Source organism: Populus trichocarpa, chromosome 18 (genome assembly GCF_000002775.5).
Source record: "Populus trichocarpa isolate Nisqually-1 chromosome 18, P.trichocarpa_v4.1, whole genome shotgun sequence".
Taxonomy (NCBI): Eukaryota; Viridiplantae; Streptophyta; class Magnoliopsida; order Malpighiales; family Salicaceae; genus Populus; species Populus trichocarpa.
The window spans coordinates 15,084,028-15,153,414 of record NC_037302.2 but is presented as its reverse complement, the minus strand read 5'-3'; the positions used below and the strand labels follow the sequence as shown (position 1 = coordinate 15,153,414).

At 33.0% G+C, this 69,387-nt stretch overlaps 9 protein-coding genes across 17 annotated transcripts; 5 read left to right on the top strand and 4 right to left on the bottom strand.

Moving 5' to 3' along the window:
• Positions 1-15,285: 15,285 nt before the first annotated feature.
• On the top strand, positions 15,286-19,820 carry LOC112326109 (receptor-like protein 13). Its single transcript, XM_024593414.2, has 8 exons — positions 15,286-15,666; positions 16,064-16,219; positions 16,351-16,419; positions 16,512-16,658; positions 16,740-16,880; positions 17,435-17,584; positions 17,673-17,822; positions 17,917-19,820. The coding sequence occupies exons 1-8, from the start codon at positions 15,309-15,311 to the stop codon at positions 19,671-19,673; spliced, it is 2,928 nt and encodes a 975-aa protein (XP_024449182.1). The 5' UTR covers positions 15,286-15,308; the 3' UTR covers positions 19,674-19,820.
• Positions 19,821-20,015: 195 nt separating this feature from the next.
• Positions 20,016-21,922, bottom strand: LOC112326110 (pentatricopeptide repeat-containing protein At2g34400-like). The gene is made up of 3 exons (XM_024593418.2): positions 21,330-21,922; positions 21,128-21,234; positions 20,016-20,245 (listed from the first exon to the last, which is right to left on the bottom strand). The coding sequence occupies exons 1-3, from the start codon at positions 21,920-21,922 to the stop codon at positions 20,016-20,018; spliced, it is 930 nt and encodes a 309-aa protein (XP_024449186.2).
• LOC18109583 (pentatricopeptide repeat-containing protein At2g34400) lies at positions 21,868-23,485 on the bottom strand. Its single transcript, XM_052448880.1, is given in 4 exon segments — positions 21,868-21,997; positions 22,204-22,367; positions 22,369-22,803; positions 23,246-23,485. Coding segments are annotated over 4 exon segments (840 nt in total). The 3' UTR covers positions 21,868-21,996.
• A 237-nt stretch (positions 23,486-23,722) lies between these two features.
• LOC18109582 (mitochondrial outer membrane import complex protein METAXIN) lies at positions 23,723-27,403 on the bottom strand. 3 transcript variants are annotated; one of them, XM_024593413.2, is made up of 6 exons: positions 26,387-27,403; positions 25,435-25,769; positions 25,180-25,253; positions 24,959-25,019; positions 24,328-24,487; positions 23,723-24,078 (listed from the first exon to the last, which is right to left on the bottom strand). In XM_024593413.2, exons 1-6 carry the CDS (start codon positions 26,544-26,546, stop codon positions 23,999-24,001), a joined length of 870 nt encoding a protein of 289 aa, XP_024449181.1. In that variant the 5' UTR covers positions 26,547-27,403; the 3' UTR covers positions 23,723-23,998. The 3 variants fall into 3 exon arrangements, 1 of the variants encoding a protein (XP_024449181.1); XR_008058071.1 differs by lacking the exon at positions 23,723-24,078 and having other exon boundaries at positions 24,339-24,487; positions 24,864-25,019; positions 26,387-27,402; XR_008058070.1 differs by lacking the exon at positions 23,723-24,078 and having other exon boundaries at positions 24,348-24,487; positions 24,750-25,019; positions 26,387-27,402.
• Positions 27,404-28,197: 794 nt separating this feature from the next.
• LOC18109584 (60S ribosomal protein L12) lies at positions 28,198-28,907 on the top strand. The gene has a single exon (XM_052448987.1). The coding sequence runs from the start codon at positions 28,257-28,259 to the stop codon at positions 28,752-28,754; it is 498 nt and encodes a 165-aa protein (XP_052304947.1). The 5' UTR covers positions 28,198-28,256; the 3' UTR covers positions 28,755-28,907.
• A 3,328-nt stretch (positions 28,908-32,235) lies between these two features.
• LOC127904706 (60S ribosomal protein L12) lies at positions 32,236-32,941 on the top strand. The gene has a single exon (XM_052448988.1). It carries the CDS (start codon positions 32,311-32,313, stop codon positions 32,806-32,808), a length of 498 nt encoding a protein of 165 aa, XP_052304948.1. The 5' UTR covers positions 32,236-32,310; the 3' UTR covers positions 32,809-32,941.
• A 6,688-nt stretch (positions 32,942-39,629) lies between these two features.
• LOC112323251 (methyl-CpG-binding domain-containing protein 2) lies at positions 39,630-44,271 on the top strand. 6 transcript variants are annotated; one of them, XR_008058050.1, is made up of 8 exons: positions 39,631-39,836; positions 40,451-40,496; positions 41,005-41,622; positions 42,259-42,312; positions 42,455-42,597; positions 42,720-42,791; positions 43,238-43,378; positions 43,782-43,950. XR_008058050.1 is itself a non-coding variant. In XM_024590218.2 (6 exons), exons 3-6 carry the CDS (start codon positions 41,024-41,026, stop codon positions 44,015-44,017), a joined length of 1,032 nt encoding a protein of 343 aa, XP_024445986.2. In that variant the 5' UTR covers positions 39,631-39,836; positions 40,451-40,496; positions 41,005-41,023; the 3' UTR covers positions 44,018-44,271. The 6 variants fall into 6 exon arrangements, 2 of the variants coding, with proteins under 2 accessions (XP_024445988.2, XP_024445986.2); XR_008058048.1 differs by having other exon boundaries at positions 43,238-43,386; XR_008058047.1 differs by having other exon boundaries at positions 43,238-44,271.
• Positions 44,272-44,730: 459 nt separating this feature from the next.
• Positions 44,731-48,696, bottom strand: LOC18107852 (uncharacterized). 2 transcript variants are annotated; one of them, XM_006372148.3, is made up of 5 exons: positions 48,562-48,696; positions 48,377-48,454; positions 47,114-47,671; positions 45,104-46,617; positions 44,731-45,010 (listed from the first exon to the last, which is right to left on the bottom strand). In XM_006372148.3, the coding sequence occupies exons 1-4, from the start codon at positions 48,586-48,588 to the stop codon at positions 45,595-45,597; spliced, it is 1,686 nt and encodes a 561-aa protein (XP_006372210.3). In that variant the 5' UTR covers positions 48,589-48,696; the 3' UTR covers positions 44,731-45,010; positions 45,104-45,594. The 2 variants fall into 2 exon arrangements, with proteins under 2 accessions (XP_006372210.3, XP_024445984.2); XM_024590216.2 differs by having other exon boundaries at positions 45,254-46,617.
• Positions 48,697-53,756: 5,060 nt separating this feature from the next.
• Positions 53,757-61,971, top strand: LOC18107850 (L-arabinokinase). Its single transcript, XM_052448922.1, has 29 exons — positions 53,757-53,867; positions 54,702-54,809; positions 54,949-55,017; positions 55,144-55,227; positions 55,327-55,403; positions 55,831-55,897; positions 56,070-56,127; positions 56,312-56,384; positions 56,476-56,533; positions 56,802-56,855; positions 56,957-57,059; positions 57,147-57,256; positions 57,371-57,490; positions 57,648-57,704; positions 57,897-58,045; positions 58,153-58,318; positions 58,796-58,879; positions 59,013-59,138; positions 59,379-59,509; positions 59,588-59,669; positions 59,772-59,859; positions 60,008-60,051; positions 60,160-60,255; positions 60,340-60,416; positions 60,504-60,683; positions 60,834-60,999; positions 61,208-61,279; positions 61,352-61,555; positions 61,647-61,971. The coding sequence occupies exons 1-29, from the start codon at positions 53,772-53,774 to the stop codon at positions 61,761-61,763; spliced, it is 2,916 nt and encodes a 971-aa protein (XP_052304882.1). The 5' UTR covers positions 53,757-53,771; the 3' UTR covers positions 61,764-61,971.
• Positions 61,972-69,387: the final 7,416 nt, after the last annotated feature.

The following is a 69,387-nucleotide window of genomic DNA, read 5'->3' as shown; positions in this document are numbered from 1 at the left end:
TTAAGCATAAAAAATAAATCTCAAGCGTTAGAATGCAACCGCCGATTAGTTAATGGAAAATGGACCTTAGATTAATATATCACGCATCTTTCAATGGAAATTTAAATGCTTTACTAGAATTTGATACTCTCTTTCTCCAATATCATTTTTTAATTTTGTATTTGTTTTCTGGTTATATTTATTTTTTTTTTATCAATATTCCTAACATAAATTGCTATGTATTTTGAATCTTGAAGGATTGAGAGATGGGAGACAGAAAAGTAAAGGAGACAAGACAATTTAGAATAATAATAAAAAAGAACAATAGTGAGAGACAGATGAGAGAACAAAAATGGAGCAGTATTTATTAACTAAATAAACTTTATAATTACTAATATTAAAATCAAAATATGTACATATTGCAAATATTTAAACATACATACATACATACATACATACATACATACATATATATATATATATATATATATATATATATATATATATATATATATATATATATAACTTAACAACATTAATCAACTCTTAATATCTTTCATTTTATATATATTAAAAGTAAATACTAAAACCTATTATATATATTAGTTAGTTATAATTATTCTAACTAATTCATATTTATTTTGGTATTGATGTCTCCATCTATTTACAGCCGGAAAAAAAAAACGTCACTTGCTTATGTTGTCTTTTCTTGCCTAGAAGATAAGAAATGTGAATATTCAGAGCTGTTTGAGTGCCACCCATTTTAGGTTTTTTATATTAGTAAACCAATTGTTTTTTATTATATCAATTAAATACTTTTTTCTTGTTTTCTTTCATGGTGTGACTTTGATCAAATGAAATTGAGTTTGGGTTTTCCTCCGGAATAAATAATTGTTTTGAGGAATAAATAATTATCTCTCCATCAAGTTTTTGCCCCACCACTAAGATGGCTCACTGCAGAGACAAATTTGGTCCATCTTTTGGTTTCTAATTCCACGGCTTTGGTTTGATTTATTTTCTGTCATTCTCCAAATATCTTCTTCGTTGATAGACTTTTCCTGGATATGGCCCGGTTGGTACTGTGTTCCAAATGAAAATAGAATAAAATTTGATTTTTTTTATTTAAAATTATTTTTTAAATTTTTTGATATATTGATGTTCAAAATATTAGTATCATATAAATCATATAAAGTTTTTGATATACTTTCACTTTTTATTAATTTTAGTATATAAACTTTTATTTTCTCATATCATTGTTCCCATTTTTTGTATCATATCAATCATATATTTTCATAAAAAGTCCATTGGTTTTCATGTTTTTCCGATAATGTTATTTTGAAAAGAATTAAATTTTAATAAAAAAAAATAGGTATAAAATTACTTTATAATGGAGAAGATATAAATGGAGAAGTGCTGTGTACGTAGAAAGCAGTTTTTTTGTTTTTTTATTTCTAAGCTTTCTAATTGAAAGGGAACGTTATACTGCTAGTGATGTTGATGTGATTCCATTGTTTTTATCTTCTTCTTTTTTTTTTCTTTTTTTTTTTTCTTGGCTTCTGAAACGACTTGGTCAGATTTTATTAAATTTTTAGTTTGCTCCTTGAGATTTCTCAATTTCATCTTCAGAGTTTAGTATGTAACAATCTCCTTCTATAATTTCCATGCTTCATCCATTTATATAAGTTATTGTAACACATAATATATATGAATCAATCTCAGTACTGTTGTTTTTAAAGTTTATATAAAATATTTCATTCTCATCCAAAAAATATTGAAAAGGAAAGAAAATCCAAATTAATAAAAATAAAAGGTATGTGAACGTGCCACCCATTTTATTACATAGACCAGATATTTGTCCATCGCTTCACCACCGTGAGTTATATTTTTTTTAATAAAAAAATTATATATAAATTTTTTTAACATATTTTTATTTAAAAAAATTAAATGAAAAACAAATACACACAAATATGATCAAATATATTTGTAATGGTGGTTTTTTCCACGGGGTGGGTCCGTGAAGTCCTTTATAAAAGCCTGAACCTCCTCGCTAGCTGCCCTCTATAACAAATATTGATCACCATTTATATTTGATTAAGATGGGGCTATTAATTCAGATGTTGATGGCGTTAGTAACCATGGTTTTCTTGGAAGGATGGCAGCCTCTTGATTGCTTGAAAATATATTTTTTTTTTTTAGTTTAAATTATTAAGATGGGGCTATTATTGTTACTTTTTATTCAATAAACTATAATGCTAATAAAAACTCCTTTTGTTTTGAGAACAAAGAAAAATTACATAATTCAAAAAACATATTTTACTTTTATAATTTTATTTATTGTTTCTTTTTGTTAATATTTATTTTTATTATCTTATAATTGACTTAAAATTTCCAAATTTTTCTTATAACAATGTTCGAGAAATATCTATAGTTTTAATTATCCCCAATTTGTGACAACAATATAGGTAAAACTATAAATAAAGTGAAGAAAATAGAACAAATTATAGTTTTAACCACCCACTAATTAATTCCTTGAGGAGGAAGAGTGGGAGATTCTCAATTGTTTGAAAGGCTATTATTGTACTATTTATCTTGGAAATCCCTTGAATTTATTCACATCAAATTTAAAATTTAGAGAAATTAAATCTATGATTTACATATTAATAAATTTTATTGTTAATATTCTTATTACTCCATAGTTACTTTATATAAACCTTACATTTATTCGAGAAATCAATGTAAACCAGACACTAGTTTATCAAGTATTTAAATAGAAAAAAAAATCAATTACATTTGTAGTGAATAATAACAAATTATTCCTAATAATATTTTGGATATTTACCCCTTCGGGATTTCTTTATCCAAACATTAATAATAAATAATAACAAATTATTCCTAATAATATTTTGGATATTTACCCCTTCGGGATTTCTTTATCCAAACATTAATAGTGAATAAAGATGAATTTCCAAAAATAAAATTTTTATATTTTTTTGAAATATTGGCCAACACCGTTTAGAATTTACAAACACGTTGTAAAATTCAAGATGCAAGAAAATAATTTTTGTGTTTAAAAAATCCATACTAAAACATATTTTTTAAAACCTTGAATATTTGCTTTTCTAAGAAAAAAAATTTAAAATATATTAAGATATTAGCCGTATACAAGACACAAGAAAAAATTTTTATTATATCAAAACACAAACGTCACAATTAACATAATTAAAACGACAAGCCATCACATATATTTCTAACACTGCAAGACTTAAACAGCGTGTGTAAACAAAGCAGGAGGAAACCGGTAAGGGAAAAAGTTTTTCAAAGCCAAATCTCATTCAACAGATTTCGATCCATCCTTTCAAACTCAGAAGCCAAAAATAGCATGACCCACTATTTTTTAAATAAAATTTAGCAATTTTTATTAACGAAATAAAATTTATAATTACTAATATTAAAATCAAAATATGTACATATTGCAAATATTTAAACATATATAGCTTAACAACATTAATGAACTCTTAATATCTTTCATTTTATATATATTAAAAGCTATTATATTAGTTAGTTATAATTATTCTAACTAATTCATATTTATTTTGGTATTGATGTCTCCATCTATTTATAGCTGGAGAAAAGAACATTACTTGCTTTTATTGTTTTTTCTTGCTTAGAAGATAAGATATGTGAATATTCAAGCTGTTTGAGTGCCACTCATTTTAGTAAATTTTTATTTTTCTTATATTAGTATATCAATTTTTATTATTATATTAATTAAATACATTTTTTCTTGTTTTCTTTGATGGTATGACTTTTATCAAATGAAATTGAGTTTGGGTTTTTCTCCAGAATAAATAATTGTTTTGATGAATAAATAATTATTTCCCCATCAAGTTTTTGCCGCACCACTTTGATGGCTCACTATAGAGACAAATTTGGCCCATCTTTTGGTTTCTAATTCCACGGCTTTGGTTTGATTTATTTTCAGTCATTCTCCGAATATCTTTGTTCTTTGATAGACTTTTCCTGGATATGCCCTAGAAGGTATTGTTTTTCAAATAAAAATCAGATAAAATTTGATTTTTTTATTTAAAATTATTTATATATATATTTATTGAATTTTTTAATATACTGATATTAAAAGTATTTTTTAAAAAAATAAAAAAATATATTATTTTAATTTATTTTCAAATAAAAATACTTCAATTATTATCCAACTTTAAATCTAACTTGAATTCAGCTTGTCGTTGTTAACTATTTGATTTTCACTATAATTAATTGCTTTATCACGTTGACGCCAGCAGTCAACAACTATCTTACATTGCCTTGGCATCGAATTCCATGCCTTTGCAAAATATCAAAGGCTCCAGTGCCTCTCTAGTAATAATTAATTTTATTTTCCCCCAAATACATGTTTTAATTATTTATCGAAATAATTAAATTAATTACACCAAAAAAACAAAACAAATTGATGCAGTTACCATACAATTCCACAATTAATTGTTTTTTCGAATGGATAACTCTTGAATCATCAAGTAGTGAAACACAAAAAGAATCAAGAAAATAAAGAATAATCAAAGTGCAATTTGAGATCGGTTCGTAAGAGTCAATGAGACCATAATATGCTATATATATATATATATATATATATATATATATATATATATATATATATATATATATTTGTATTTGTATTTGTTTTCTAGTCATATTTAATTTTTCATCAAGTAATAATTAATATGTATAATTAAATGGGTATAATTCTTAACGCTAAATGCTATGTATTTAGAATTTTGATGGATTGAGACAACAAAAATGGACCAGTTTTTATTAACTAAATAAACTTATTTTAGGAAGCTATAATTATTAATATTAAATTCAAAATACATATTGCAAACTCTTAAACATATCATTTGGTTGATAGAAATTATTTTTATAAACATATGTGACTTAACATCATTAATCAAAAACTCATAATATCTTTCATTTTATATATATTAAAAGTAAATATTAAAACCTATTAAATTATTAATTCGAATGCGAATTATAATTCTAAACTGTTTTTAAAAAATTCTCTATATACTATAAAAGTCATCTTCTTCGGACCATACAGTACCCAAAAAATAAAAAATAAAGAATTGCATGAAAGTAATCAACCGCAACTTATATTCCTTCTTGAAACGTTGACCCCTAATCAAAGTCTTTAAAAAAAAAAAAAAAAAAAACATGAATAAAAGGTTAATGCTATGAGCTTACTTCCCATTTCCTTGAAAATAATGGATACAGAAAAGTTGCTCCTTTCTTTCCAGAGATTATTAGTATATTTGCACGTATATTAACTTTTTAAATGTTAAAAAAATATTGAAAGTATTAAAGAATGTTTTAACTTTTTTGGTAGCACTATGTCTGATTAATTTTTTTTATTTTTTATAAAAAATAATATTTAAATTATTCTTTAAGTATTCTATATAATTTTTTTATAATTTTTTTTTATTTTTTTATAAAAATAAATTTATATTATACTTAAAATATCCTAAACATAAATTTTAATTAACTATTTAAAAAAAATGAAAGAATAAAAACACTTGTGGAGCAAAAGCATAAGAGTTCTATATTCCAAGGTTAAAATAGTAATTTTACTATAAAAAAGTGGAATGACAAATATAACCTCATACAATATATTAAAGGTAATTGTACCATGATAAAAAGATAATTTTATCTTTTTTTTTGCAAGAACAAATTCATAATTATACAATTATATTGAATAGTAATTTATGAATAGATCTGCACTAACATAACTAGAGCTTTAGTGTTTTTGATATTAAGATGGGGCTATTAATTCAAATGTTGATGGTGTTAGTAACGATGGTTTTCTTGGAAGGATAACTGCCTCTTGGTTACTTGAAAATATATGTTTTTTTTAAAAAAAATAATTATTATAGTTTTATAGAAATTTTTTTATTATTGTTACTTTTTATTCAATAAACTATAATGCTAATAAAAACTGCTTTTGTTTTGAAAAAAAAATTACATAATTCAAAAAATATTTTTTTTCTTTTATAATTTTATTTACTATTTCTTTTTATTATCTTATATTTGAATAAAAAATTCCAAAATTTTCTTATAACAGCGTGCGAGAAATATCACTAGTTTTAACTATCCTTAATTTGTGACAATAATATAGGTAAAACTATAGACAAAGTGAAGAAAATAGAACAAACTATAGTTTTAACTACCCACTAATTAATTCCTTGAGGAGGAAGAGTGGGAAATTCTCAATTTTTTGAAAGACTAATATTATACTATTTATCTTAAAAATCCCTTGATTTAAGATAATAAAATATAATTTTAAATAAAAAAAACTTTCAAAGATAATGCTAGCCAACTTTAAATACCATTAAGATGAGGTAACACTCCCTTTTTTATTCGGCTCGCCTACCGTTCAAATAGAATTTTCAAAAGAATTCAGCTAAATTGCCAAATAGAATTCTCAAATCATACATTGCCATATAGAATTTTCAAACAAGTCTTCTTTTTTCTATTTCTAAAGTACTTATCAGTATTTTTTTTTGTAACACAATCAACAAGTAAAAGATAAATGCAGAGTGTCAGATGGGTCTGTGAGATCATTGCTATCTGCATTTTTACCACGATTTGGGTTAGTGAGATGGCCTGTAAGATTATAATTATCTGTATTTTTTTTCAAGCTTTTATTACTGGACCACCACCTAGATGGTTCATCTGTATTTTTTTCACGATGAGATCATTGCTATCAAGTGTTTTTTGTTTTTTCTACGAGACAGGTCCATGAGACCATTGCCCCGTAAGCTTGAGAATTAGGGGTGATATGCTTTAATTTCAATTTAGTGTATAAAAAAGAATTAAATGCTTAAGCATAAAAAATAAATCTCAAGCATTAGAATGCAACCGCCGATTAGTTAATGGAAAATGGACCTTAGATTAATATATCACGCATCTTTCAATGGAAATTTAAATACTTTACTAGAATTAGATACTCTCTTTCTCAAATATTATCAAAAAAAAATTGTATTTGTTTTCTGGTTATATTTTTTTTTTTATCAATATTCCTAACGTAAATTGCTATGTGTTTAATGAAGATATTTTATTGATCAGATTTTGTGAATATAAACATTCAAATTGAAAAAAAAAATTGTCCATGTCTTTGGTATTGATATCTTCATCCATTTACAGCTAGAGAAAAGAACATCACTTGTTTTTATTATCTCTTCTTGCCTAGAAGATAAGGCATGTGAATATTCAGAGTTGTTTGAGTACCACCCATTTTAGTAGACTTGTTTTTCATAAGACATGTGAATATTCAGAGCTGCTTTTATGGTTTGACACTAGTTTATTAAGTATTTAAATAGAAAAAAAATCAATTAGAATACTTGAATAAAAAAAATATTTAATACAAGTATTTTACATATCTTTACTATTCATAAATTTAAAATAAAATAAAATTAATCCAAATTCATCTAAAAAATTAATCATGACATCATCATTTTGACAATAGAACTAATAAAGATATTTTATTCATCAGATTTCATGAAAATAAATATTTAAATTAAAAAAAAAACAATATTTATCCATGTTTTTGATATTGATATCTCCATCCATTTACATAATAGCGTCACCTATTTTTATTATCTCTTCTTGCCTATAAAATAAGATGTGTGAACATTCAGAATTATTCTAGTGCCATCCATTTTAGTAGATTTTTATTTTCTTATATTAGTATACCAATTTTTTTTATTATATCAATTAAATACTTTTTTCTTTGATGGTGTGACTTTGATCAAATGAAATTGAGTTTGGGTTTTCCTCTGGAATAAATTAATAATTGTTTTGATAAATAAATAATTATCTCTCCATCAAGGTTTTGCCCCACCACTAATTAAGATGACACACTGTAGAGACAAATTTAGTCCATCTTTTGGTTTCTAATTCCAGGGCTTTGGTTTGATTTGATTTATTTTCTGTCATTCTTTAAATATCTCCATTCCTTGTTAGACTTTTCTTAAATATGCCCTTGATTTTTTTATTTAAATTTTTTTATATATACATTTAAATTTTTTGATATGCTGATTTTAAAATATTTTTAAAATAAAAAATATTATTTTAATATAATTTTAAATAAAAAAATTTCAAAAATAATGCTCGCCAACTTTAAATATCAATAAGATGAGGTAACACTCCCTTTTTGATTCGGCTCGCCTACCGTTCAAATAGAATTTTCAAAAGAATTCAGCTAAATTGCCAAATAGAATTTTCAAATCATACATTGCCAAATAGAATTTTCAAACAAGTCTTCTTTTTTCTATTTCTAAAGTACTTATCAGTATTTTTTTTTAACACAATCAACAAGTAAAAGATGGATGCAATGTCAGATGGGTATGTGAGATCATTGCTATCTACATTTTTTCCATGATATAAACCATTATCATCTGCATTTTTTTCCATGATTTGGGTTAGTGGGATGGTCTGTGAGATCATTATCATCTGCATTTTTTTCCATGATATAGACCAGTGGGATGGTCCATGAGACCATTGCTATCAAGCGTTTTTTGTTTTTTCTACGAGATGGGGTAATATGCTTTAATTTCAATTTAGTGTATAAAAAAGAATTAAATGCTTAAACATAAAAAAAAAATCTCGAGCGTTAGAATGCAACCGCCGATTAGTTAATGGAAAACGAACGTTAGATTAATATATGACGCATATTTCAATGAAAATTTAAATGCTTTACTAGAATTAGATACTCTCTTTCTCCAATATTATCAAAAAAAAAATTGTATTTGTTTTCTAGTTATATTTATTTATTTTTATCAATATTCCTAACGTAAATTTCTATGTATTTAATGAAAATATTTTATTGATCAGATTTTGTGAATATAAATATTTAAATTGAAAAAAAAAATTTGTCCATGTTTTTGGTATTGATGTCTCCATTCATTTACAGCTAGAGAAAAGAACATCACCTGCTTTTATTATCTCTTCTTGCCTAGAAGATAAGGCATGTGAACATTCAGAACTGTTTGAGTGCCACCCATTTTAGAAGATTTTTTTTATTAGTATACCAATTTTTTTTGTTATTATATCAATTAAATACTTTTTTCTTGTTTTCTTTGATGGTGTGACTTTGATCAAATGAAATAATTGAGTTTGGGCTTTGCTCCAGAATAAATAATTGTTTTGGTGAATAAATAATTATCTCTCCATCAAGTTTTTGCCCCACTACTAAGATGGCTCCCTATAAAGAGAAATTCGGTCCATCTTTTGGTGTCTAATTCCACAGCTTTGGTTTGATTTATTTTAAGTCATTCTCATTTCTTGATAGACTTTTCTTGGATATGCCCCGGTTGGTACTGTGTTTCAAATGACAATCAGATAAATTTTGATTTTTTTGATTTAATTTTTTTTATATATATTTATTAAATTTTTTAATATATTGATATTAAAAATATTTTATAAAAAAATAAAAAATATATTATTTTAATTTATATTCAAATAAAAATACTTCAACAAATAGTTATTATCCAACTTTAAATCTAACTTGAATTCAGCCTGTCGTTGTTAACTATTTTATTTTCACTATAATTAATTGCTTTATCACGTTGACGCCAGCAGTCAACAACTATCTTACATTCTCTTGGTATCGAATTCCATGCCTTCGCAAAATATCAAGGGCTCCAGTTGCCTCTCTAGCAATAATAAATTTTAATTTTATTTCCCCCCATCAATTTTTTGCCCCACCACTAATATGGCTCACTGTAAAAACAAATTTGATCTATTTTTTGGTTTTTAATTCAACAGCTTTGACTTGATTTATTTTCTATCATTCTCCGAATATCTTTGTTTTTTTGATAAACTTTTCCTGGATATGCTCCAGTTGATATTGTGTTCCGAATAAAAATAATTTTTAATTTAATTTAATTTTTTTTATTTTTTATTTTTTATTTTTTATACTGATATTAAAAATATTTTTATATTGAATTGGATTTTAATAACATTGAATGAATCACAATTGAACAAGCAACGAATATGAATGTGCAGTGTGAGATGGGTCGTGAGACCATTGCTATCAAGAGTTTTTTATACGAGATGAGATGAACCTGTGAGATTATATTGCCCTGTAAGCTTGAAAAGGGATAATATGTTTTAATTTCAATTTAATGTAGAAGAAAATAAATCTCAATTTAGTGTGTTAGAATGCAACCACCGACTAATTAATGGACAATGGACCTTAGATTAATATACTATCATTTTTTTTTGTATTTGTTTTCTAGTCATATTTAATTTTTCATCAAGTGATTAATATGTATAATTCAATGGGTATAATTCTTATTAACGTTAAATGCTATGTATTTATAGTTTTGATGGATTAAGAGATGGGAGATAGAAAGAGAGACAAAGCAGCTCGAAAAAAGAAGAAAAAGAAAGAACAACAGTGAGAGAGAGACTAGAACAAAAGCAGACCGGTTTTTATTAACTAAATACACTTATTTTAGGAAGCTATAATTATTAATATTAAATTCAAAACTTGAAATAAATCTTGTGGTATATTTCTTGCCTTTAAAGAGAAAAGAGGTATGAACTTAATCTCTAAACTTGAAAACTAATATAAAGACGTAATTAAATGATCATTGAAAAAAATAAAAATAAAAAAACCAATCCTTTCAACTTTATTTTAATCTTTCTATTTCAAGGGTGCACGAGATAAATGTTTTATATCAAAACAGAAAGGATTTTGATGGAAAGGACACTGCAACAAATTTTCCACGAGATGGGTCCGTACACTTGTGGATCTAAAAGCCTAAAACTCCTTGCTGTAAATTCTTTAGAGACAAGATAGTACATGAGTTGTTGTTTTTTTTAAATATATTTAAAAATATAATTTTAAATAAAAAATTTAAATTTTAATAAAAAATAGGTCAAACCACCCAGCCAAAAAAAAAATACAAATTTACTTTATAAATCTAGAAAATATAAATGGAGAAGTACTGTGTATGTAGAAAGCAGTTGGTTTTTCGCCCTCGCAAACACCCTCAATTATCAATTATTTTTTCAATTAGGCCCTTAGATTCCATTATTTTTATGTTCTTAATTTCTTGTCTTCTGAAACGACTTGGTCAGATTTTGTTAAATTTTTAGTCTGCTCCTTGAGATTTCTCAATTTCATCTTCAAAGTTTAGTTTGTAACAATCGCCTTCTATAATTTTCATGCTTCATCCGTTTATAGAAGTAATTGTAACACAGAATATATAGGAATAAATCTCAGTGTTGTTTTTTAAGTTTATATAAAATATTTCAGTCTCGTCTAAAAATATTAAAAAGTAAGAAAGAAAATCCAAATTAATAAAAATAAAAACCGAAAATATGACAAAATTTGAGATAATTAATTTTTCTAGAAATCCTAAAATTCTGTCCACTTAAATTCTCATACATTAACAATAATGTATATTCAAAGAAGTGATCAGTAATGTTAAGAAAAAGAATATCATGTTTCTTTTAAGGTAAAAATCAACTAAAAATCATATCTTTTTTTCATGAATTTTAAAGGTAAAAAAATATTTAATATGAGTTTTCATCATCAAATAAAGCCATTTGATACAAATATCGTTCATTTTGGTGGTCTCAATCGGTATCAATGACACTTTTTTCTTTATACCGCTTGAATTTATTAATCTCTCTCTCCCCTCTCTCAACAAGGGATTAAAAAATAATAAAAATAAACTTTTGTATCAAAATTGAATTGGAAAAATATTGAGATACTGAAATTGTATGATTTGCGTGATTTTCAAAGTTTAAGAACTAAAATGCATCATTTGCGAAACTTATAGCATGAGACCCATGTTTGGTGCCTTTTTCATTTCGGTCCCTCTTCGTTCAATCCTATCTTTTTATAATAAATCAAAATTAATTGGTCTTTAATTAGAACTAAATTGTCAAAAACAAATTAAGGAAAAAATTTAAAAAATTATAGTTTTAAGAGCGTGCGAGAAATATGACTAGTTTTAATTATCCCTAATTTATGACAATAATATAGGCAAAACTACATACAAAGTGAAGAGTGGGAGATTCTCAATTTTTTGAAAGGCTAATATTGTACTATTTATCTTAGAAATCCCTTGAATTTGTTCACACCAAATTTAAAATTCAGAGAAATTAAATCTAAGATTTATTTATAAATAAATTTTATTGTTAATATTTTTATTATTCCATAGTTACTTTATGTAAACCTTATATTTATTCGAGAAATCAAAGTAAACAAATTTATGGACAAACACTAGTTTATCAAGTACTTAAATAGATAGAGCACTTGAATAAAAGAAGATATAAAGTATAAATATTTTTATATATCTTTATTGTTCAGAAATTAAAAAAAATAAAATCAATCCAAACTCATCTAAAAAAAAGTTAATTGTGACATCATCATTCTGATAATAGAACTATTGAAGTTATTTTATTGATAAGATTTTGTGAAAATAAGTATTCAAATTGAAAAAAGAAATTGTCCATGACGTTTTTGGTACTAATGTCTCCATCCATTTACAACTGGAGAAAAGAATGTCATCTATTTTTATTGTCTCTTCTTACTTGGAAGATAAGGTATATGAATATTCAGAGCTATTTGAGTCCATCCATTTTAGTAAGTTTTTATTTTTTTTATATTAGTATACCAATTTTTTTTTAATTATATCTATTAAATACATTGTTTCTTGTTTTCTTTGATGGTGTGACTTTGATAAAATGAAATTGAGTTTGGGTTTTCCTCCAGGATAAATAATTATTTTGATGAATAAATAATTATCTCTCCATCAAGTTTTTGCCCCACCACTAAAATGGCTCGCTGTAGAGACAAATTTGGTCCATCTTTTGGTTTCTAATTTCATGGCTTTGATTTGATTTATTTTCTGTCATTCTCCGAATATCTTGTTCCTTGATAGACTTTTCCTGGATATGGCCCGGTTGGTACTGTGTTTCAAAATGAAAATAGAATAAAATTTGATTTTTTTTATTTAAAATGTTTTTTAAATTTTTTTGATATATTGATGTTAAAAATATCAGTATCATATCAATCATATAAATATTTTGATATACTTTCACTTTTTATTAATTTTAGTATATAAACTTTTATTTTCTCATATCATTGTACCCATTTTTTGTATCATATCAATCATATATTTTCATAAAAAGTCCATCGGTTTTCATGTTTTTCCCGATGATGTGACTTTGAAGAAAATAACATTGAGTTTGGGCTATCTTGGGGGAAAAGTTCCCTCCAAAATAATAATTATTTTGATAAATAAATAATATTTTCTAATTAAAATAAATTTGTTTATTTGATCGGAAGAAAAACCTTATAATTTTAGTGATGTTGATGTGATTCCATTGTTTTTATCTTTTTTCTTGGCTTCTGAAACGACTTGGTCAGCTTTTGTTAAATTTTTAGTTTGCTCTTTGAAATTTCTCAATTTCATCTTCAGAGTTTAGTCTGTAACAATCGCCTTCTATAATTTCCATGCTTCATCCGTTTATACAAGTAATAGTAACACAGAATATATATGAATAAATCTCAGAGTTGTTTTTAAAGTTTATATAAAATATTTCATTCTCATCCGTAAAATATTAAAAAGTAAGAAAGAAAATCCAAATTAATAAAAATAAAAACCGAAAATATGACAAAATTTGAGATAATTAATTTTTCTCGAAATCCTAAAATTCTGTCCGCTTAAATTCTCATTCATCAACAATATAACGTATATTTAAAGAAGTGATCTGTGGTGTTAAAAAAAAAAAAATACTTATCATGTTTCTTTTAAGGTAAAAAATCAATTAAAAATCATATTTATTTTTTTACGAACTTTAAAGGTAAAAAAAAAATACTTAATATGAGCTTCCCTCATAAAATAAAGTCATTTAATACAAATATTGTTCGTTTTGGTGGTCTAAATTAGTATTAACGATATTTTTTTTCTACCGCCGGAATTTGTCGACATCTCTCTCCTCTTTTAAATAGAGATTAAAAAATAACAAAAATAAATTTTTGCATCAAAATCAAATTAAAAAAATATTGAGGTACTGAAATTATATGATTTGCGTGATTTTTAAAGTTTAAGAAGCAAAATACATCATTTACGAAACTTATAACATGACACTTATGTTTGATGAGTTTTTGATTTCGTTCTCTCTTCATTCAATTCTATCTTTTCATAATAAATAAAAATCAATGGGTCTTTAATTAAAATTAAATTGTCAAAAACAAATTAAAAAAATATAATTTTTTAAACAGTTCATCTGAATGAAGAGTAAAGTCTTGGCAGGTAAAAAAAAATCAACGCGAGATACTTAATAATATCAAAACCAAAAGGAATGTGATGAAGAGGACACTGCCGCCCTATGCCATCATCCATTTTTCCTCAAGATGGTGCCATCATCCCTTTTTTTTTCCACGAGATGGGTCCGTTGGATGGTGCCATCATCCATTTTTCTTCAAGATGGGTCCAAGAGAACATTTTTTCCTAAAAGATATTTATATTAAAAATATTATAAAAAGAAACAAAGAGATTATATATATATTAAAGATAAATGTTAAATGAATCAATTCAGATACTGTGAACTATGTACTAAAATAAAATAAAATAAATTATTTTTGATATTAACATATCATAAGATAAAAAAATATAAAAAATAATTTTAAATAAAAAAATTAATATTTTTAAAAAATACAGTTTCAAACTTATTCTCACAACCTTTTAGCATATTAAAACTAAAAAAACAAATTAGTGTTTAGTAGGAAAACAATATTAAAAAGTTAGAGTTAGGTAGGAAAAAAAAAAGGGCATCAAATCAATCAGGAAAGATTCATATTAAACCCTAAATGTTAAAATTAAAATGGAAAATGTTTAAGATTTTTTTACTTAATGTTGAAGAGTTAGTAATATAACCTTTACCGCAGTTTAGATGGAAAAATTGACTACAACAACAGCCAGCGTTGGAAATTTAAATTTATTCACAGCAAAAACAAAAATATATATTAGTAGGATTTCTCTTATTAATATTTATTGGCCAAAATATCGAAAAATTAAGAAAAAAACAAGAGAGACTATGAAGTGGATATATATTTATTCATTAAGATATTTTTTAAAATTACTGAGATTAATTGTTTTCATTATGATGTGGAATTCTTTAAAACAACTAGCTATGCAGTTTTTTCCACGGCATGGGTCCGTGAAGTCCTCTATAAAAGCCTTAACCTCCTCGCTGCCATTTGCAACAATTAATATTGTAATAGTTGATATATATATATTAAGATGGGGCTGTTCCTTCAGGTGTTCACGGTGTTAGTGATAACGGTTTCGCTGCAAGGATGGGTGCCTCTTGGTTGCTTGGAGGAAGAGAGGATCGCTCTCTTGCACCTCAAAGATTCTCTTAACTATCCCAACGGCACCTCCCTTCCCTCCTGGATAAAAGCTGACGCTCACTGTTGTGATTGGGAAAGTATTGGGTGCAACAGCAGTACAGGTCGAGTCACCGAACTCGATCTTTGGAGCGTGAGGAATGAGGAGCTGGGAGATTGGTACTTAAATGCCTCCTTGTTTCTTCCTTTCCAACAACTCAACAGTCTCATCTTGATGGATAATCGTATAGCTGGTTGGGTTGAGAACAAAGGTTTGCTCTCTTAAGTATTACAAAATATTTATATTACTTTTGTATTTTTTTAGAATTAATCAAATAAGGTGTTGTTTAATTACTATCATTTTGGAAGAAAATAGAAAGCATATTTAATTAGTAAAAAGGAGTAATTTGTTTAATTCCTTACATTATTAATATAATCATCTCCTTGCAGCTTTACCTGTAAATGCATATTCATAACGAACACTAAGCCAGTGATGATGGAAGCAATGGACAAGTAGTAAATTATAATCTTTCTTTCAACCTCTTTACATGAATTCATCGTGCCAATTACATGCCTCTTCATCGATAATAATTAAGTTACTCCAATAATATCTTTTTTTTATTCTTTACATGAAGTCTTTATTTATTTATTTTTTATTTGTTTATATAGGTGGTTATGAGTTACAGAAATTGAGCAATTTGGAGATCCTTGACTTGGAATCTAATAGCTTCAATAACAGTATTCTATCATTTGTGGAGGGGCTTCCGTCTCTCAAATCACTGTATTTAGATTATAATAGACTGGAGGGGTCAATAGATTTGAAAGGTTAGTTTTTTTATATACTATTATTTGTATAATTATTAAATTTAATTAACACAATTATCTATTAAATTTAATTTCAAAAAACACAATTAATGAGTATTGTATTAATTTATTTTTTATATATAAATATCAAGAATCTTTGAGCAGCTTGGAGTACTTGGATCTGAGCGGCAACAATATCAACAAATTGGTAGCATCAAGAGGTAATTAGTAACACACTCACATTACCTACCTGGCTGGTAGCATCATGAAGATAATATTAATTATTCTTGTTTCTTCCCTAACTAACTTGCAGGTCCAAGCAACTTGAAGACTTTATGGCTAGAAAATATCACAATCTATGGAAGTAGCTTCCAGTTACTGCAATCATTACGAGCATTCCCAAACCTCACGAAACTTTATCTGGGATCCAACGATTTTAGAGGAAGAATATTAGGTGATGGTAAGTTATATTACATATATATTGATGTTTATATATTTGGGTTTAATTGAAAAATTTAATTTGCTACTTTTGAACAAACAGAGTTGCAAAATTTAAGCTCATTGGAAAGTTTGTATCTGGACGATTGTTCTCTAGATGAACACTCTCTTCAAAGCCTTGGAGCACTGCATTCTCTAAAAAATCTGTCATTGCGAGAACTTAATGGCGCTGTACCTTCTGGAGGTAAATTAACAAATTTCAACTCCACTATTACTTATCATTGATCATTTTATTTCTTTCTATACTAGCTTAGCTACAATTAGGTGTCTGTATAGATTTCCTCTTTTATGTTTTAGCAACCTATCAAACAAGTCTTGGAGAGACAATTAAATCTCAAATTTAGAAATTAACTCAATTGAAATCTTTATTATTTTAAAATTCTACCATCCATTTAATATAAATAATATTTCAATTTAATTTTGCCCCCTTCCTCTCTCTCTCAACACCATTTTAGTGTAATGTAAATAAGATATAAAATCAATAACAATAATTTCGTTAATGAAAAGGTAACTTCATACATAGAGAGTGCTATTTTTAGGAGGAGAATAAATTAACAATGGTGTATTTTTATTTTTTGGGTTAGACGTATAAAAAATCCTTCTCTTAAATGGATAGTACAATTTATACACTTACCTTATGTTTTTAGTTTTTTTAGCCATGATTAATAAGTAATGAATTATTTCTAATTTTAATTCCTTCTACGCTAATATAATTTCTTGTTTAATTGATCGTGGCAGGCTTCCTTGATCTCAAGAACTTGGAATACTTGGATTTGAGTTACAGTACTCTCAATAATAGCATCTTCCAAGCCATCAGAACAATGACCTCTCTTAAAACATTGAACTTGATGGGTTGCAGTCTAAATGACCAAATACCTACAACCCAAGGTAAGGTTGATCACTCTTGCTCTTTCATTTCCTTTATAATTAATTCCTTCTACGTGATTATAATTTCTTGTTTAATTTATTGTGGTAGGCTTCCTTAATCTCAAGAACTTGGAATACTTGGATTTGAGTGACAATACTCTCGATAACAACATCTTACAAACCATCGGAACGATGACCTCTCTCAAAACTTTAAGCTTGTCGAGCTGTAAACTAAACAGCCAAATACCTACAACCCAAGGTAAGGTTGATGACTCTTACTCTCTTTTTATAGGTTATATATTTTCTATTAGACATTCAGAGTTTTAATTTTCTCTAAATTATAATGTGACCAGGCCTATGCGACTTAAATCATCTCCAAGTGCTATATATGAGCGACAATGATCTTAGTGGTTTCTTGCCTCCGTGTCTGGCAAATTTGACTTCCCTTCAACGATTATATCTCTCTTCCAATCACTTGAAGATCCCTATGTCATTGAGCCCATTATACAACCTTTCAAAACTCAAGTCTTTTTATGGTTCGGGTAATGAAATATATGCAGAAGAAGATGATCATAATCTGAGCCCAAAGTTCCAGTTAGAGTCCCTCTATTTGAGCAGTCGTGGACAAGGTGCCGGAGCATTTCCCAGGTTCCTTTACCATCAGTTCAGCCTCCGATATTTGGATCTTACAAACATCCAAATAAAGGGAGAGTTTCCAAATTGGTTGATTGAGAACAACACATACCTACAAGAACTTTATTTAGAAAACTGTTCTCTTTTGGGTCCATTCTTGTTGCCAAAAACTTCTCGTGTGAATTTGTCAATCCTAAGTATATCCATGAATCACTTCCAAGGCCAAATCCCTTCAGAAATTGGAGCTCGTTTGCCAGGGTTAGAAGTTTTATTTATGTCTGACAATGGTTTCAATGGAAGCATTCCTTTCTCGTTGGGTAACATTAGCTCGCTGCAAGCGTTCGACCTGTCAAACAACAGTTTGCAAGGGCAAATCCCTGGATGGATAGGGAATATGTCTTCTCTTGAATTCTTGGACTTATCAAGGAACAATTTCTCTGGTCGTTTACCACCTAGATTCGGCACTTCTTCAAATTTGAGATATGTTTATTTGTCTAGAAATAAGTTGCAAGGGCCGATCGCAATGACATTTTATGACTCCTTTGAGATATTCACATTAGATCTTTCCCATAATAATTTAACTGGTACAATTCCAGAATGGATTGACAGGCTATCTAACTTGAGATTTCTACTCTTGAGTTATAACAATCTTGAAGGTGAAATCCCATTTCAATTATCCAGGTTGGACCAATTAACCTTGATTGATCTTTCTCACAATCACCTTTCTGGTAACATCCTCTCTTGGATGATATCTACTCATCCTTTCCCACAACAATACAATTCTCGTAGTTCTATGTCCTCATCACAACAATCCTTTGAGTTTACAACGAAGAATGTATCCCTTTCTTATAGAGGTAGCATTATCCAGTACTTTACGGGAATTGATTTTTCATTCAACAATTTCACAGGAGAGATTCCTCCTGAAATTGGAAACCTCAGTATGATCAAGGCATTGAACCTTTCACACAATAGTTTGACCGGACCAATTCCACCAACATTTTGGAACTTGAAGGAAATAGAGAGCTTGGATCTTTCCTACAACAAATTGGATGGAGAAATCCCACCTCGACTTATTGAACTATTTTCTCTAGAAGTTTTTAATGTGGCTTACAATAATTTGTCCGGTAAGATTCCTGCGAGAGTTGCACAGTTTGCCACGTTTGATGAGAGTTGCTACAAGGACAACCCTTTTCTTTGTGGAGAACCGCTACCCAAAATATGTGGTGCGGCTATGCCACCATCACTAACGCCAACTTCAACAAACAATAAAGATAATGGTGGCTTCATAGATATGGAGGTTTTCTATGTGACCTTTTGGGTTACATACATCATGGTGTTGCTGGTGATAGGAGCAGTTCTATACATAAATCCATATTGGCGACGAGCTTGGTTTCACTTTATTGAGGTGAGCATCAACAATTGCTATTATTTTCTGGTGGACAATCTTCCCATTTTATCCAAGTTTGGGTTTTCATAGCCTTGATGGTACCAAGACTTGGTGCATCGTTGTGTATTCTAGTTTTAAGATTTAAACAAGTTTAAAAGCATTCTCAAGCGATGTTGTATTAATTTATACAGTTCCATTTGGTTTTGTGGGTTTTTATACAATGGAGCTTTTCAATTCCATGAGTTTTTACTTTCCTTGTATATTACATTATTACTTGATTTTTATGGATGATCAATTCAAATTTACAACATAAATATCCAAAAATATTTAATATTAAAGGGAAGACATTACAACACAAATATCAATTCAAATTTATTTCACTGATTGTATATAAGCTTGTGAGCACTTCGATAATTTGCTTGATCTACAACTTCAGTAACTGAGAGTATTGAGCTGTCTTAGATTGAGTTCCCCAGCTAATATCAAAGGGTAATGTCGAGAACGAATCCCTTCAGGGCTGACCCTTGCCCATATGGCACTCCCCACTTGAAATGGATGACCACCCGGTACTGAGCAAATTAATGAATCAAAGCAGTCTCGAGATTCCACATAACAATTCATCTCCACTTCTGAATACTCTAATCTCAAACGTCCAGCATATGCTGCAATGCTTGATTAAAGTCATTTGATTACGCTTAGACTAGGTATCGACTGTTCTGGTGAAAGAAAGCATGAAAATAAAGTTAAGTCTCTTGTTAGAATCTTTAATTACCTCCACTTCCACTTGCTTAAAACACTGACAAATCAAAATGCATTTCTTCTCTTCCTAGCATGTCCTTTAGCTTTATCATATTTCCAGCTGCAATTGCCACAACAAGGAGAAAGTTAAGAAAGCAAAGAAGGGATCATTAAAAAACTAAACTGACCTTATTTGTTTCATGAAAACCACTTTTCTGGAAACAACTTTCCTATGTTTGATAAACTATGAAATTACAAGGTCCCACTAGGGAAAGACAAATAGATATGGAGTCGCGTTATGAGGCAATTTCTGCATAAGTTCTAATCGTAGATTGGGTTTTGTCAGATTCCAAGTGAAGTCTGTTCAGAAACTAAACAACATTATGGCTTAGAGGACTATTGAAAATGATTTATGGCATCCCTTAAAAACTTAAAAGGTGTCAAGTGCATTTTATTTCAATCCACCAATATTCCCCCTGCATTCCCTCCTTATGTTCTGAAAAAAATATAGTTTTAGCATTCTTTCCGCAATGAACTTGCATTACTTTACAGCAAATGCATGTAACAATCTAACAACCATTTTCATTCTACAGAAACATACTCATGCGAGGGTAAACGATACATTTCTATCAGCAAGATAGAGATCCTTGCTCAAGCTCTTAAGAACACAACTTACAATTCAACATTTTGGCTGTAGTCATCAACCAAAAGATATAATCCCTTCGAATGCACTGTCAATGACTGAAAGAGGCCACCAAGTTTTCAACTTTTCCACCTCTATATGCAACCGATATTTGGAATGTGACCTTCTCTCTTCATCTCCTCATTCAGCAATTGGTATATGTTCTCCGAATGATGATGTAAGCTGTCACCAGCATGAAATTCATGAGCACGAGCTCCAACATCAATCCACCTACAGCCAGGGGTTTTAGAGACACCACATTGCCGCATCTTTGCAGAATCATCCCACCTTCTCATATTTGCATATATCTTAGATGAGATAATTGCATCTCTAGAAACAATTGAATGACCCTTTCACCAACATCTGCATTTCTACGCCTCTGACAGGCACCAAGCAATGACCCTAACACAATTTCATCTCGTTTTCCAGGCATCTTCTTGATCAAGTCCCAAGCTTCGCTCAGACGTCCTGCACGCGCACAAAGATCAACCATGCAAGAATAATGCTTGACTTTTGGGACCAATTCAAATGACAATTTCATTGATTCAAACAATTGACGGCCCTCATCAACCAATCCGGCATGCACACATGCAGAAAGTACTCCTATGAAAGTGATGTCATTAGGGTGAACAGTGCCATTATCCTTTGACATGCGTCTGAATAATGATAATGCTTCCAAGGCCTGCCCATGAAAAGCAAGAGCAGAAATCATGGCATTCCATGAGACCTCATTTTCATGAGGCATACTCTCAAAAACCCTGAGTGCATCATCCAAGCTCCCACATTTTGCATACATATCAATTAATTCACTCGCAACATAAACATCGTGCTGTAAACCTCTTTCTGATGCATGTGTCTCAACCCATTTCCCCAAATCAAGGGCCCCTATTGTGGAACATGCAGACAATACTTCAATCATTGTGACTTTATCTGGATTAGGACCTGTCTCTCTCATTCCATTGAATAGTACAATTGCTTCATTGGAAGCTCCATTCTGTGCACACATATGAAGTGATAGTTGAACAAAAAAAAAATCATATTAACTTGAAACGCATTTACAAATTTCATATATTTGTGTGGTTTTTATTTCATAGCTGATTAATTAGGAAGAATTCAAATTTCAAGTTAGTTTAAAGGAACAAAAATAAACACAATTCCACTATATGTGACAATTACAAAGTATAAAACCGATCTAATTACCATGTGATAATGGCATTCCAAGTGACAACATCCTTGTTTGGCATTGAATCAAAGACCATCCTCGCAGATATCAAATCCCCACACTTACCATACATGTCAATCAAGGCAGACCCCACATACGAATTTACCTCCATCTTCTTCTCCAAAACAAGCCCCTCCACGTACCCATCTCCCCAAACCCAAATCCCCACACGCCCCAAGAACATTCACCAACGTCATCTCATCTGGCTCAAACCCCTCTTCCCTCATTTCCATAAACAACCCAATTGCCTCTTTAGCAAAACCCATCTTAGAATACCCTGAAATCATCGAATTCCACGACACCAAGTCTCTGTCACCCATTTCATCAAACACCTTCCGTGCAAACCCCATTTCACCACACCTTGCGTCCATTGTAGTCAAAGAATGATTTACATGCTCATCACCATCCAAACCAGCCTTAAACACCAGACAATGACCAATCTTTCCATTAACCAAACCCCAAACATTCCCTCACGCTATAAACAAAAAAGGGTATGTGAAATTATTTGCTTTTAGGCCTAAAGACTTCAGCTTGTAATACAATTCAACACAAAATTCATAGGTTTTTCGATTTGCATTGTTTTATCAGAGATAAAAGCTTTTCAGTTAGGGTTTGATGATGTTCTTTTTGGGTTTGGAAGTTGAGGTTGGAAAGAGGGAGGTGGTAGGGTGGTAGAAAAGAGGCAGGTCTTGTCCTGTACTGTCTTCGGACACAACAGGCATTGCATAGATAGTTACCATCATTGTTTTGATTTAAAAAAAGGTTTTTTCTTGCAACACCAATTTGATTTCTTGCATGTTCTCATGTAGTCACCAATCAACATTTGACAGATTATATGCCCGGGAGAAGAAACTCTACCAAGAAGTCAGGGTAGATCTCAAATCTTCTGCATAACTTTTTGAATGATGCATTCTGAGCGTCCCTAGTTTTCAAGGCCATGATTATAGCATAGAATTTCAATGTATTTATTTTTGCTGCTGGAATGGGTTTTATCTATGCACAGCAGCTAAGAGGCGATACACAAAGGGTCCCAATCCGTTCAAAGAGATTTGGAGCAGTGTTGTCAGTTGAATGAGGCAGAAGTATGGAAATGGTGGAGGTTGATGAAGTAGAAGATGTAATGACTACAGACAAAATGGCTGAAATTCCCATGAAGGTACTTTGTGCAGGAATGTCAGTTGCAAACAGCTCTCTTACTGAATTTGCTATTGGTTCTGCAGAGGGATATGCAGAATATGTTAAGTAATGGGAGAATGCCATTGCCAAGTGCTCCCGAGTTCTAGCAGAAACAGGAAGGAATTGGAAGTGAATCAATGAGAATGAATGAGTGCTCACGGGGTGATTTTTTTACAGTGGATTCAAATTCAATAACTACAAGGGCTATTTCCTGCAGCACGGAGAGTTTCTGAATTTTCATGATTAGAATCCAACTACTTTGGCCACAATTTCCTCTGAAGTCTGAACCACCTATCACTGTGCTTAAGGAAATGTTCACAATTAACAACCTACAACTGTTGGATGATTATTTTTCAAAAATTTTACATGGAATACAAGAATGAAAGGTAAAAAGGAAACTATCTTTCTCACAGTGATGTCCATGACTGAATTGTCATGAGGAAAAAAATTGTCAAGGAAAATACAACTTTGTCAAAAAATGAATGCTTCTTCAGTCATAACTGAAGCCTTCATCTTCATCTTCATCAACCTCCACCTCAGAAAAATCATTACTGCTCATGACAGATAGAAAGACTAAAACCGCAACTACCTGTGTTACTAGAAGTATCTTGCCCTTCTTCTGAAAGTTTTCTCCTCTTCTGTCCTTTCCCTCTTGGGTTGCTTCTTAGGTTTTGAGCCTAGTGATAAAAACACATGAAAATAGTTAGAAATTCTATTTGAAAGAAACGAGACATGGATGGTACCTTTTGACCTCTTATTTCCCAATGGCTTTTATTTTTCTTGAAGCATCTTAAACAACAAATTGTTAGTTTGATGATGACTAAAACATGATCTGTAGGCTGGTTTGGTTTAGTAAATCCACAACTCAAGACACTATCAGATGACCAATATAATATTCACAAGAATAAAAGATGAAAATATCTTGCCTGAATTTGAAGGACGTCTTGTTGAAGTTGATGAAGCATCTGAAAGGAATTGCGGGACAGAAGAAGACGATCCAGCCTCCATGAAATCTGTCTTAAGTTTTTCAGCATATCGTATGAGATTACCATGCTCCAAGAGTGCACTTTGCAGCATCGATGATTCCTAATGGCATGGAACACATAAAAGGATAAGAGTTGAAAATATTTGACAAGTGAAGCAACAAACTCAAATGCTTTGTGCCAAGACAGAATAACAATAGCAGATCACGTGAAAATCAAATAAGTAGAAACTATGTTAACAGAAAATGGCTTCAAGAGAGTTTTTAAATGGAAAAAATAAAATTGATGTTAATGTGTTTTATAACAGCATAGATTGCTGTAGTGTCTTGAAAGAAATTAGAAGGACTTGATTGTTAGATATTTACAGCAAGGCCACATGTAATAACCATAGCGATGCTTGTCATCAGGGCATTCAACTACAGAGAGTGAATGGTAATGATGTAATTGTTTTTGCACCATCATCCCAGGTCATGTATTACCACATTTTCAGCTGTAAATAATTGTTCTCGCCATACAAATGCCAGCATTCAGCTCTCACAGGTCACAGATCATGACAATTGGTAAAGTGACTCACAGGAAATGCTTGAAGAGTGAAAAGGACATGCCCAAGGAAATATGCGTCCAAACTAGATGGCCTGCACAAACAGAAAAATGAAGTTGGGTGTATAATCAATGCATAGTCAAGACCTCAAACTTAAAATTTGAATTCAAAACATAAAAACCAAAATATCTTTAGATGATTTCAGGTAAAAAATGAAAAATGTATATATTAACCAAGATATAAAAAAGAAACACCTTTCAAAAAGAAATGTGTGATCCCCTAATGTGGTTGACAAAGCTCCATATGCAATTTTCGCTCTCTTGTAGATCTATCCATAAATTAAAATAAAAATATTGCAAGGCCATGGTCAAGGAAAATTAACAGAAAATGAAGCAATATATAAACGGGTAAAATCATTCCACAGGTGTATGCTTTCTAACACTAGTGTATGTGCGCAGATTTGATATCAACAAGTTGCAGAAAAAGATCATAAACGATAGAAGTGTAACCTCTGCTTCCCTTCGTTCAGCATTTTCTTTAGTTATCCCAAGTCGCTGCTTAACAACGTGCACTTGTTTCATTAATAGAGCCTTTCCTATCAACCAAGGGAGGCCAGAGTGATAAATTGTTCGGGCAGAGGTTCCATCAGACCCCACCCAGAGTTCATACATGATTGCATCTGCAAGCCAGGTGCTAACCATCGCTTTCATTGATATCCATTCTGGGAGCGAGCTGAAGTCAGTGTCCAAATCAACAATACCATCTTCCTTTAAACTTTTGATTACCCCACCATTCTCGTCATTGTAGGCCACATAAGTGCCTGATTCACTATATGGAATTTGATCTCCAACAGAAAGTCAGATAAGTGTTTTGAAGACAATTTTGATATTTGCATTATATATTTGAGAAAACAAACATATATGACAACATGAACAAAGCATGCACACATTAAAAACCAGCTGCCATTTCTTGTCAATCAAAAAACCAATATCCATAAAAAACAGTCCTGGTCATGCAGATCCAATCTTGAATGCTAATTACTAACTCCTTCCCTATTATTTATGACCATGGCCTTCTTTAAGACAATATGTTAGCCTCATTTATTCCGAATACTCGCCATACACCGAGTCCCAAAACACACTAAAATTCCCACTGAACAACAAAATACCAACTTTCAGATATCCAAAAGAACTCAGTTAAACTGAAAATGATCACAGCCCATCTTAACATGATCAAATTCACATTCATTCTGTGAAAACAACTCTGCTAAAGAAATGAGTTATGTTTTCTTAGTGATTCAGGCCTATCAACACATAAAAGAAGAAAACTTCAACAAAATGGAAACAAAGAAAACAAACACAAGGTAAACTAGCAGCAACAAAAAAAACAAGCAGAAACCCAGAACAACAACTTACAAACATGAATAACATTAAATGAAAATAAGAGCCCAAAAAAGAATACCTGAATCAGGGAAAGTGTTGTTGAAAACCAAATGGAATGGAAAGTTAGAAAATTTGAGGTAGATGAAAAGAGGCAAGCAGATTGGACAACCAGTTGGGAGACCAAAACTGGGTTTCCTTGCAACAAGAGTATACTCTGCTCTTTCTTGAGATTCTTGCATCTCTCTTTATCTTTAGTGTTTTTGCTGATAATTCTCTTTTGGCTTCAAAGCTTGAGAGAGTGGAGGGTTCTCGGTTTTCTTTGATTCTTGATGGGTAAAGGGTTTTTCAGGCACCGAACAATCAGAGAGAAAACGCAGAGGAGGGGTTTAGGTCGTTAGATCCATGTCTAGCGTGAGTTAGGCCATCTTGGTTATTTTTCTTGTAAGAATAGGTTTGCTTGTTGGAACTCACTCAATTTGGGTTTTGTCTTTGGGTTTTCGAGCCTTGTTCTATGCTTTGATATCAAATTCATCTCTTCAATCCAATCATCGTGCCATTTCTCAAAGCAAAGATATTCTAGAGGTCATGACACGAATAACATTTGGAAGAGTTTTTAGCATTGTTTTAAAATCTGGATTGCTTGGAGGATACATCCAGGTGTGAATTGATCCGGTTTGAAGAAACAAAAATTGGTTGATCTGGTTAAAAATTGCTTGGAGGATACATCGAGAGCAGATTTTTGGTGGGAGAGGACATATGGAAGGAAGGAAGCAAGTTGGGTAGCAATCCAAGATAGAGCAGCCTACAGCAGAGTGCTCATCCCCACCACTGCAAAAGCAACCAAGAGAGACCTAATCATCCTCGCCTCCATTTTCTTTTCTGTTTGAGCTACTTGGAGAAACTGCTATAAATTCCTTGTGAATTTTTGGAATATATGAAACGTATGGATTTTCCTTACACATGCTTACATATATGCGATTGAATCGAGGATAGAATTAATTATGGCTAAACCTATCGGAGGACGTATGATCAAAGGAAAAGAGAGAGGAAAGAATCATGGGGAGGCATGAATGATTCCTTTTACGTGTTCCTAAAACACTTGATATATATATATACATACACACACATCATATTATTTTAATATGGATCTTTGGAGACAAATGAGAGGCCAACCTTTTGTTACCTAATATTTACTTAATGCAGTGCTAAGATCAAGTCATCTCATGATCAAAAGAAAAATCGAGTCATCTTGCTTTAATTTAAAAAAAAAAAAACACTACAAGAGGAGGGTTTTTTTTTTGTGTTTTTAATTATTATTTTTCATTTTAACTCTATTTTTTAATATTAAATTTATTAGGGATTTTATGAAGTTATTCTACACTAATAAATCGAACTGTAGTTTGATAGACTAATTCAATTGATTTAAAATGTTTTTTAATTTTTTTTTTAATATTGAGTTAATAAAAAATTATAATTTATAATTTATTTCAATTTATTTTTTTATAAAATTATTTTTATTTAATAATTTGAGTCACGAGTTTAGTAAATTAACCCGAGTTTAGTAAATTAACCCTAATTGATTTATGTTATTTTTTTATTTTTTTAATTGATTTTTTTAAAAATATATTTTTATTTTAATAATATTATTTTTATTTTAAAATAGAAAATTAATAGACTCAAACTAACTAGAATTACTTTTTTAACTCATAATTCGAGTATTTATTTTAAAAAGGGAAACAATCTCAAAAAACATAAAAAAAACCAACAGCTTGTTTCCTTTTAGTCCGATCAAAAGTCCAAGAAAAAACCCATCTTTTAGGGCTAGAAACGGTATTGCACTCGCCCAAAACCCTAGCCGCCACTATATCTATATAAACCGTCTACTTTCGTGAAACCCTTTTATCTCCCTCTCTTTCCATCAGGCAGCAAGCAGCAACAGAGAAGCAAAGATGCCGCCGAAGTTTGACCCATCTCAGGTGGTCGACGTTTACGTGAGGGTAACCGGCGGCGAAGTTGGTGCAGCCAGTTCCCTCGCTCCCAAAATCGGACCCCTCGGACTTTCTCCCAAGAAAATAGGAGAAGACATCGCCAAAGAAACCGCCAAGGACTGGAAGGGCCTCCGTGTCACCGTCAAGCTCACCGTCCAGAATCGTCAGGCCAAGGTCACCGTGGTGCCCTCAGCCGCGGCTTTGGTTATCAAAGCGTTGAAGGAGCCAGAGAGAGACAGGAAGAAGACAAAGAACATAAAGCATAATGGGAACATCTCTCTTGATGATGTTATTGAGATTGCTAAGGTTATGAGTGTGAGATCGATGGCGAAGGATCTGAGTGGGACAGTGAAGGAAATTTTGGGGACTTGTGTTTCTGTTGGGTGTACTGTTGATGGGAAAGATCCAAAAGATTTGCAGCAGGAGATTACTGATGGTGATGTTGAGATTTCTGAATGATTGAGAAATTGTTGCTCTTTTGGGTTTTTTTTAAGTTTCCGAAAGATCTCATTTTATGTTTTTGTCTAATTTTATGGTATCTGGATGCTTAAGGATGTTTTCTACGGTGATTTACTACTTTATTATCGAGGGTATTTTTGCTAGTTGTGTTTACTGTTTTGTTTGGTCATTTGGTTTTTTTTTTTTGTGTTTCTGTTTTTTTTTAGTTTATTGAATTTGGTTATCTGTTTTGTTTGTGCTGGGTGTATGATTCTACTTGAAGAGTTATGTGCTTGTGCCTAGGTAAAGATGGAAGCTTAGTGATGGAGAATTTATTTAATTTATGTCTTGGGATAAAAATTATTCATATTTTAGGCACTTCTTTGATCTCTTTTGATGAGTTTTGTTCGAGTTATAGGACGAGGACGGATGGATGAAAAGTAGAATTTTACGCTTCATTTGTTTTTTTTATTTGATAGATAGAACTTGTATTATCCTATCTACATGAGCTTTTTAGATAGGTTTCTATCCTTCATTTTCCAATCTTCCGGTGGTAAATGTGTATGTTTGTAGATGCAGCTTAGCGATAGACAAGAATAAGTTATAATGAATGCAAGAGTTTGCTTGGAATTGTTTAGCTGTCTTGGTTCATAGGGAAAATATTTCTGGAGGAATAGAGAACTTGTGCGATTGACTTGACTTTTTTCACCAATTTGTGAAAGCTAATTCTCTCTGGAGTTTGAATTTTCTGTTTCATCCAGTTTTAGTTTTAACTTACAGCTTATGTCTCAACTGTTTTTAGATTCTTTGCCTCGTAGCTTTATGTCTAGTTTGATCATAATACTAGAGTTTAGTTTCTTCCAAATCCATGTGACATTGTCTGTTCCATCATCCTCTGTGCCTCGTTTATCTCATGCAGTCATGCTATCCTCTTACGGAATAGTATTTATCAAGCTGTAGAAATGGGGGTTAATTTGCGCAATTGATTGCAATACATTCTATGTAATTGGGAGTATGATCCCCCTGATAGATTTTTCTTTTGTTACCTGAAATTCTGATTCTGCCTTGTAGATGCAACCCAACATATTCACTAACTTGTGTTTAAATAGCTATTGATGTGTAAATAATGCCTCTGCCAATTGGACATGTTTTTTCAATGAAATTCTCTTGTGCTTTGGTCGGTTCTTGTCGATGAATGCAATGATACAAGAGGCAGTTTAGCGGTGAACTTGACTGATGTAATATAGATCAAGAAAGAGGTGTTGCCTATCTGAATAAATTTCCTATGTATATGCTGCAAATTCATTACTTGAGTAATAATAACGAAACAACTGTTAGTCAGGTTTAGTCTATTTGTTGCTTGGGAAAGCCAGTTCTCGGTAGTGATTATCCAGCTTCGCTTTTGTTTAGGGAAAGCCATTTCTCTTCTGTGTGTATTTTCGCTGTTTTATCCAGTTTGCTTCTACCTTTACAGTTTATATATATCATCATTTTTGTTTGGATGCTTTACCATGGTACCTTTTCTGCTCGGTTTACTGCCCCCAATGCATGGTATTTGCCTGATAGATTTTGATTATTCCTTGTATAGATGAAGTTATTTTCCTGTGTCGTCAGTTGACTCGGTTCTTGTTGATGCTCCGAATCTCTCAATTTTCATACTGTGAAGTTATATCATCATTATTGTTTGGTTCGAGGGAAGAGATTTGTGCTGGATTTGTGGTAGTGGATTCGTTTAGATTCAACAGATTTATGTTCAATGTGTGGAGTAACGGTCAGCTGCTTGATTCCCTTCCATTTCCTGCTCCCAACTAATGTTATTCAGGAAATTTTTTGAAGAATCGCATAGCTTTTTACTGAGCCACCAGCTTTCTGTCATCCTGCCTACCAACCACCAAAACCCATAGCATCCCCATGATTCTACGTAGCTTTGAACTGACTAAGCTCGTGTTGGGATTAAGTGGACTTCGAGCCTCTGACGTCCATCACATGGTAATCTATCGCGCCTCTTGGCCCATGGATAAAAAATCACCCCTCCTTTTTTTGCTCTTCTTTCATTTTGATCTTCGAGCCTTGAAGATAGAGATCGAGGAGGTGACCTCTTATTAAGCCCATTTGGTTATTATCAGAATGGAGCAAATCGCAAGATGTTAGCCATGGTGGCTAAGGTTTCTTTAGTTCTATAACAAAGTTGTAATAAAGGTTTTTTAATCATTAAATAAAACATACTATAAATAAATGTTAGTTTTTTTTTTTCGTGTCAATATGAGAATATAAAATATTATAAACAGTATAATTTCTAAAAAAGCTTGTAGAGAAGTAGACAAATAACCAACTACAAATTAAAATTAGAATTCTCATCTCATAAGTGAGCCTATGTGAAGATACCACGCTGCAACAAGCTTATTATAATTTGGAAGGGCCCCATCACTCTAGAATATAACGACTTATTTCATTGAGTATATGCAATTCTAAAGTAACGAGGGAACCATCTCAAAGTTTTCTCCATCTTCTAGCTTATAATTTGCTTTAGCACAGAAGGATTTACAGCATCAAATTAGTTCGTGTATTGTCTTTTACTTACACGAACTTGAACATGTTATAGGTCTTAGGAAAGAGGTTGTATACATTATTATAAAACTTGATCAAGGGTCAATTAAGGATATAATTGAATTCAAGCCAAACATGTCTGGTTTAGATAATAAAAAAAAACTAAGGAGGGATTAACTCGGTCTAATCCAATCAAAAACTCAGATTGACTCATAACTTTCATTAAAAATTCATTGATTTTTTTTCTAACTAATCAATTTACAAAATGAAAAGATCAATTCAAATTAATTATCTCGAACTACAACCAAAATCAAGTTTTAAAATTACAGTTTAAAAACATATTTTAATCAACTCTAGAACCTCATGAAAAAATATTATTTCTCCTACCTCCTCGATCCTCTACCCTAAATCTACTTTCAAGGACCATTTTAACATGATAAAGTTTAGTGTCCATTTCAAATAAATCATCTAACAAAATGAATACATATTTGTTAAAAACCAAACACATCATACTGATATTTTCAAAGAAATTAATTTTTTTATCGGTAAATGACTTCATGAGAGATTTTAGAAATATGGTAATAATTATTTTTTAAAGTGTTTTTTTTATTTTAAAAAATATTAAAATAATATTTTTTTTATTTTTTAAATTTATTTTTGATATCAATGCATTAAAATAATTTAAAAATATTAAGAAAATATTTTTTAAAAAAATATTTTTTAATAAAAAAACAAGTGGAAATTCAATATTAACACTGAAGATGGCTGAAAACGCGGTTTTGATCCATCAGAATAATATAATTGCTGCATGTTCTACCCATCACTCCGGACCACGTTCCCCTTTATCATACAGGGAATCAAATAAGGCTTGGTTAAAGTCCACGAAAGAAGCCCACCTTATTGGCCTAAAAAAGACATTTCACTCTCTTAAAACCCTAGCAGCCAATATATCTTATAATCCGTCTATTTCGTGAAACCCTTGCCCCCCTTCCCTTTCACTCAGTCAGCAGGCAGCAGCAGAGCAGCAAAAATGCCGCCGAAGTTTGACCCATCTCAGGTTGTCGACGTTTACGTGAGGGTAACCGGAGGCGAAGTTGGTGCAGCCAGTTCCCTCGCTCCCAAAATCGGACCTCTCGGTCTTTCTCCGAAGAAAATCGGAGAAGACATCGCCAAAGAAACTGCCAAGGACTGGAAGGGCCTCCGTGTCACCGTCAAGCTCACCGTCCAGAACCGTCAGGCCAAGGTCACCGTCGTGCCATCAGCCGCGGCTTTGGTTATCAAGGCGTTGAAGGAGCCAGAGAGAGACAGGAAGAAGACAAAGAACATAAAGCATAATGGGAACATCTCTCTTGATGATGTTATTGAGATTGCTAAGGTTATGAGTGTGAGATCGATGGCGAAGGATCTGAGTGGGACAGTGAAGGAAATTTTGGGGACTTGTGTTTCTGTTGGGTGTACTGTTGATGGGAAAGATCCAAAAGATTTGCAGCAGGAGATTACTGATGGTGATGTTGAGATTTCTGAATGATTGAGAAATTGTTGCTCTTTTTTGGGTTTTTTTGAAGTTTCTGAAAGATCCCGTTTTATGTTTTTGTTGTTATGGTATCTGGATGCTTAAGGATCTTTTTAAAGGTGATATACTACTTTTTTTATTGAGGGTATTTTTGCTTGTTGTCTGTCTTGCCTGTTCATTTGATGTTTTTTTTGTGTTTGTTTGGTTTTTGTTGGATTCGATTATGTGGTTTGTTTTGTGACTGATGTATGATTCTGCTTGAGAAATTGTGTTTGTGCATAGGTAAAGATGGAAGTTTAGTGATGGAGAATTTATTTAAATTCATGTCTTGGGTAAAAATTTATTCTCTTTTTACGCACTTCTTTGATCTCTTTTGATGAGTTTTGTTTGAGTTATAGGTTGATGTTGGATGGATGAAAGTAGGAATTTCATGCTTCATTTGTGTTTTTTTGTCGGTAGATAGAGACCCTAGGATTCCAACTTGTATTATGCCATCTACATGAGTTTTGCAGATTGGTTTCTATCCTTCATTTTCCCAATGTTCCATCTGGTAAGGAGTATGTTTGTGGATGGGGCTTAGCGATAGACAAGAATAAGTTACAATGAATGCATGAGTTTGCTTGGAATTTTTTAGCTGTTTTGCTTCACATGGAAAAGATTTTTGGAAGAATCGAAAACTTGTGTGACTGACTGACTTTTTCACTAATTTGTGAAAGCTAGTTCTCTCTGGAGTGTGAATTTTCTGTTGTATCCAGCTTTAGTTTTAGCATATAGTTTATGTCTGCAACATGTTTTAGATGCCTTGCCATGTAGCTTTACATATATTTTGATCATAATACTAATTGAGTTTCATTTCTTCCACGTCCATTTGAGTTTGTCTGTTCCATCATCTTTTGTGGTCTGTGCTTGTCTTATGCAGTCACGCAATCCTCGTTTGAAATAGTATATATCAAGCGGTAGAAATAGGGGTTAATTTTTGTGCAATTAGATTGCAATACATTCTATGTAATTTGTGAGTGTGATCTCACTGATAGATTTTACTTCGATTACATGAAACAATGTTTCTTTTGTGATATGGCGGTTCTTGTTGATGAATGCAATGATACAAGAGGTAGTTTACCAGCGAATTCAACTGATGTAAAATAGATCAAGAAAGAGGTGATGCCTAGCTGATTAAATTTCCTATATAGATGCTGAGATTTCATTACCTGAGTAATAATGAAGAAACAACTGTTCTTGGTAGTGATTATCCAGCTTCGCTTTTGTTTAGGGAAGGCCAGTTCTCTGCTGTGTGGATTTTCGCTGTTTTATCCAGGTTGCTTCAACCTTTACAGTTTACATATATCATCATTTTTGTTTGGATGCTTTACCATATACCTTTTCTGCTCGGTTTACTATCCCCATTGCATAGTATTTGCCTGATAGATTTGATTATTCCTTGTATAGATAAGTTATTTTCCTGTGTTGTCAGTTGACTCATGTCTTGTTGAATGTTGATGCTCTGAATTTCTCAATTTTCGTACTGGTCATTAATAGACTGTTTTCTGTTGTATTGTTTGGTTCGAGGGAAGAGATTTGTGCTGGATTTGTGGTAGTGAATTCTTTTAGATTCAACAGATTTATGTTCAATATGTGGAGTAACGGTCAGCAGCTTGATTCCCTTCCATTTCCTGCTCCCAACTAATGTTATTCAGGAACTTTTTTGAAGAATAGCTTAGCTTTTTACTGAGCCACCAACTTTCTGGCATCATGCCTACCAACCATCAAAACCCAATGCATCCCCATGATTCTACATAGCTTTGAACTGGCTAAGCTCATGTGTTGGGATTAAGTGGACTTCGAGGTTCTGACGTCCATCACAAGGTAAACTATCGCCTCTTGGCCCGTGGATAAAAAATCACCCCTCCTTTTTTATCCTTTTCTTACATTTTGAATGGCTAGTCATTCATTTCCATCTGCCATGAGATTAATCTTCGAGCCTTGAAGATAGAGATCGAGGAGGGTGAACTCTTATTAATATGGTTCTTTGTTTGCGATCATACTGCTCGACCGCGCTTTTCCCTCCTGTTTTTTTTGGGAAAAGATGCATCATGAGAGACAGAATTTTTAGTTTCTCATGCTGTAAAAAAAGGTTAAATCAACAGCTAATGAACCCACCCTACCCAACAATATTGAGTTGTGAAGTCACTCTACCAGTAATTTGACGAAACAGGCAACAGGAAGGATGATATTGAGAGACCAGGAGCTCTGTCCTGACGAAAGTTTTGAATCCTTTACTTTTTCCAAAGATGCGATGTGTTTTATTGAACCAAATATGAAACATCGTAAGCCATGCATGCATGTCTTTGTTTCTCTAAGAATTCTGCTAACAACCACACCGAGCATCGGCACAAAGAGCATATTTATTGTTTTGACAGAATCAGCTTCTTAACTCGTATACCTTCAAATTCAACTCAGTTAGGTCTCAAGTTCTCTAGTTTCCGAGTGAATTCAGGGGTCCTGAGCAGATTTTACGATAAGTTTCCAATTTAGATTTTTCAGATTTCGAGAAGCAAAGTGACAGACAACTGAGCAAAAGCAGTAACACCAAACACGTCACACAATAAAAACCCAGACATATAAATATAAGGTTCTTCCAAGTTTCTTTTCTTGAACCAGCCAAAAAAATGGCGTCTAGGGTTTCTCTAAAGACGAAAGGCAAGAGCAGCAGCGGCAAGGGAGCAAAAGGTGTGGAAGAGAAGTCAGCATCACAGTATGTCAAAGAATGGAGCACATGGACATTTAAGAAGGCGAAAGTAATCACACACTATGGATTCATTCCTATGATTATCATCATTGGAATGCATTCTGAGCCTGAACCCCAGATTTATCAGCTCCTTAGTCCCTTCTGATTCGAGCCCAGACCGTGGTTTCTCTTGTTCTATGTTGGTGGGTCTGTGCTTATTTGTCGAATCTGCTTCCTTTTGAGAAATGGGTTTTGTTAGGTATCGTTAGATTTTACTGTTTTATGGGGTTTGTTGGTATGGATTGATTAGTATAAATGTTAAAGTTTGAACTTTGCTATGCTTGCTTATGGATCGCTTAGTTATTAGTATGAATGTTAAAGTTCTAAGCTTTTATTAGTCAGTAATAAGTGAGTGATTTAGTGATAATCATGACTGCTTTTTTATGTTGTCATACTCTTCATTTATGCAGGTTTATTAACCTGGTTTTATGCTTTTCTTCTCTTTTTTTATGGATTGATTGATATGTGGAATGGACCACTGTAGTTCTGCAAGGGGCTTAGGTATGGAACAGGAAATGAAATGAATTCTGGATCCAGGTGAGAGCAAAGGTCCTTTATTCTTATCTTGGTGTGTGGAAATGGGGATGCAAAGTGATAGATTTTATTTCTGAAGATTTCCAAAAGTTTTAGGAAGTTTAATAGTTTGACTGATAATGAGCTTGATTGTCAGCTGACAACAAAATGAATCCTGAAGTTTGATGTTTTAAGATAGTCATCATTCATTAGATATTTGGGAAGGAGAAAATGATCAAGATGGGATTCAGGACTTTATGGGTTTTTTTTTAATAGTATGTGATTTTCAACTGCTGTTGTCAACTAAGGAATCAGTAATTAGCATGGAAAATTGTTTTGCGGAATTCATGGTTTGCAGTGTTGAGGGCTGAAAAAGATTTCCGCCTCTACCAAGCAGTAATTCATAGTTTAGTTTTGGTGAGAGTATTTCAAACATATGGCAATTCTGTGCTATTATTCCCTTAGGTCATGAATGATGAATTCGCTGATTATTTCATACATATGGAAGCTTCACGGATATTTTCCACTTTTCACCTCAACTACACTAGCAATAGGAGGATAGTCGAGATCTGCTTGAATGATATATATATATATATATATTCTCTAATATGCATTAGGGATTTTGTGTTGCAATTGGTTTTTTTAACTCGGTGCAAGATGACAAGGGCATCTTATTGTGCGGGAATTGAAGAGTTTGTTATCTTATTGCCGAGAGTGCATGTTTGTTTTAGCTGTGTTTGCCTGTTTGGTTGGCAACATCTCTAGGAATCGAAAGACAATAAAATGATATCTTCACCTTCATTTTGAGCCATCCAGCAATCTGTTATGTCAGTGCAGTTTTCTAGTCTTCAAACTCATTCATGCTGTCAGATAGTAGCAGGGTTTTTCTGCGTGTATGAGCGGGTATAAGCATTGAAATTTTGTATCTCTATTTATAGCCTTTTTTTCTTGACAATTGGTATAAAGGAAAATGATGGTTTGGTCTTGCAAATGAAATGCCTTTTTCAAGCTTTATTTATCGGCTGTATCAATATTTTGGATGGACATTTCCCTCAATTATTATCTATTTAATCTTTCCAGGCTGCTGGTTTCTGAGTGAACTTTGCATATCCCACAATGTTTGCATATGTAGTGAAAGCAAAACTAAGTCGATAGTTCAGGCCTGATGATATTTGCAGTTACGATTTCAAGAGGAATGAATTGAATTAACCAAACTCTTTAGGATTCTGTCTCCTTTCCTTTTCTCTTGCTAGGATCATTTCAGGCAAGTGTATGATTCAATCTTGCATGTTTGCTATTGACTTGGTCTCTAGGGAATGTAAAATAGATTTGTCCAAATTGTTCGCATGGAGTACTGAGGCTGATAGTTTAAAGTTCCAGAAAGAATACTGGAGTCATCAGATATGTCCTTATTGAATGTCATCTTTCCATCAGGTTTTTGCTATTGTTTTATTTCTCCTCTGTTGTGTTCCCTCCAGGCTTTGCTTCTATCCCCTTCCAAGTACACGATTACCTTCAGGATGGTTGTTTTGGTTCACTCATGGTGATTTTCATACCGAATTTTCAGCCGAACAGACGAACTTGTTTACGCATTTTGCAGCTATCAGTATCAGGCTTTCAGCTGTTGATGCTATTAGGATTCACAAGGCATCATCGACCCCCTACCATGCAGGCTGGGTGTTCTGTTTCCTGGATGATCTTGACCCTAGTTGTAAGACATGGCTTGGAGGGTCAACCTGCAAATCTGTGAACTTGGAGCCCAGACTGGGTCGGGTTGGTGAAAAACTTAACCTAAAATCTAAAAAGGAGTCTTTTTAGGGTTTTTTTTAAAAAAATTCAACTCTTATTTCTCTTTTAATTAGATTTATTGTTGCAAACATCTTTTTCAAGTATTTAAATTCAAAGTATGTATTTGAAAATATGATTGCCATTGTTTTTTAAAATGTATTTAAAATCTTATTATTAACTCAGCCATCCATCTATGGTTTTGTCTGATGTTGAATTCTTATTTTTGTGAAGCCTATATTTTAAAATACATCATATTGCATGCAGGCTTGGTTGAAAATCTTAATAATTGTAGTTTTCTATATTATAATATAAGAGGAGGGCGGCCGATCTGGTAGCTCAAAATCCTTTGAATCTGTGGGTGGAAAAAAAATTAAATAAAATAAAATAGAAATGGTGTCAAAACAATGAATACATGTGCCTTCGTGCAAAGTTTGACCATAGGGTTTGGATACTTAGTTGTTAAATTCTACTAGGCCTCACGAATTGATTTAGAAAATTCATAACTGAGGATAAGTTGAACTACCTGAGTTTTTAATAATTTTATTGATTAATTTAAACTTGATCTAATCATATTAAATCAATACTAATATTTAAAAAAAAAACATCATTTTAATAAAAAAATAACTCAAATATATTTTGGAGTTTATCGTGTTTATTTAACAACTAATTTATACAATTTTAACTCAATCAATTCCATAGTAATACTTTAAAAAGCATACTTAACCACTAAAACAAACACTCCTAAGTTGTTGTAAGAAAAAAGATTGGTTAATAATTTTTTTAACAAGGAACAATTTAATATTTATATAAATTTCATTATGCAAGCCAGCAGCATAGGTACACTAACCAAGTTATTAAAGAACGCTAGAGAACAAAGAATACTTGATAATTTAAAAAAAAAGAAGGACCAAATCATTTATTTCTTAAAATTCAAGCCAAGTTTTTTTTTTAAAAAAGAAAACTCTATAAATTATATTATTTTAATTTTATTTGAAATAATATATTTTTATAAAAAAAAACATTTTCACAAATTTATCACAAGTTTAAACCTGATAAAATAAATCATTATAACAAGCTGAGTTAACTATAATAAAATAATAAAATGACAACATATTAACTTATACATTACAAAACAAGATTTTTTTTATTATTGTTTATATGAACAGAGCTCTATAAACAAATTTTTTTTTTCAATCCTATTTTTTTTTATTTTAGCCTTAAACCTTTTTAATAATTCTTTGAGATATATTTGAACAACCAGGTCAGCTAGATTATACTAAAACAATTTTTATATTTTTTGATTTTAAATTTAGGTTAGGTAAAAAAATCAAGTGATAATTTTTTTAATTTTTATCAATTTCATCTTTTAATTTTTTTTATTATCAATTAATTTACTTTTAGATTAATCAATTTAGCTTTATCATATTAAAAAAAAATCCTTGTACTGTTTAATTTTAAATCTAAATCAGGAAAAAAATTGGGTAAGAAGGTTTTTTATATTAATTTCATTATTTTTTTTTAATTTTATTATTAGATTTTTTTTACCGATTGACTGGGTTGTTTTTAAATCAATTAAATTAGTTGACATATATCAAGATAACTCTTATATAATTTAATTTTAAATTTAATTTAAAAAAAAAACAGATAAAAAAATCTTAAAATTATCCTACTTGATTGAAAAAGTAATTTTTCTTAAGGGCTCATCCTTTAAACAAAACATCACCTTTATCGATCGGTTCATTTACTCATAAAAGCAAAAGCAAAAGCTAAAAATAAATAAATAAAAACGGTCTCCTATCTATCCAAGCAAGGAAAAGAGACCAAAGCAGAGAGATTGTACCCTGCGAAAACACAGAAACAGAACGGCACTCCCTCTTCTCTATCACACATTCTTGACCGTACGATCCAGTCAACTTTCATACAACCAACGGCTCTGATCACATCACCTTCACCAACTGTAAGTTTGATTCTCTTTCTATGTTTCTCTTCCAGGTTGTGATTTATCTTTCTGGGTTTCGGATCTTTTGCTTTGTCAATCAGATCAGCTCCTGTTGTTTTAATGTTTGTTTGGCTTGTTGGGTTGTCTTGGAAAACTTGTTTGGTTACTGAGAAAGAGAAAATCTTGGAACTTGAGCTGGCATTTTTGGAGTGTTTGTGTTTCTCTTTTGTGTTTGTTTGTGTGATTTGTCTGTGTCTATTTAAGTTTTTTGAGTTTCAGTATTATTCTGCACTAGTGACTTTCCTTTTTGTTGGTTTTTTTCCTTATTCTAAAAATGGATACTTTTCAATTTCTTTTTTTATCTTAGATCCTACCAATCTAGTCAAATATATAAACTTAAGCATACCTCTTTTTTTGGGGGACTAGAAGAGTTGATATATTGTCAAGTCTGGTTGGATAATAACATAGTAGAGAAGGGTTTTAAATTTTGTTTATTTTTTAGCAACATGCAACATTGAGTTCTACCATAGGAAAAATCTAGTGGCTGTGTTTTTTTTTCTTTTAATAATTTTGTTATAAGTATAGAGTCTGTTAGACTAGATTGATATGATTGAGGTATTTTCTATGTGCAGGTTATGGGAGCATTTTCCGTGTTCATATTTTAAAGAGCAGATATAGGTTAGTTCGTGATCCATGTTATATTTATTTATAGTAATTTGCCATTTGAGGATTTGTTTCTTCGTAACATGTTGTAATGGTACGTTTTGTACTGTATTTTGCCTGGTATGCAAGTGATGCATGGATACTTTAGTGGAATCTTAACGTGTCAACTGGGGGAGGAAAGAACCTGCCAATGAAAGGGGAAAAATTACCTAAACTACAGAAAAGGGGGGTTTAACTCTAAATGATGAACATTTCAGTATCTAAATGTTGATAAATAACTTGTTCTTCCATTGTCTTTCAAAAGAATTTGTAAGCCTTGGTTCTTTATCTTTGTTCTGTTTCTTGACTTGTATTTACAAGGATGTCTCGTCCTCCTTTTATGGACTTTTTTTCCCCTTATATCAGGATAAATTGCCTTTTCTTTTTTCCTATGAAAGAGGAGGTTTTTCTTTTCTTTTTTCAAAAAGATCAAATATTCACTGATGGAGAAGTTTTATGATCTAGCCTTATGACTGTCTGTTAGGTGGTTGAGGCATAATCAGATGCAGTCCCATCCTGGAGAAACTTTCCATGTGTTAAAAAAGGAAGGAGATGACTGCACTGGTTCACGTTACACAGGTCATTTGAATAGCTCTCTTCAGGAACCAATTGAAGTTTCTTCTTCTTCGAATGAGGATAACTCTGATGATACATGGGATATAGATGACCAATCAATTGAAGATTCCTCTAAACAGTTGGTTCTTTATGACCCTTTGGCTAATGATGCTGGTGAAATTGAACCTGTTCCTCAACCGATCCTGTCCCACCATCCATTTAGAAGATACTCAGACCTGAATGTGCCTTCTAGAGTTTTGCCATCTGTAGGAGCTTTTACTGTGCAATGTGCCAAATGTTTCAAGTGGAGGCTCATCCCAACAAAACAGAAGTATGAAGAATTACGTGAACATATTCTGGAAGAGCCTTTTTTTTGTGAAACTGCTCGTGAGTGGCGGCCTGATATATCATGTGATGATCCAACAGACATTGATCAAGATGGGAGTAGGCTGTGGGCAATTGATAAACCTAACATTGCTCAGCCCCCTCCCGGGTGGCAAAGGTTGCTGAGAATCAGGGGCGAAGGAAGTACCAAATTTGCAGATGTGTACGTGTACCATTTTTTTTAAAACACATAGTTTGTTCCCTACTAATTTCACACATTATGATTTCCATTTATGGAAACCTATCAAGAACCTTAAAGCCTTCCATGTCTCTAAGAGCACAAGCAACTCTGCATCAACTGTAGTTATGTATTATGTAGAATATTCTTTTAATGGTTCAAGTCTTACGGTGTGTTTGACATTGCGTTTCGGAAGCGCTTTTGAAAAAAAATGATTTTTTTTTTTGCTTCAAAATTAATATGTTTTTGATGTTTTCAGATTAATTTGATGTGTTGATGTCAAAAATAATTTTTTAAAAATAAAAAGTATTATTTTAATGTGTTTAGGAATGAAAACATTTTTAAAAGCAATCGCGACCACACTCCCAAACACGCTTTTAATTGGTGACGATGACTAATTTTGTAATGTCGTTTGGCTACACTATTATGATTGCTTACTCCTTCCTCTTTTCTATCAGTTGAAAATGTAGATTTATTCACTTTGGACTGTCCTCTTAATCAGTTTTCCCATTTTTTAATATTCACATGCCTGCATCAAGATCTATAGCTGTTCCAGCTGGAAACTTCTACCATCATGATTTCTTCATTATATGCCTTTTGATTTCCCTTTCTAATTTTCAGGTACTATCAAGCACCGTCAGGCAAGAGACTTCGCTCAATGGTGGAAATCCAAAAGTATGTTGACTCCTCTTGCTTGAATATTCCTATTTTCAATAGCTCGGACCTCTTGTTTATCACTTTAGCTAATCTCTATGTATAATGCTAGATAATCTTTGGCTGACCTTTGTTTTAGGTGTTAAATCTCTTGATTTTGCAGGTACTTAATTGAACATCCAGAGTATATGAGAGATGGTATAACTCTCACACAGTTTTCATTTCAAATACCAAAGCCTCTGCAGGAAAACTATGTGAGAAAAAAGCGTCCTCGTTTATCAGCTTCATGTCTTGAACCTGGTGAAGGTATGCAGATAAAAAGATTAGCTTTTTACTTGTTAACATGAAGTGAAGGGAATTCTTGGTGAACTGGCTCAGTATTCTAACTCGGTGATGCAAACTTCCATCAATTTTAACTTTCAACACAGACATAAATCTGGAGGAATGAGGTTCTGTATTCAGACTCGACTAACTTTTGTCTTCTCACTTCTCAGCTTAGGGTATGCATGACTAAAGCATCTGAAGCAATTTAAATGAAATTTGCCCCTTTTCATTTAGTTCACTAAAGTTGCCACACGTTTTCTGGAGGATTGCAAAAGTTGCACAGTTTGTAGTTTCTAATTCCCTTGGTTAGGATGTTTTATTTTTTTATTTTTTTATTTTTTTCAATGTAATTTTTTTCCCAGTTCTACATGAAACATATATAAAGTTATTTAAATATGTGAGGGCCAGACCATACTGCTACCAGTATGCTTTTGCATTCCAAAGAGGCCTCAAGCACCATTCTCTTCTCACTTTTTCAATGGATTCTAGAATCTGGGCCTGTCTTCAAAGAACAGCAAAGTTGATTACACTGTGTTTTGAGTTTTATTTTTCTTGTGAGGTGAAACCTGAAACTGATCTGTCTAATATATGTACCATATGTGGGTTCCTTGCATTAATGCAGTGCACTCTTGCTGCTCCATGTAAGGAGTATATTTTGTGGTCGATCCATGAAACCCAACACTATTCAGGTTGGATTGATTCTGTATTTAGATCATCTGGGTCTATGTGGTTCTGGAACGTGGGGGCTGTCTCATCGGAATTGGTAATGGGGTGAGGCATTGGATAAACCAATCTAACCTATGCATATAAATTGTTATGTGTGTTGAGAAACTCTTACCACTTGTTTCTTTAGGTGGAGTCCTTATCATGAATTAATGAGTATGTAGTGTTTTTTATCTAATTTCCTCGTGGCCATGGTTTTAGACTACCTGGAAAGAATTCTTCATGGGTGGGTTGGTTATAACTTTTAATTAATTAATGGGTGGTCCTGGGGAGAATTATTTGAGAATCTGTTGCACGACTGGATTAGCCTCGTGGTCAGACTGCTGGCTTAACCTGCTTGGGATTTTGTACTGAATTCAAGATAGCATTCCTGAAGGCATCATCTGCTGCATAAAGAATTCATGTGAAAACTTACTAATGACATATCCTTGTTTTTGCTGCAGCAAATCCCCTTAAATGGGTTGGTCCAGGTGATTGTACAGAACTCCAGCTTGGCCGGCCAGCAATCCTACCTCCACCCTTGATTCAGTCCTCTGCTTATCTTCCTTTCTACTGGCCAGTAAAGAAGAAAGCAAGGACACCATCGAAACAGAGTCACAGGACTAATCCAGTGTGTAATCTGGATGAACCAAAAGTTGAAGAGCCTGATCAATCTAGAAATAGTGGTTGTGATTTGTGAGGCTCGCTCCAGATCCTTTTGGTTGACTCAATGTCACAGTTTGTGTCTTGCTTCCAAAATGTCACGCTTTGTGTCTTGCTTCCATGTTTTACCTTGCAATGCTATTTGTTTTTTACCACTAGGTTCTGATGAACCTTTCACATACAAAAGTGGTAAAATGGGCGGGGGAGGATGCATGGTTAGCTGGAATGTATCTTTGTTATGGGATGCTAAAAAATCATAATGAAGGAAATCTAAATGTTTGGTTCTTTTTATATCCTAGACCAGCCACTGTTTACTTTTTTGTTATATTGTTCATGTCAGAGAATTTCTGGGCTTGTTTCACCCTAGATTGAGTACTGGGGCATAGAAATTAGAATCACATGTTCCTGACAGCAGATTTTTCAATTTGACTCGGGTTTTTGTTTTCATCTCCATTTATACCTTCTTGGTATGCTTTTGCACAAATAGAACCTGGAAGGGGATAAAGGGTAGTTGTCGAGAAATGAAGACACAACGGATCATGGACTGCCCATATAAAATGGGGCTAGTGACCTGAGCCATGATCCTTGTGTTGTTGCCATGGTTATATTGGAATTAAGAGTGGAAGACAGGAAAGGTAAGAAGGTGTCGAGCATAAATGGGGACAAACCTGTTCAGGAAAAAAAAAGAGGTATGTTACATGTGGTCGATTCATGATCTTCAGATTAAATCAACAAAGAAATCATGCAATATGTAGGGATGATCATACGTAATTATGATTAGAACTCAATTAAAGAGTATGATTAAAATTATACAAGAACCACAATATTCATAACATTGATCATATCTATCTGGCAGGTTGCTGGCACCTCCACTTCTCTCGTTCGCTATACCTCCTCTCTGCTCGCTGCATTTTGCTTTAAATTTGGGCTCCAAAAAAGTGATTCTTCCATATCAATACCGGCAGCAGCATTCTTCTGGCAGGGCGGTGGGGGCACATCATATAATACTGACATGCTCCATGTTCCTACACTAATGTCACAAGTATCAAGTCAATGCCCAAAATTACAACAAATAATAAAACGAACTTGTTGACAGATACAAATGAAGAAAGACGCAACGAACCCTGCATTTAGAAGCCATTGCCATCTAAAGTTGAATTCTACCCCTTTGTCATTAGCCATCACATGCATGTTAAAGGGAAGATATGGAAGTTGAAAATGGTTGAAGCTGTTATTTTGAATGGTTCATTAGTCTAGGGTCTGCAAAACACACCTTCAAGCAATTGGAGCAGAAATCTGATAGAGAAAAGAGCCTAGCATAGTAAAGATTTCATCAATGTTCACAGATGACAAGCTTTGATGTCTCCCACTTACGGATGAACTTGTGGCACAAGCGCAACAGGTTTCATGTTCACGTAGACAGCTCTTACACAGCAACAAACAGTCTTTAACCGTCTAAGCGAAGCACCAACAGCTAGTCTTATCAGAACCCTATGACTTGAATTTGAAGTTCCAGTCTCTGACACCACAGGAAAGTAATTTCTTCTCTTGTCAATTGCCTCCAACAGGGGAAACAAGAAATCAACAAAGCTGTTGACTTAGCACTGTCCTTTGTCACACATCACAGATAACTATGGAAGAGAGATGAGAATCGGAAGCTCCAGTAACAACAGCACCTTTCCTTCTAACATCCAGCAGATAATTCAAAGCCCTTTCTGTAATAATCTCACCAGGAATCATTACAGGGATCCCTGGTGGGTATGGACATATAAGCTCACCACAGACCTTGCCAAGGCTCTCTCTGACACTCACACTCCTTTTATTTGCAAAAAAGGCATCTCTTGGATTCAAACTGATACAAATATCATTGAAGGGTGCATGCTCTCTGCTCTCCACCCTCTTTTCCGTGGTTTTGGAATGTAAGGAAGATGTTGGTAGTTTCTTTAAACCTGATACTAACCTTTGATTATGTTCCCTGCAAGTTCCAAGGTTTATTGCAAATGTAATAGATTGGGTCCCAACAAGCTCAGAGATGACTCCATGGTCCCTATCTAAAATATCATCTGCTTCATAGCCAGATAAACCAAGTGACCAAAAACCAAGAGTGAGGCGCAAGGGATCAATGGCAGGAAATTCATTGAAGCTCGCCAAGTCAAGCACGCTAATACCAGGAATCTTTTTAATGAGAGTGCTTGCTTCAATTGCCAACTCCAAAGCTTTGTTGAAAACTGTTCCTGGGTTTTCAGCAAGTTGAGCTCTAGCAGCATCTAATGATGCTAAAAGCAGATAACTGGGGCTTGTGCTTTGAAGGGTTTGAAGGCACCGACAGATTCTATCTCTGTCTACAATATTCCCAGACATGTGCAACATTGATGACTGTGTAAGGGAACACAGAACTTTGTGAGTGGATTGTACCACCAAATCAGCACCCTGCTTAAGAGCTGAATGAGGCATCTGGGGATGGAATCCTAGGTGTGCTCCATGAGCCTCGTCGACAATCACAGGAATTCCATAAGCATGACAAAGTTGGGAAATCTCACTCAAGTTGCTGCATATACCATGATAAGTAGGTGATGTGATAAAAACTGCAGCTGGTTTTTTACCATCCATCTCCAACTCTTTGATAGCTTTCCCCACCTATAATATGATCCATCTTAAAGATATTTTTGGCATGCCATCAGCACAATAAAATTAAATAAACCAAAGGGTCTTATTTAATTAAAACTGAAAGGAATGGTTGGCATCTTTATCTTTCCCCATAAATGTTGAAAGGCTCTAATGTGATGTCTGTAAACATACATTTCTTGTTCATACTAAAAAATATGAATGCAAACGTTTTACCATTGTAAGTAACAAAACAATTTTAAAAGGTAGATAGCAACATGTCTTCAGCCAGCAGGAAGGCGTGTTTGGGAATGTGGTTGCGGTTGTTTTTTGAAGTGTTTTTCACTCAGAACTGTATCAAAATAATATTTTTTTTATTTTTTTAAAATCATTTTTGATATCAGCGTATCCAAATGATCTAAAAACACAAAAAATATTAATTTAAAACAAAGAAAAAAATAAAATAAAATTCAAATTGATTCAAAAACGCTTTTGAAATGCAAAAACAAATAAGGTCTAATAGACTCACCTGTAAGGGAGTGACACCACCAGCAATATCCCATTTACAATCATACCCAGGCATTATGTACTTCGGTATTGCTCCAGATAATACCATAGCAGATATGGCTGATATATGTGAATTGCGAGGGAGAACAATATGTTCTCCAGGTGAACAAGTTGCCATTATTGCAGCTTGGATTCCACAAGTGGTACCTCCAACAAGAAACCATGTTTCTGAAGATCCAAATAGTTTGGCAGCTTGCATTTGTGCCTCTAAAATGGGCCCCTCTGGTGAAAAGAGGTTGTCAAGCTCTGGAAGCTCAGGTAAATCATGAATAAATGGTCTCAACCCAATAAGCTGTGTTAATGAAGACGGTGCAGCACGCCCTCTATTATGCCCAGGGAAGTGAAAGCTGGCTGCATTTTTTTCAGCTGAAGCTTTCAAAGCACCAACCAATGGAGGAAGGCTGTCTTGCTGACTTATACGAGATCTGGAAATAAGGGATTTATCCTCGGTGACTGACCTGTTTTTCTCTCCTCTGCTTTCTCTATCTCCTTTCTTTTTTGGCTCCAAGGTGCTTCTTTCCTGTAAAGTACATAATCATGAACATCTCAGCACCTCAACATAATTTAAGAAATGGAGCAGCTTCCCATACACAAATAACACAGAAAAATCCGCTTATCAAATAAACAACAATCCATTCATCAAGACATCAAATTTCACTTCCTTCCCTAACCACGATAAAAAAAAAAAAAAAAAAAAACCTTAAAAAAATAATCCTAAAACCAACATTTAGGGCAAATAGTTTGACTATAAGCACGCATACATGAGTAATCCATTCATTTCTCTAACCATGAAAACGGTGGAAGCCGAAATTATATCATTCAGCAATAAGTTCTTTCACTAATAGATGGAAGGAATTGTGGGGAGAATTAAATAAAACCCAATCGATTTACATCTTGCAAAACCATGATTTCCCATCTTCATTTTTCAACATAAAGCAACAATTTTGTCCACATAGATTCATCCTCCATCATATTCAACCAGGTAAAAACCTGTTTCAAGCCTTAAAAGAAGCCTGTACCACTTAAAAATCCATACCAGCATAGAAAAGTAGTAAAAAAATCTCTCACAAATTATAATCCTCCCTCCCTGAAACCAAACCTTAAACCTTTGACAATAACAATAATAACCCAAAATCAAGTCCCACTAAAATTATCAAAGCAAAACAAGACAATGAAGCATAGACCAAAATGTGCAGAGTTAAGTGTTTACAGATAAGATAATCACCTGAGAAGTGCAACAAGTGCTTGTTCTTGGTCTCAAAGATACAGAAGTCCATTTCTTGGCAAAACCCAACTGAAGACTCTGTAACGTCCGAGAAACAAAACAAACAGTAACAAACTAAACTGCCCACATTTAATTATGAAGAAGTAAACATGGTACAGACAGATAAAGAGGGAGTTACAACTTACTTGGTCCAGAAGAGTGGAGCAAGACATTCTTCTTTTGGTCTAGTCTTTTTGCTTGGTGGGCAGTGAGGATAATGTCATACAGCACATCCTCTAGGAGACCAATTTTTCTCTGAAAGATTTAAGCCCATTTTGAAGATTGCCCAATGAATAGTCCATATTATGACAAAATTAATAGTATTTTAAAATGTGACATGCGATGCAATTTTTTTATGCAAAATTAGTAGAAATTACAAATGCTTACTTTATAAAAGAGATACATGAAGAAACAAGAAAGAAAAAATTTTAAATATCTTTTTTTCGAGTTTCCATGAAAATATTTTTATAATTTTTAATGGGTACAGATATGATTTTTCTTTTCATTATTTATCTCTCTCCTTAAAGTAAATCATAGAGTAGATATACAAAGGATGCTTCTTTTATTAAAAAAAAATATTTCAAAATTAATTAACATCAATTATTTTATTTTAATATATTAAATCTTAACTAGTATGGATATTAATTAAATTATTTAGTTGGTCGGTTTACTAAAACAACCATGAAATGTTGTTATTATTGCTTCTTTTTTGCATGTGCTTTCGTATAAATAATTCATTTATTAAAGGATTTGTTTGTTTAAAAAAAAATAAGAAAATTATTTAATTTAAGTTATGTCATTAATGATAATTTTAATTAAGTGGTTTTACTAATATCATAAAATAGTACTTTATTCTAAATAATTTGAAATGTTTAATCTCGCTGCACAATATACGACACAGCATAATAGTTTATTCCAAATGGTTTGATATATTTAAATCTCACATAACAGCACAGGATGTGGTGCATCCTTTAGATCCCAACTCTAGACCGCCTAGGCTTATCGTGGTAGAACCATCAGAATTCTATTTAAACCAACCCAATCTGGTGGAAATCAACATACCACTAGGCGGTAGCTCGCTCTTAGAATTTGACCACCATTTTGCCTGCAGACAAATAATGAACTAATTTTGGCATTCCTTTTACGTTATTGATCCTGAGTTGGACAATCTTTATTTGCCCCTGAAAAGTCGGTTTTGGGAGGAAAAGTTGTCTGGGAAGTAATTACAAAGTTCTATTTATTGATATCAGCCGTGAACCAATCATAATTCGATGATATTTATATATGGTTGAAATTAATTTCTTTGCTACCTGGAAAAATTGTTATAGCTGCTGCGTTTTTCTGCTGTGTTTGTCTTGTGCAATTACAAGTACTACTATCGTGGAGGTTTTGTTACTGTACGTGTGGAAGTTTGTTGGTGCATAAAAAGACTATAGTGTCTATTTTTCTTGCTGCTAGTGCATTTATTTTGAGCTGCTGCTACCGTGTGTGTGCTGTTAAATTGTAGTTGCATTGAGCTATTTCTCCTGCTTCTATTGCTGCCATGGAGAATAGCTGTTGCGTGATACTATTATTAATGGACAGAGACAACTACTAAGTCCATGTTCTCCTAATCAACCTAAGCTTTGATACCGACCGTTAAACATACTAAACAAACAATCAAGTATTTAACCTTCCGACCGATCTCTTGTTCATTGTTAGGTGGTCTTGAGCATATCTCTCCCTCAAAAGCTAGCTTATGAGGTGAGGTTTTCCCTCGCACTTATAAACTCTACACCAGCATCTGATCTCGCCCTGGTTATGTAGGTCTTAGACTTGTTGGCAAACCTGGACTCTAATAACAATTGTTGAAAATACTAAATATTAAAGTACTTAACCTTTCAAGTTTTTATTTATTGATATTCAACACACAAAATTCTGAATACATGTTTTTTATAGAATAAAGATAAGTTTAAACTATCATATTTCAACAAGGATTCTAATTAAACACTAGTTACCAAGATTATAAACGCAAATCCTTTTAGATCTAGGAAAGCTTTCCCTGTCTCAACCATCGTTGTAACCAAAGACATTACCGAAGAATTCCAAACTTAAACGAGTGTCGTTATGTTTCTTCCATCAAAGAAGTATATTGTTCAATCCTTATAAAAAAAAATGAAGAAGAAGAAGCGAGTAGTTTCACTCTCATGCCAATCCAATAAAATCCCACCTAATTATTTTCAGATCACCATCACCATATAATTCCAAATCTTTTCATATTGTTTTGGTAATTAATTTTTTTGTAACTAATAAAGAGTATTTCTTAGAAGAAAGACAATTTTAATTTGAATAATGTCTACATTAAGACGTAAAATAAGTAGTCCGTGGTATGTGATGAAAAAAATTATTTTCTGGAGTAGATTTGGATTTTTGTTGATTTTGTTTTTACATGTATTTGATCTCGGGTTTGTTCTTGAGGGAGGACATTGAGTGTGATCTTGAACAAAATATCCCAAATAGTTTTCTTTTAATTTTTTGAGAATGGAAGCCAAAATTAACAATTTCGAGTATAGTTTAATTTATATATAGATCAAATTTCATATATTTTGCAATATTTTAGAGTTAAAGCATGAATTAAAATCTTAATTATATAAGGATTTTATATTAAGCAATGAAATTCTTATAGGTTTAGGATTGAATTTGTTTAGGAATGAATTATGATTATGACTAATCAATTATCCATTATCAGTGCCTAATTCTATTTTTCGATGGTGAAAAATAAAGAGTGCTAGCAAGGCATGGGAGTTTTTGATATTTGGATTTGAAAATAAAATTTATCTACTGAACATAAACATATCCTAAGTAAATAAAATCAATATATAAGTCGAGACATATATAATTTTCATGAAATCTCACATGATTTCATATATTCTTTATTATATAGATATATATAAAAAATTATTTAAAAAAGCAATGTGGGAATTAATCTTGATTGATAATCAACAAACCATACATATAACACGATTTGCATCTGTTATTCAGTTACAAAAAAAAAAGAACGAAGCTCGAACTTAACGGAATCGGAAGCCGGGGACAAAGATGCCATTGAAGACTAGGCAGCGAGTGCCTTGATCAGCAATGCCAATGAACCATGTACGGGTTTGAGTTGGCCAACATGTTGAGGAGCAACGATGGCGACTTTCTTGATGAACTTACCCATTAAGTCCGAAAGGAATTGTAGAAGGTTGAAGATGGTCTGGTCCTGAGGGGCGAATACCTTGATGAGTGATATCAACGTATCTAGTAGGGGTTCAAGCACTTGGCCGATCATGGAAATATCAGGCATGCCAGGAGTTTGGATGAGTTCCTTGATGAGCCCTGAGAGCGCACCTAGAACAGATTTTATTATATCCGGCAGGGAAGAATTACTTTGAAGATCAGCAATAGTGCCGCCGCCTCCTTTTTCAAGTTCCTTGATTAACCATGAGAGTGAACGTATGACGCCTTCTACTGCTTCTTTGAGGAGAGGGTTGGTGGCGTTCCCCTTGAAGGAAATCAGTGCATCTTCAACGGACTGAAGTTGATCTATGAGGGTTTTGGTGGAGCCAGTTTCACTAGCGGTGCTGTCGACGGTTGAAGCCAGTGAATCGCAGCTCACGAAAGTGAAGCAGAGAAGGGTTAGGAAGAGGAGTAGGGCAACTGGGGCTACAGTTTTTGAAGCCATTTCTGAAATTGTTACAGCTTAGTAAAGCGAAGACTAGCTGGTGGTGTGAAATAGAGAGGAGATTGGAGGGTTTTATACGTAGATATTCGAGCACAAAATGGTAAGAAAAATCCTGATAAGGTACAGACAGCTAGCTGGTCATTCCTGGAAGCATCATTCGTGGAACAGTTTTGATAAAGAATTAATGCATCATTTGTTGTCCAAATAATTATATCTATTGAAATTGTATTGCCTTAGACCTAATAATAAATAATTACGACATTAAATTTACTTTTTTTGAGAAAATAATTGTTGACCTAATAATGTTAGTGTTGAATTTTTTACAGGGCACGATGTGTTCGTAAGACTCGTGTGATATAATTACAAGCGTGTGTTATTTAACTAATTTATAGTATTAATTTTTCTAATATCTGATATAGATTAATTGTTCTCAATTATTAATTTATAGGTTGAAATATTTATTGAATACACATGTTTTATATACAAATAGTTTTATTTAAATTTTGATAATTATAACTGAGTTAATTTGTTAAATGTTTGGATCGTATAAATAACTTTTAGTTTGACTTAAGTCAAAACTAGGATGTGAATTGAAATATCTTTCAAAATTTAATAATTCATAGTTAGGATAAATATATGTAACTCTTAAAAATAATTAACTAAAGAATTATCATCTAACATTATATTGGTATCTATGAACCATTTTTAATTTAAATAATTCTTTTCGATTATATCTAACGTGAATATATATAAATTAGCAATACATATATACATATTAATTGAAGATTTTATAAATTATTTTAAATAAGTTTTCCTTATAAAATATTATTAGTGTTGTTTCAAAAGAGTAAGAAATAACGTAAGAAAAATAACTAAAAATAACCTGTAAGGATTCAATTAATTTTTTGGTTTAATGCAATTAAAAACATAAGAAAATAACTAAAAGTAGCCTATAAATATTCAACTCAATTTATTTGCTTTAATGTAATTAAATTATGTTCTTTTTAAAAATTGTAAATTTATCCATTCTTTTCTTTTATCATCACCGCAAATTTGTCTATTTTAATACGCAACCTTAATTATCCCCGAAAGGGTAGTTTTTGTTACCAAAATCTCAGAGGAAAAAGAAGAAGAAGAACTTGTGCTTGTGCTTGTGCTTGTTCCTTCAATAAATAAACCAAAATTCACATAGTTTTAACCCCAACCATGTGCTGATTATTTTAAAAAAATAATAATTAAAATGAGTTGCTTTGATGAAAAAATTATGTGAATGAATTTATGATCAGGCTTTGATAGAACTAAATAATTTTGTTCCTTTTTTTTTATTTTTTTCTACACTGGATAAATTTAGATTAGATCCACCGGATTCCAGTTATTTAGGAGACGACTGGAATTGTTTTTAATAAAAGAAGACCTGGAAAAAGGTACATGATAGAGACATCTTACGTCGGAGTACTAAACTAGGTAACTAACTGACTCCCGCTGACTTTGTCCTCTTTATCCACTCTCACTTTCGTATTTAAATAAACTTCCAAGAATTTTAAAAACAATATCCCAACTCCTTGATTTGATCACTTTATCTCATTATACATTTTTATTATTGTTAATTATACGTCAAATATTTTCTTGGAGTGGAGAAGGAACTGATCACTAATGGAGGGAATAGTATCGTCAAAGCAGCAGCAGCCTTTGGTTTTTGCTTACTATGTTACTGGTCATGGATTTGGTCATGCCACTCGTGTTGTTGAGGTACATGTATAATTTGCTTCGTTTTGCTCATCTTCGGTGAGATTCTTGATTTCTTTTCTTAGATCTTTTGTCTCGTTTTTTGTTTTCGGAAATATCTCAATGCCCTTTGTTGTTTTTTCCCTAAAACTTTCCTGAATGTTCTTCCTCAACGTCCCGGCTATTCACGGAAGGTGCAAGGGAGATGAATAGTCATCTTCCTCTGCAAGATATCGAAGAATCTCTTAGGAGGAGGTTGGAGAAAGGATCTTAGAGTGTTTAAGGTGGAGCCCGGAGGTTACCTTCTCTTTTCACGTGTGTCTCTTCCATTGAGTCTCATTGAACCAGAACCTTTGATTGATCCCTCCTGAATATATATGTTACGGGAGCGGAATTTAATCGTGGATCAGCTTATATCATTCTGATTAAGTGATTTTGTAGTTAAGGTATCTCTAGATTATATGTTGTAGTAATGCTATTCATCCTGCTTGAGTTTTCCGGATAATACCAGCTGTTTGGTGGTTCGAGTCGTATGAGATACATCCTCGGTCGAGTCCACCCGTCAATGATAGGATGGATATTTTGGAATGAACAGCATTGGTTAAAGAAATTTGTAACATCACATCACGATTCCACGAGTAGGGTTTTAAATTTTGTAATTCACATTTTTTTAGTTATTTATTGATGTTTTGCAGTGTTACAAAGCAATGATATATATATTTGGTCGAATATGCAATTTGTATGTCAGATTATAGTTCACAGAATTCAAAGATTATTATTCTGTCTACTTATGTAATTAGTTTTCTGATATCAATATTTAAGAGCAGATTTTAATATTTGATGTGTTGTGATTTGCAGGTGGTTCGTCATTTAATTCTAGAGGGACATATTGTTCATGTGGTTACAGCTGCACCAGACTTTGTTTACACTTCTGCAATACAGTCGCCGAGACTGTTCCTTCGAAAGGTAACTTTTTGTTGAATTGATGTGCTGTTATGCCTTGAACATCCTTATGATCTTGTAGTTCTGGAAAATTGAGTTTAGTCGTGTTGAGGCCTTCTAGACTTAAGAGGTGTGACCCTTTGCTCTACATATGCAATGGCAGGAGCTGCTGGATTGTGGAGCTGTTCAATGTGATGCCTTGACAGTTGATCGTATTGCCTCCTTGGAAAAGGTATGGTGCAAGCCCAGAAAATGTTTCAAAGTCATAGATTTAAATGAATAGCCTTTCAGGTTAACTCATCTTTCATTCCAGGTTGATTGGTTGACTGACTTTGTTTTCTTATTTTGTTTAACTCAGTATTCTGAGACAGCAGTAATCCCTCGAGAGACTATCTTAGCAACAGAAGTGAAGTGGTTGCAGTCTATTAAAGCTGACCTAGTGGTACCTAAACGCTCCTGATCTTTTCCGCTATACATACATACATACATATGCTGTTTACAGCTGTAGGCAGCATTTTCTTATTAGTCTTTCATATAACAGGTTTCAGATGTTGTTCCTGTTGCCTGCCGAGCAGCTGCAGATGCCGGCATCCGTTCTGTTTGTTGCACCAACTTCAGGTAATCTGTTTCGTTTTTTATGGAAACAAGTGTACACATTAGTTAGTGTCCATGTTGAGGTTACCTGAGTGGCTTTGAAATAGGTCGATGATTTGGAGAAATTGTAATCGATAACAGGACTCTCTCTACTGAATAAAGGAACTTTGAATAAGTTGTGTTTAATTAACTTCGGAGAAAAAATGAGATATTGATATAATACGAACTAAAGAATTGATTTTAGTGGCAGACTGTTGGTTATCACCACGCCTGCATTTTTTATATCTGCATAACTCACCATGACCATTTCTACTGATCAGCTCTACGTACTCTACATATTTGTTGATATTTGAAGTCTTGATGTTGCTATCATGTTTTTTTTTCAGTCCTCACTCCTGAATGTAAGGTTACATCACTAAGTTTATTCTCCCTTCTCTGAAAACATTGGCAGTTGGGACTTCATCTACGCAGAATATGTGGTGGATGCTGGATCACAACATCGCTCGATTGTTCTGCAGGTATCTTTAATCTTTTCATCTCTAGATTGAATGCCTTTACAACTTTTGATTTATATTATTGGTCAAAAAAATTTCAAGCGGACTCGCTATTCATGTAGCAATCATCTGTGATTATGATGAACACTGATATTCATCATGCTAAATCAATTTGTGGCCATGAAACTTTTTGCAGATTGCCGAGGACTATTCTCACTGTGAATTTCTAATACGTCTACCAGGATATTGTCCAAGTACGTTTGTGAAATCATATTTCTATCCTTTTATTCCCCTTTCAGCTTTTGTTGTTGTTTTGCATCAGTTTGAAAAGGGCTCTATTATGCTTTATTTCCATTATTGTCTGCACCTACTTTATTTTCTTATTTCTATCAGTAGGTTTTCTAGTTAGCTGATGTTATATGCTGTTTCATTTTGCAGTGCCTGCTTTTCGTGATGTTCTTGATATACCCCTTGTTGTGAGGGGACTGCACAAATCCAGAGCAGAGGTCAGGTGTTTCGCTAAATTGTAAAGAATACAATTACTTTATTGATTTAAAATGTAGTGTGCAGAAAGCAAGTAATGTCTCTGTAGAGCAGGTCAGGAAGGAGCTCGGAGTTGAAGAGGATGTGAAGCTAGTAATTTTCAATTTTGGCGGACAGGTGAGCATTGCTTGTGTTTTCCCTGGTATGTTGTTAGTACAGGGCATTTGATCTGCATTACGTTGGCTGAAATTTTTCTCTGTTATCTAACGACAATTTTTTCTGGAACACTACCTGGTTGATCTCAGAAATTGATTCTTTTCTCCTAAACTACTTATCAAAAAAGGCCAAAAGAATTTTTCTGGATATTTTTCTGATATTTTTTTATGAAGGTTTAGTTATTAAGATCTATGCTGACTCTTTATATGCCATCATCGGGCAATTGTAGCCTGCTGGGTGGAAGTTACAGGAGGAGTTTCTACCTCCTGGTTGGAAGTGTGTGGTAAGTTCTACTCAGGATATGTAATGGTTATTGAACTCACTTTGGATTGGATCTATGCATTTTGTTCTGATGAAATTACTTTTGTAATCTTTCTGAGATAGGTATGTGGGGGTTCTGACAAGGAAGAATATCCCCCGAATTTCATCAAGCTTCCGAAAGATGCTTATACGCCAGATGTGATAGCAGCTTCAGACTGCATGCTTGGTACTTTGACTGAGACTGTTCTTTTGTGCTGATAGAGCTTAATGCTTAAAACAAAATTTTGATAGCGCAGTGCATTTTCTGTTCCAGGGAAAATTGGATATGGCACATTTAGTGAAGCTATGGCATACAAGTTGCCGTTTGTGTTTGTACGAAGAGATTACTTTAATGAAGAGCTGTTTTTGAGAAACATGCTTGAGGTAAAGTTGCTTATATTGTGTTTGTTTTTGTTTTACTCTTACCTAAGATTCAGCATTTAACAGTAAGTGTTCAAGGCAACCATGTGAAGTGTTCTGTATCTTTTGTCGAAACAGCATTATCATGGAGGTGTTGAGATGATTAGGAGAGATTTGCTGACAGGATGCTGGCAACCCTACCTTGAGCGTGCCATTAGATTGAAACCATGCTATGATGGAGGTGTCAATGGCGGTGAGGTATGCTTTTATGTTAAATTTTCAGCTTTTACGCCGTAATTTATTGAAAAGTTTTAATAGAACTAGAGAAAGGTTGATTCTATACAATCCAAGAATCAAGTTGATATTGGAAAATTCAAAAGTTTTCTACAAATGCATGTTCTGTTGCTTTGTTCAGGTTGCTGCTCGCATACTTCAGGATACAGCTCTTGGAAAAAATCATGCTTCTGATAAGGTGAATTTGATTTGCCTATTGATTCAGTCAGTACAATTCAAATGTCATCGGCTTGCAGACAAGCCACAATATCTGATATAAATTTTGCAGGGGGAATGTCATGTTCTGGTGCATGTTTCTACCATGAGCATTTCTATATTGCTTTCCGAATCCCGTTTCTACTAAAATTCTCTTGGTTTCCTTTATCTATAGCCTTGTGGAGCAAGAAGATTGCGAGATGCGATTGTGCTTGGATATCAACTACAAAGAGTTAACAACAGAATTATAGGTATTCCAGATTGGTACAATCTTGAAGAAAACAAGCTTGTAGGTCGTTCATCAGAAGGCTCCCAATTCTTGAGGTTGTTGTCATTAAACTTACTTGGTTTGTGAAAATTGATCGTGTTTCCTTCCTTTTCATCTCATATTCATTTGTCTTTCCTTTTTGTTTTCTCTTTGTTCTAAGTAGAGAGGTAGAAGACTTTGAGATTCTTCACGGTGACCCTCAAGGTCTTCCCGATACAATGGCGTTCTTAAAGAGCTTGGCAGACATAGGTGCAGGACATGACTCAAAAAAGGATACCGACGATGAAGTGCGGGAGGATTTGGCTGCTGCTGGATTGTTCAACTGGGAGGTGATTCTCGCTTTCTTATGATCTTACTTTGTGTTCCGTTGATCAATTTTTGGCAGAAAATCATATATATTCTATGATGACAAAATTGACTTAGTCATCAAACTTCTCTTGTAGTATCTTACCTTAATTTGACCTTCAAAGAATTATTTTGCGCCAGGAGTTTTGCTAAACAAATTCTGCTGAAAAGGCCAGAAAAGGGAACAAAAATTAGAATAACTTTTATCTTTTTGGTTCTGCACATGCTTATGCAGTTCTGTTCTGTTTATGTAGAAGAAAATATAAAGTCATGAAACATCAGGTGTCATGAGACTTGTATGTTTGTGTTCCTCATGTGATTAGAACAACTCGAATCCGACTTAGAGTGGACAGATCTCTGTGATGTATTGGCTTGATACTGATGAAATTGCTCCCCCTTGTTTAGCCACGATATTTTATGTTGTGATGTTAAATTTTTCAATATGATGCATGGTTACGCAGGAGGAAATATTTGTAGCAAGAGCACCAGGGAGACTAGATGTCTTGGGTGGTATTGCTGACTATTCAGGAAGTCTAGTTTTGCAGGTTAGTATTTATTTCTCCGCGTCACCTTGCAGCCTTGCTCAATCTTTTTCATGCATGACTCTGCATGATTGTTATAGATGTTCTTTGTTTACAAGCAATTTTGCTTAGTTTTTTTCCTTTTCTTTTCCTGCAGATGCCTATCAGAGAAGCTTGTCATGTTGCTGTACAAAAGAATCATCCAAGTAAACAGAAGCTGTGGAAACATGCACAGGCTAGACATCATGCTGATCACGAGAAACTTGCACCCATTCTAGAAATTGTAAGCAACAAACAAGTTAACTTTGTCATCCTGGCTGTATGAGTTAATTGAGTGAAGTTTATATGAAGATTAAAATTAAAGAAACTGAAGATTGAATAGTATTTAATGAGGAATATAGATTCAATAAAAGAATACACAAGCTAATGCGGTCTCTACTTATTTCAAAAGCACCAATTTAATTTGAAGTGAAAAATTAGTAGTTTTCTTCTCCAACAAATTCAAACTCTGGGGCCATTTCAGGTGTCATTGGGCTCAGAATTGAATAATCGTGGACCAACATTTGACATGGATCTATCTGATTTTAAAGATGATGAGAAGCCAATATCTTATGAGGCAGCAAGGAAGTATTTTGCCAAAGATCCATCTCAAAAGTGGGTAGTTATTCTCTACTTTGATATGTGATCTTTATGTGATTTGCATTCTAGTTGTTACTCTCGAAACTTTTTCAGGTGGGCAGCATATGTTGCTGGGACAATTGTGGTACTAATGACAGAGTTGGGTGTTTGTTTTGAGAACAGTATCAGCATACTGGTTAGTTTCTATTCAATTTGATGAACTGAAATATTATCCAGGATGTGAGCTTCTTGTTTTATTGTTTCTTCATTGTTGTTGATCATTTCAGTTGATTTTCAGGTTTCTTCAGGAGTCCCAGAAGGCAAAGGCGTTTCTTCATCTGCAGCATTGGAGGTTGCCACCATGTCTGCTATTGCTGCTGCTCATGGTGACTATAGTTCTTAACATTATATGCCTGCAAATATTTCTGTTGTTTGATCATGAGATTCTCCTTTAGAATCTATTGTTAATGTTAATATATAATAATTAATTGAGCAAACTTCTCACCGTGCTAATCTTTGTCTGTATGTGTGCAGGTTTAAACATTCCCCCGCGAGATCTTGCTTTGCTTTGCCAAAAGGCAAGTTATATCGCCGAAAATATATTTGGTTTTATTTCTTTTGATTTATATTTATGAACTTTGAAACTCATCTATTCAATAGCTTATCTAATCAATCAATTCCTGTAGGTGGAGAATCATGTTGTTGGAGCCCCGTGTGGGGTGATGGATCAAATGACCTCTGCGTGTGGGGAAGCAAACAAACTTCTAGCGATGGTATGCCAGGTAAGTGTTACAACCAGTGCTATAATTAGGTTTGTGATCTCTGAGGTAATAGTTTATGTTACATAAACTCTGTATTCTGTGCAGCCTGCTGAGGTACTAGGAGTAGTTGATATTCCTTCCCATGTACGATTTTGGGGCATAGATTCAGGATTAAGACACAGGTATGACTAAATTCAGATTAGAGACACCAAGATCAGATAAGTGGTTGTAGCAGTAAAGTATAATTGCAGTTTTTTTCCTCTCTACAGTGTTGGTGGTTCAGATTATGGATCTGTGAGGATTGGAACTTACATGGGCCGAAAGATAATAAAGTCTACAGCTGCAGGATTGTCGAAGGGAAACAAAAAAGACGACATGGACAAGGATGGCATCGAACTGCTTGATAATGAGGCTTCATTAGATTACTTATGCAATCTCCCACCTCATAGGTACCATGTCACTGCCCTGAGTACTTACGGACATGAATACAAACGTTCTGCTTTCTACGCTTCTTTTTCCTCGTCTTGGATCCCTATCATCTTTGCTTTGGACATGATGTAGAATTCCAAACTATAATCACCGTTCGTATCATTTTACAGGTACGAAGGTGTGTATGTTGATAAGCTTCCAGAGACTGTTACAGGTGAAGAATTCATAAAGAAATATGTTAATCATGAGGATTCAGTCACAACAATAGATCCCAAACATATTTATGCAGTTAAAGCACCAACCAGGCATCCTGTTTATGAGAACTTCCGAGTCGAGGTCAGTAATCTATATTCTTATGAGCATTATCTCAGTAATCTATACACTGATAAAAGTTCTGAGAAGTGTTTTCCTCGCACTAGCTTCCTTTCCATGGTTATTGAGATAATCCTCTTTAACAATTTTTTGGATAGATTTTCTTCGCTTTTTAGTACTAATGATTTTTTTTTTCCTTCAAGCTATCACACTTCTTTTACTTGATATGTAGGCTTTCAAAGCATTATTAACTGCTACTACTTCGGATGGACAACTTTCTGCTCTTGGGGAACTTATGTATCAGGTATTGCTGTAAAACACAAAATTGGACTTGCTGTATAAGCACTTAATCTGATGATGCAATCATTTATTGCAGTGTCATTACAGCTATGGTGCATGTGGACTTGGCTCTGATGGGACAGACAGGCTGGTAGAATTGGTACAAGAAATGCAGCACAGCAAGGCTTCCAAATCTGAAAATGGGACTCTGTATGGAGCGAAGATCACCGGAGGGGGAAGCGGTGGCACAGTTTGTGTTATCGGAAAGAATTTTGTGGGAAGCAATGAGCAAATTCTTGAAGTATAGCTTTCTTTCAGTTTTCATAACACCTCTGAACACTTCTCTTGTATCGAAAATGTTCTAACAACTTTGATCTTGATCTAATCTCCAGATTCAACGGAGGTACCACGTTGCCACAGGCTTTAAGCCATACGTGTTTGAGGGTTCTTCTCCAGGGGCAGGAAAGTTCGGATACCTGAAAATTCGCCGCCGCAACGCCACCGAATGAACTTAATGGTTTCTCCATATGTTAATTGACTATTGATAATGTTTCGCCTGTACACAAACTCGATTTACGCTGTTCATTTTATTTTTTTCCTAGTTCCTAGTATTAAAGAACCGCAGACGCATCCGATTTTCTGTAACCTTTGGAAAAATTGCAGTGTCATGGATTGTATTTAACGTGGCATATCAAAAAATCGATTTTTCAAGCACTAGATTACAGAGAAAATGTGTTTAATTTATTCTGAAATTCAATAATTCATAAAATTATTCTAAAAATAACAGCATTACGGCGAATCATCCCACAACTTCAGACGTCAGATCATTTACAAGAAAAAGGAAGACGATTCCTTCGGATGGTTGTGATATTTAAGCACTGGCTTATTGTTAGGAGTAAACCTTCCTTCTAGAGATGAGATTATTAGCACTTGTACCAAAACCCTAGCTCTAGTTGTTTGCGGCTCATCATTCACATAATTAATCTCACATTCTATGCGTGCAATTCTTACTTCTTCTTTTTCTAAGAATATTTCCATGTGTATATTATTATTATTTTTAAAAAAAGTCGATTTATAATAAAGCTCAGGTCACGAGTTAGGATGATCATATGAAGTTAACCCGAGTTAATGTAAAAATAAAAATAATTATTATAATAATTTTAAAATTCAACTTGGGGCCAACTTGAGATAAGACTTGGGTCATAGATCAGGTTGATCATTAACCAGGATTAATATAAGAATAAAAATAATTATTATCATAGTTTAAAAGATTAAACTCGGGAGTCAATCTACGACAAGACCTAGATCACGGGTCGGAAGGGTTAACCAAGGTTTATCAGCTCAACATACAGATAAAAAATATATAGTTATTATCATAGTTTTAAAACCCGACTCAAGGATCAATCAGGAACAAAGCCTAAATCACAGGTGAGAAGGTCAACTTAAGTTGATCCAATCAACATATAGATAAAAATAATTATTATCATATTTTTAAACTTGACATAAGAGTCGACCTCAAACAAAGCTCAAGTCATGGGTTATAATAGTCAATTCAGATTTACCAAAAAAAAAATAGAGATAAAATCAACTTCGTTTTGATCAAATAAATTTTAAACATGAATTTATAACATTCATAAAAAAATTTAGCTTTTAATTACACAAAATATAAATATACTATTTTGAAATTATTTGTTAATTTGATTTACCAATCATCAAATATTTTTTTTAATAGAGACAATAATTCAAGTTAAAAAAATTTTGTTCGCTAATAAAAAAAATTATCTTGACATAGAAAATTTTCAAAATAATTATACTTTCAAGTTTAATGATAATGCTATAAAAAAATCAAGTTTTCGCACAAACATAGTATGGGCATACAAACTAGGGGATAAATTGTTGTTTGAATGGGAATTCATTATTAAAGGAAAATTTCAGCGCAATGTAATTTTCATGTTAGCTTATGATATCCTGTGGCGAATTTGGTTTGCTAGAAACAAATTGGTATTTCAAGAAGAGATTATTGATTGAGATATAATATTTGAGTTGGTTCTTCACTGTTATGGCTTAAAACAGTTGATGAAAACTATCAGTACACAAGAATGGACTTATTTAGAGGTCTAGAAAGCATTTTTATTTGATCTAATAAGTAAACTCTTATTAATTAGTTTTGGCTATAAGATCTTCTATGTATTGACCAATTAATATTAAATCATCGATTATTATATTTAAAAAAAACTAGTCTAATCTAATCAAATTAGAACTTAGATCTCCTCAAATCTGAGAAAGCTCTGCCAGGTCGAGTGTTGCTGTCTTAAAGGCTGTTTCTGCAACATATTAGACCTCTTTTTTCTGGAATTTACTTCTCATTTTCCTTGTAGAATACTCCTCCTTTAATCCTCTCCAGTTGCTGATTGCAAAATGCCTCTTATAGGTGCTGAAAATCCTCCTCTCGCAAGGACTCCCCAGCACGACCTACTGCCGGAAATTCTGCTGTTGCGGATTTTTTGCTGCTGTTTCCTATTCTTTGCTGCTGCCTCCTGCCGTAGCTTTTCCAGGCTGGTTCTTATCACTCTCTCACAATTGCAAAGACTTGAGATTTGAGAAGCTTCTTGCTGAAACATGTCCTTCCACTATGTCTCAATTTCGGAATATACTGCAGCTTCAAATCCTCTAAATTAGGTAAAATCTCATCTTCTAACTCATCCCCATTTGCAAGAATCTCAATCTTATCACAATACGAGACATCACAGATTTTCAGCTCTTTCATTTTTTGCGTGCCGAGTTCAGACAGCCTTTCGATGCCATTATGAGACTACAGAAAACTCTTGGGAACGACGGAGTACCCCCGTGATTATTGGAGGGATTGGGGTAGGGTTCGAATCACCGCAATTGCATGTCATAGCTCCATAGCTCAACTCCGGTTGCCAGTATTTTAAAATCTTCAGAAAAGCCATCGAAAATTCAAGAACCGTTGTTTTTTCCAAGGCCAAGTTGAGGAGAGAAACTTTCAAGGTGTTCAACAATTGAAATGGAAGAGTTTTAGTAAAATTCCTCAGACTAGCCACCCCATCCAGTATAGAACCCACCATTTCTTTTCCAAGTTCACCTCCATAACCAGTTGCTCCCATGTGATGAGATCTGTTATCACCCCAACAGGAAATTTTATCAATTCAGTGAAACCATTCAAAAATACTAAACTCATAAGACAATTCAAATTTCTTATCTCAACTGGTAAACTTTTGACCTCGACATTTCGGTCCTCCAGTTTCACCAGAGATCCCACTTCAGAGTGAAGCACTACATGCTTTCGAAAATTATTCAAATATAGCCCCCGAGGATTACTCAAACTGCTAATATATGATGGTAGCGATGTAATGCTGGTGTTGGATAGGTCTAAAACTCGAGGTTCCGCCAAGTACATGTCCGAGATGCCCTTTTTCATTAACAAATAGTGAAAATACACATTACAACGAAGAGGAGAAAAACCTCTCTACTAAACTCAAACTTCTCTCACACTCACAGCACTCTTACTCTCTATTTCTTAGTGTCCATCAGCTCTCATAACCACCTCGATTTATAGATGAAATGGGGAACAGATCTCCCTGCTATTTCAGTAAATAATGGCAGCCACTTCTTGTCATCATTGAGGTCACCTAACTTTCTGCCATTTTGGCATTCATCACGCAGCCATATTGGACATGGGATGCTGCCATTTGTGTCCATACATAACATGAAAAACATACATGGCATGGTAACAGCCCATTGACGGACCAAGCTAAATCAGCATGCATGCCACAAACCCTTGAGCATAGCTCCTTGTGTGTGCCCTGCTAGGCCGCCACCACTAGCTTAGCAGCCTGGTCATGGATGGATATGTTCATTTACTAGCATTTGGGAAAACAAGGATACATGCATGAGTTTTGTTATACTCTAGATAAGAAGCAAAACAAGATTTCAGATAAAGAACTATGAAGTATAAGATTTTGCTAATTGTAAAGAATTCGGAACGTCCACAAGCATATTATCTTCCTCGAATTAATTTGATTGATTTTGAGTGCAAGAGTACCAGTAACATGATGATGAGCTATCAATGATTTTTTATTTATTGTTTGAAATTTCCTTTACTTTTGCCTTCCATTGTTTGATCCGTTGGAGATTAATAGACCAATAAATTGGAAGAAACAATAAGAAAAGAAGTTCATAAAAGGGTGATTTTTTCTGGGTTTTGTCAAGGCATTTCTTAGTCTCAAAATAATTTTTTTTTTGTATTAAAATAGAATGAATTCTGTGTGGTTATTCGAATGATGTATGTTAGTTAAATTAGCTACTATACTTTAATTTTGGCTATATCAACCCTATTTGTTTTTAATATGACTAGACTGACTTGGTGAATAAATTAGGAATATAAAAACAAAAACCACAATTAAAGCAGGAATTTAATATATGTTAATATAGAAGGACATTATATACTAAAGATTTTTGTGTTCAAAATTAAGTATAAGTGTTGTCAAACCATTTTAATCTATCATTAAATTACTAATTGTCATAATTTTCAATTTTTATCTTAGATTAAAAATAAATCAAATTTTCAATTTGTTTTTGGAGAAGAGAATACATCGCATGTTGTCTACAAAATAGGCTTAATGACACGTGCCACATATCATAAAGCCCAGACGAACAAATCTAGCTCAAAGTACCTAAGAGGCTAGGGCTATGGTTGGGCTCAAAGAGCAAACTAGATTGTCCCATGCCCACCATAGAATCCTGAGGTTCATAAGAAATTAAGAGGCAAATTACGGGTGAACAGTTAAAAACATTGATAATTAGTAAGAAAAGTTTGATAATGTTGTATTTAAGATTAATATTAATATTTATTTTACATGCAATACATTTAATTTAATTGACAAAAGAATATCAATTTAAAAAAACATCAAAGTTAATATTAATATTCTTTTTACATGTAAATCATGGGGAAAAATCCCCACCCTAGTATATTTTAATTTTTAAATCATTAAAACAAAAATTAATAAATTAAATTTTGTAATCAATCTTCAAAAAATAGGGAATGCTAGTCTGATCTAATTCTGGATTTAACTCTTAAAACTTAAATTATCGAGTCATGGATAAATAAGAACTTGTTGTTGGGTCGGTGTATATATATATATATATATATATTAAGTAATTTTAGTTAATTCCTACTCTAAATAAATTCATTTTTTCTTTTTTTTTAAATTAACTTTTTAACCGGTCGGGTCTTGACTGATGAAAGCTTCATCGTGTTGATTTTCGGTCGGATTTCGACCTGATTTTTCAATCAACATGCGGGGTTGAATTGAGTTTTGACAAGCATGGGTAATCAGCAACCCTAGTTTTATGTTCTTCATTCTGCAATTCCATCTGAATCAAGCACAGTGCATCACCTGCTGACACACTACAATCAGCATACGTGGCAAACCAATACTGGCCTGTTAGCAATTCTGAGTCTAGTCTCTTGGGAACACAATGGACCCAAATTTGTCAAAGACTTGCTAAGGTCCCACCATATAGTGATTTGGTGCAATAAAAATCCAACACACTGCCATCCTTTTTACGTACAGCAGAGGCAGAGCTACTCATGAATACTTTCCTGGCTTCTACAATGGCAAACCCTCCTCTAAATGTAGATGTAAACAAGCAAGCAAGCTTCAACTCAAGAAACATTGAAGCACAATGTCCCCTTGTAGGATACTCTAAAAGGAGGATTGGAAGGATTAATATAAAATCGCTCCAACCTTAGATTTGAGGTATAGTTTTTTTTAAGGTCCAAAATATATATATTTTTGGTACTTATCTATATATGAACTAAGAAATATTTCAGGCACTCGTGGCAGTATTAGGTCAAGAAAATTGATAGTCATATTGTCACTATCATTTTATTAGCAAATGATCCGAAGTGATAGGAACGATCACTTTTTATCCCTCCTAATTATGATTTAGTATCCATTTGTCTACATATATCGCATTTTAAACTGTATTTAACTTGAAAAAACACATTATTTTTATGTTTTTTCAAGCTAAATACAATGAACTTGTCATGATAGGTTAGAGTGGGGGGGAGGTAGAAATTCTGGACTTGATTGATGCTTTTCAAAGAAAAGCGAATCACTCCATCCATATGCATTCATTTATACTGAAGAACTTTAGTGCCTTTTGAACATGATCAATATTAGTGATCAGCATGATTCAATAGATTATAGAATCATTCCCTTTTGCCCACCATACATGAAACTATATATTCTCATAATATATAAATCTATCTTCATGGATGCTGACATAACCACAACATTGAACATTCCATGTGATCCATGGACGATGATTAAAATCTGATGGGGTTGAAGGGGTAGGAGTAGGGCCAAGATATTGTCTTCTTACAAATGGGGTATAGGCTGTTTTCATGTGTCTGTGTCATAATTTATTATAGGCCAAGTATCGATACCTATTACCATGTAATAGTCCAATGATTTAGAGACCCTACGTTTCTTCCAATTCTATTATGCGTGGTCCAAAAGGTAAAGGAAGGGTTTGGATTGAAAAGGGCTACACACCGAATAAAGGACTTGACTTACAAGAGACCTCCATGGCTGCTATATCCCATATATAGTTGTAAACCTAGCCTGGCAGACGGGGCAATTCAGTGGCTCGTACATTTAAAACATGATTTATACCGGGTTTTATTTTAAATTTACTTATTTAATCAAAATAATATTCTTTGAATTTTAACAAAAAAGAAACTCAAAAATAAATCAATCCACCTCAAATGAGTTCTTAAAACTACGTTGTTACAGTAGCTGCATGCACAAGTCGAATTAGCTGGCTTGAAGAAGATACAAACCTTTCAAGTCGGCAAGTGTTTTGCATTTAATGCTCTTATCCATGCACGGCCAGTCAATCTAAGTTAGTGAACCAGACCTTGCCATGCATGTCTAAAAGATTAATTGTTTATTGTAACGTCAATTTCTTAGGGTTGGAGTGATAGGAATTTTTATGAATTTACTGGCGTAAATAGTTCGTTATATAAACTTATTCTGGAAATATAGAGTTTTGTCGCGTTATGTAAGAAATAATACGACGATATCTTTCTCTGCGAAGAAAAAAAAAAGAGTTTTGGAAATAAATTTAGCTAGCGTGTGACATGAAGAAACAAAATTATTTCTATTGGCCAAGTTTTTGCCATCTTGCATGCTTGATATCCACAAAAATATATATAATATCAAACCAACAACCAGAACATGGCCATGCTTTCTTGGCGATATTAAGGGCATTTATGCTTGTCAATTGATCCCACATGCTGTAAATAATTTTCCAAGATTTGTACAATCTTCTAAGAGACGTGTACTATATGTATGAGGACCCTGTTCTGAGGAGAGAATTGTGCAGCAAAAATCATTATTCTGTCTTTGTTCTTTACCCACTGTGAAGGAGAGCGAGCCCCCTGCGATGGTCAGCGTCCTGCATGCATGTGTTTTCCTGAAAAAAGGATCAAATGACAGAGAAGGGGAGAAAGGAATTGAAGAAGACTACAATATGGGAGACGAAATCTAGACAAATATTGTTGAAGAGCGACGATTATCGAAGCGCTTTATAAACACTGTGTTGTGAATATCTTTTTTTCTATATGGAAAGTCTTTCTGTCTAATTTTCAATTTTTTTATATAAAAAAAAACAAAGAGTATTTCTTAATTAATCCGTTTGTGTATCAATCAAGATTAAGTCTTTTTCGTGATGTACTCTCACATCGGCTCGAATATTAGCATCAAGGTTTGAATCAAGAAGTAAGAGGGGAATATAGTTGCTTACCCACCAAACCAATCCCATAAAATCATCTAACTTTGAAATCTAATCCAGTACCCTACCAATTTCAGGGGTATATATGCTTTTAAAAAAAAATGAATGAGAAAAAACAAATTGACAGCTTGTACAAATCATGACGAGCACCCATATTATTGATTAATTAGAATATACATGATTGGTTATATTAATATATAGCCATTTGATGACTTCGTTAGATGCTGATCAGAGGGTACTAAAATAAGAAAAATTACACGAATATTATTCCCAACATTATTTCTCGAGTTATGTTTGGTAATTCAATTC

Excerpts from the sequence above, each read along its gene's own strand:
- LOC18109584 (XM_052448987.1), top strand. The coding sequence starts at position 28,257 with ATGCCGCCGAAGTTTGACCCATCTCAGGTGGTCGACGTTTACGTGAGG.
- LOC127904706 (XM_052448988.1), top strand. The coding sequence starts at position 32,311 with ATGCCGCCGAAGTTTGACCCATCTCAGGTTGTCGACGTTTACGTGAGG.
- LOC18107852 (XM_006372148.3), bottom strand. The coding sequence starts at position 48,588 with ATGTCTTGCTCCACTCTTCTGGACCAA. Across the intron at positions 48,455-48,561 it reads GCTCCACTCTTCTGGACCAA|AGTCTTCAGTTGGGTTTTGC; the intron begins GTAAGTTGTAAC and ends CGGACGTTACAG. Across the intron at positions 46,618-47,113 it reads GTGGTGTCACTCCCTTACAG|GTGGGGAAAGCTATCAAAGA; the intron begins GTGAGTCTATTA and ends ATCATATTATAG.
- LOC112326109 (XM_024593414.2), top strand. The coding sequence starts at position 15,309 with ATGGGGCTGTTCCTTCAGGTGTTCACGGTGTTAGTGATAACGGTTTCG. Across the intron at positions 16,881-17,434 it reads TGGCGCTGTACCTTCTGGAG|GCTTCCTTGATCTCAAGAAC; the intron begins GTAAATTAACAA and ends TGATCGTGGCAG. Across the intron at positions 17,823-17,916 it reads CCAAATACCTACAACCCAAG|GCCTATGCGACTTAAATCAT; the intron begins GTAAGGTTGATG and ends TAATGTGACCAG.
- LOC112323251 (XM_024590220.2), top strand. The coding sequence starts at position 41,024 with ATGCAGTCCCATCCTGGAGAAACTTTCCATGTGTTAAAAAAGGAAGGA. Across the intron at positions 41,623-42,258 it reads AGTACCAAATTTGCAGATGT|GTACTATCAAGCACCGTCAG; the intron begins GTACGTGTACCA and ends TCTAATTTTCAG. Across the intron at positions 42,598-43,781 it reads ATGTCTTGAACCTGGTGAAG|CAAATCCCCTTAAATGGGTT; the intron begins GTATGCAGATAA and ends TTTTTGCTGCAG.
- LOC18109582 (XM_024593413.2), bottom strand. The coding sequence starts at position 26,546 with ATGCAAGAATCTCAAGAAAGAGCAGAGTATACTCTTGTTGCAAGGAAA. Across the intron at positions 25,020-25,179 it reads CACACATTTCTTTTTGAAAG|GCCATCTAGTTTGGACGCAT; the intron begins GTGTTTCTTTTT and ends CTGTTTGTGCAG. Across the intron at positions 24,079-24,327 it reads AAGACGTCCTTCAAATTCAG|GCTCAAAACCTAAGAAGCAA; the intron begins GCAAGATATTTT and ends TTTTATCACTAG.
- LOC18107850 (XM_052448922.1), top strand. The coding sequence starts at position 53,772 with ATGGAGGGAATAGTATCGTCAAAGCAGCAGCAGCCTTTGGTTTTTGCT. Across the intron at positions 57,060-57,146 it reads AGCTTCAGACTGCATGCTTG|GGAAAATTGGATATGGCACA; the intron begins GTACTTTGACTG and ends TTTCTGTTCCAG. Across the intron at positions 60,052-60,159 it reads TTGCTTTGCTTTGCCAAAAG|GTGGAGAATCATGTTGTTGG; the intron begins GCAAGTTATATC and ends CAATTCCTGTAG.
- LOC112326110 (XM_024593418.2), bottom strand. The coding sequence starts at position 21,922 with ATGATTGAAGTATTGTCTGCATGTTCCACAATAGGGGCCCTTGATTTG. Across the intron at positions 21,235-21,329 it reads ATTCAATTGTTTCTAGAGAT|GTGGATTGATGTTGGAGCTC; the intron begins GCAATTATCTCA and ends CCCTGGCTGTAG. Across the intron at positions 20,246-21,127 it reads TGAGGAGATGAAGAGAGAAG|CATATGCTGGACGTTTGAGA; the intron begins GTCACATTCCAA and ends CAAGCATTGCAG.